Genomic DNA, 72089 nt, shown 5'->3' on the forward strand with positions numbered 1-72089 from the left:
GGAGCATTGGCAAACCATACATTTTTGAACAATTTTTTGAACATCGTGCTTCAAAGAAGGCCAGGGCCGGCCTTGGGCCAACGAAGTTCAACTCTGGGCAGCATCCCAAGGAGGGCATCAAAAAGAAACGGTTATCGTAAGAAGGTATTCTCATCCAATAAATTAAGTTGGGTGATCATATAACCGAGGGATATTATCTCATCCAATGGAGTAAGTTCGTAATCAATTTGAGGATTAATTATCCTATACAGTTAACACTTAACACGTGGTGCGGCATGTGTATATATATCTTGTTTTGCTGGTTATGATACCACCTTGGCCATGATGGACGAGATGTATTTTAGGCTACACAGCGATGAAACATGCTCCCTATGAAGACTCAATTAAGTTAACTAGCTTCTTAGAAAGAAAAAAAATATACAGATATAGATAAACCAAAACAGAATATATTATTAAAACAGAATATATGAAACATGCTCCCAGGTTTTATACAATCTTTATATTGAAACAAAATATATATATATATATATAAAACTTCAAAACAGAATATATTATTAAAACTAATAAATAGAAATAGTGATTGAAAGATAATTTAGAAAATGATTAATAAAAAATTAAAAGGAATCTTCATAATTAAAAGAAATTTAAAACATAGATAACGGGTAGAGATACTTACAAAGTAGTCTTTTATTCCTTAATAGATAGCACACCAAACAACTTCAAACTCACACTTAGAACATGAAAACACTCACAAACTATCACTCTCAAAGCAGGAAACACTCAGAAACTTTCACTCTCAAACTTATAGACAATGACTCTTGAGAACTAAAAACTTGCTCTTTCCCTTTCCCTTAACGGGTATTTATATAGGGGAAAGTTTGCAAGAAACAAAAGAGATAAGATTTTCTTTTTTGAGAATCCTATCTATAATTACAACAACCTATAAGTGGTAGACAAGTGGAAGACATATCTAAGGTGGAAATCTTAGATAAGATTTACCTTTTTTCTTTTTTTGGAAAATATTAAACCTTTTCACTTTTACTATTTTGAAGCAAATACGTGTCCTTGGTGAATAGTGGAGTTGATCCTGCTTCCTGTTGATGAAAAGTTGACCAATTTTTTGCCGGAAAATAATTAGAATTTTTCTATCTTCTTCGAACCATTTAAACCCTAAATCATTCCAAATCCATCATCACCATTTGCATTTAGGTCTTCTGTATTTTCCGATTTTATCTCTTCTTCCTCAAAGGTTTTTGACGAGGACGGTTGGGAACCCAAATCTTCGTTATCAAGTGCCTCCAAAATCTGCTTCTTAAATTCTTCCTTTGACAAGTCCCCGTGCCTATGCTTTAGTGCGAGTATGTGGGTTGAGAATTCCATCGGCATTGAGGTGGTTGATGCCGATACCATAAGCTGAGCTGCAACAAACTGCATGTTAAATGTAAATGGTTGTAGATGTGCTGCATTATATCTATCCCACCATTTGATATATAATTGCCTTTCTAAATAAGGGATATAATCCCAATCAGGATCATTATCTTGTGGAATCGAATAATTCCATCTTAGAATCCATGGGATTTCATACAGTATAAAGAACCACTGCATTAATCTTCTTATATCATAAGATTGGCTATTAGCCTTGATAAACTTATTTAACATATCTACAATATATGCAGGTAAAATCTCCGGGCGTGCCCCCCAGCTACTTAGCCATGCTCTGAACCAATTTGGTAGCTCTTTGATTGTATTGAGTTTAAAACCAATATACCAGGAATGAGAGAATCTCTGAGTTTGATAGCAAAAAATATGTGTCCATGCTTTAATATAATCAGTATAAGAATATGATCTCGGTTTGATATGGGGGTGATCATTGAATTTTTTTAACCCATGAGGGTTCATTCCCCAATCTCGGTATGATAATACCTTAAGAATAACAAGCTTGGAGAACGCAGGAGGACCATTACTGTTGGCCGTGTTATGTGTTAAAAGGATAGATCCTGTCTCTATGAGTATTGTTTCATAAAACTCTCTAGTTTTACCATAATGTGGTAAAATATGCTCTTTTAAGTACATGCTTGCAACTTCTGCAGGATCTCTGTTAGCATGTTCTGTTTCCACCGCTAAAAGCGGTATTGATGTAGACATTATAAATGCCGACTTTTCTTCTGAAGAAGAATATTGTTTTCCCTTATTTGGGTTTCCTTTAATCATAATAGGATTACTTTTGTTCCTTTTATTAGGAGATGGGTAAGAAAATTGAGGAGCCTTTCCCCTAGTTATCTGGTAGTCCATGCTTCCCCTGCAAAAATTCACGAGTCAAGAAATCAGGTAGAGAATTAGTTTCACCTTTTATATATTCAATTTTAAAATCAAACGCTGATAAAATGGCTTGCCATCTTGCAAAAATTTGCCGAGAGGCTAAATTTTTAACATCCTTTACCAATACTTCCTTAGCTGCTTGACAATCCACTCTAATAAGAAATTCCTGGTTTAACAAATCACTTTCAAATTTAGTAACACAATGAATTATTGCCAATATTTCTTTTTTAATGGTTGAGTAATTTTGTTGTGCCGATTTCCATACACCTGAGGTATATCTTACTAATTGCTCTTTATTATGAATCCTTTGTTTAAGGATTCCTCCATATCCGACATCTGAAGCATCAGTCTCAACTATTTTGTAGGCTGTTGGATTCGCTATAGTCAGGCATGGCAATTCTTTAGCTTTAGCTTTGATTTTTATAACAGCAGTTGTATGCTCACTGCTCCAATTAGCAGGGTTTTTCCGTAATCTTGCATATAGAGGTTTGCTATCCTTAGCTAAATCCTTATAAAAATCTGCTATATAATTTAAGCTTCCTAAGAATCTTTGTAATTGTTTTTTATCCTTGATTTCATCAGGAAATTTATCAGCAAAGGATATAGCCCGTTCTATAGGTATTATAGTACCTTTATTAATATTGTGACCAAGGAATCTAACCTGGGTTTGAAATATTTTCATCTTTTTTGCAGATACCACTAATCCGGCCTGTTTTACTATTTTGAGGAATATTGATAAGTGTTTAAAATGTTGCTCAATTGATTCAAAATATATTAATACATCATCAATGTATACAATTGTAAAAGTTGAATAAGAATTAAATATGTTATTCATAATATGTTGAAATTCTGATGGAGCATTTTTTAAACCAAATGGCATAACATTCCATTCATAATGTCCAAAGGGAACCGTAAATGCAGTTTTATACTTGTCTTTTTCTGCGATTTGAATTTGCCAATATCCTGACTTTAAGTCAAATTTTGAAAATATGGCAGCATTATGTAATCTATCTAAAAGATCTTTTTTATTAGGAATTGGATACCTAATCCATCTTAATGCTTTATTCAAAGGCTTATAGTTGATGACTAATCTCGGAACTCCTCTTTCTAATTCAGCTGCTTTTTCTACATAAAATGCAGGACAACTCCAAGGAGAGTAACTTTTTCTAATCAAACCTTTATCTAGTAAATCTTGAATTTCAGATTTACATATTTCTAATAATCTATTGTTCATTTGAATTGGTCTGGCTTTTGTTGGAATCATTTTTTCAGAAAAATCTGGTTCATAAGGTAATTCTACTATATGTTGTTTTCTTTCCCATAATGCATTTGGGATTTCAGCACAAACTTCTTTCACTAGAAGATCATTAAAATCATTGATTTGTTTTTGGAGTTTTGGGCAATTTAGTTTCTCTTCTATTTGCTTATATTGAATCTCCTCTTTTAAGAAGAACAAAAAAATTTCTTTGTGCTTGATTTTTTCTTGAACCTGGTTAATAAATTTTTGCCTAGGTTCAGAGACAAATTCAAATAATATTTTATGTCCCTGAATGAGGGCTTCAATGCCCGTATTGTTAATACTTAACGGGTATAACATATTCAAGAATGGAGTCCCTAATATGCAGGATTGAGATAAATTCTTTACCATGATAAATGGTGTCGCTAGACAAATACCATTATTACACACCGCAGCATCAGATAATTTATAATTAATTATCAATTTGTTTCCATCTGCAGTATTAAGAACTTGGGTTGTTTTGCTAAAATACTTTGTGGGAACTAATCCTTCATTTAAGCAGTTTAGATCTGCACCCGAATCTATGAGTGTCATAGTTTCAAAACGGTATTCTTTTCCTATGATTAGGGTGACTAAGGTGTACCACTTTTGAGTGATTACTTTATCTATTATATTAATGAATTGCATGTTTTCGATATCCTGGTTATTAGTAGGTGATTCTGGTTTATCTATATGTGTAGTAATATGAGCCTGGTAGTTTTGTAAAATTTCATCAAAAGAGTTTTCTTCTTGTGAGTCATACTCACAGTCTACTGGTTTATGAAGTTCCAATATCTGGACTCTTTGCTTAATACTTCTTAATTCTTCTTTAACCTGATTAACTTCTGCCTTAAGATCATTGACTGATGGTTCTTTTTTAATGTGATGATTTTCTACTCTTGCCATTATTTCCTTAAAACTATAAGGTTTGTAAGAAGTTTCGATTTTCTCTTGTTTTGGTGCTCTTTTAGCTACTTCAATATATTTTTCTAAAGCCATCGCTTTGATTCTGGATTTTCAATTTTATCAATTAACTCTAATATAAAATTTTCTTCATTGGTGAGGACATTAATTCCTAGACTAGATATTTGTTTATGAAAACAATTTTTACAAGAACAACCATTTGTACATTCATCATCCTCCAATCCTGAAATTGTCCCTGAATCATTTTCTGAGGAGGATGATTCATCCTCTTCAGATAGATCGGAGTCCATTAAGAGGACTTGTTCTAATTGACGTTTGAGACCTTCGTCTAGATTAAGCTCATTTATTTTTTGTTTTGTACGACACTTATTACTATAATGCCCAATTTTTCCACACTTGTAACAGACCAGAAGTGACTTATTAGTCTTTTTATTTAATTGTTGTGTCTTATTGTTGTTTTTCCTAAAATTGGGTCGTTTAGATTTCAATGGATACCTATTAGGATATCTAGTAGTGTTAGGATTGTTATGGGAAGGTGGTCGAGTACCTTTCTTCCTAGATAATAACGCGGATGGTGTATTAGTGTATCCGAATTGCTCACAAAAATCACCTAACTCTTGCTTGTTAGATAATTTATTCTTTTGTATTTGTCTATGTAGCTTTATGTCTGAGCATAAAGCTAAACCTTCACATACAATTTCGGAAGATAGTTGGCCAAAAGTATATTCGCCATACTCAATACGTTGTTGAATATTTTTTGATTTTAGTCTATTTCTAACCCTTTCAGCAAACAGAGGGGGTAACCCTGAGACGAATTTCTCTTTCCAAAAATCAGAATTAGAGGAACAATCTTCTCTGCTAAACAATTTTGAGAAGAATACATCCTTGTACCATCTATAATGGGAGAGGGTATGACATTTAAGATTAATAAGTAATTCCCTAGATCTTTCCATTTGTTGGCTATTACTTTCTACAAAGTGCAGGCCAATGGTATAAAGTAGGGTACTAACAATATCTTCCTGAGAGTATTCAGTACCATCTTCTAGCTTGATTGGTTTCTTTGCCATATAAATGTTATATTTTGCCTGGTCGGACATATGGAAATCCCACCATCCTTTAAGTTGGCCAGTAAAGCCAGTAACTATGGATTCAGCAATTTGTTTTTCTGGGTTTTTAATGAGTCTAGAAGCAGAAGCATACATCGACATTTGTCTTATGATATTTACTATTTGGTATTCTGTCATACCATCTATGTTCCACTCAACTATGGATCTTCCATCAAACGAAGTCTGATTCCAATTATAATCCTCTTCCAGTTGTAAATCTACCGGTGTTGGTCTAGGGTAATAATTTCTAGTAGGAACTGTCGGTGTATATTTATTTTTTCCAAAAGATATTTTATTAATGTCATCAGAATTGTTGTTAATATTACCAGAATTTGATGAATGAAAAATTTCTTCCAGTTCTTCTGTATCTATATCACTGTATTCTTCGTGTTTGGACAGAACATTTATTCCTTCTTTTGATTGTTTGGATGCTTTAGATGGGCCTGAAGCAGATAAGCTTAATTTTCCTAGCTTTTCTACTAGTGCATCTACAAAGCTATTATCTGGGTTGGACAACCTGAAGACATTTGGATCTATTATTGGGTTTGGTTTAAATAATAATCCACTAGATGGTGCCGGATTAAGTTTAAGCTCATTAGGTTGTATATGTTGGATTTTATCCTTGTTTAACAAGCCTTCAATTCTTGTCGTTTGTTTTCCTATTGAATGTAAATATAAATTGGTGTAGTTATTTTGTTGTATTAACTGACCAATATCTTTATGGTTAGCTACTGAATCAGTTCCCTTATGTTCTAATTTGTATGGGGCTGCTATAGCACCTTTGATATCAAGGACTACTTCTGGTGGATGGATTGACTGAATAATATTTCCATCTTTTGTCGTATAAGATTGAAACTGGGTTTCCAACATATTAAGCGATCTCTTATATTTATTTAAATTGTAAGTTTTGGTAAAATCTTCAAACCAGGTGAAAAATGGGTTTGGATTTCTATTATGACTTAAGTATAGAGCATAAGTTTTATATATTCTTGTTCTTCTATTAGAACTAAAGTTGGATTCAAACCAAGCCCTTTTATTTGTATTTCTAAACTATGATACTCTTTTCGAAGTTCTTGTAAATCCAATGATGGTTTTTGGATCACATTTATCTCAAATTCTAGATCGGAGAATGTCGGTTCTACTTGTTCAGGAATATTTCTAACCGTATATTTTGGCGTTTCTACTTTATAATAAGGTTTATTAACCTGATGCGCGGTTTGTTTAACTCCTTATATAATAATATCATTTGGGTCATTTATAAAATTATGAATAGGATCTGTATAAGAAGAAGATGCTACAGATGACCTTGGTGCACTTCCCTCGCCTTCTGATATCTTAAGCCTAGTTTTCCTGAAAGATGTAAACTGTATTTCCACATCTCCATCTTCATATTCAATTATTTGTTGGAGATTTTGGTTTTGTCAAGGCTTTGCTGGAACTTCTACCTGTAAAGTCCACTTTTCAGGGAGGGTAACCTGATCCCACTTTATGGTTCTGGGAATAACTGTATGGGCTTTACCAATATTGGTATCAGAGCCAGGTAAAAGGGGAGATAAAGTGCTAAATATTAGTCGCAGTGAGCTCGTAAAATAAAACCTCTTTAAAAAATTAGAGCATTGATTCCTGTTGACCGTTTACAGCTTTATAAACCCTAATTATGGCTAGCTTTGTCAGATCGTTTTCAAAGAAAAATAGTTTGAAAAATAAAATAACCCTTAATTCAGAAGAGGTCATAATGCATGACATTGAAAAACAATTAAAAAATTGGAATATTCCTAAAGTTCCAGTTAATGAAGTATATAAGAAAGGATCTTTTCAATTTAGAAGCGATTACGCAATTAAAACTGTAGAAAAGACCATATCTATAATTGATTCGAATGATAATTTTGAGCTTTTCTCTCCTAGAAGGATAGAAGATCATAAACAAAAAAGATTTAATTATCTTCATATAGGCTTAATCCAAATACCCGTAAAACCATTGACAAGGACAGGATTAAATAATTCTGTACTCTTATGTGTCAGGGATTGTAGACACAATAAATTTACTGATTCATTATTAGGAATTATTGAGTCCACCTTATGTGAAGGTCCAATTTATTTTAATTGTTTCCCAAATTTTTCGGTGTCTCTGTCTGATCCAGGACTCCTTAAAACTCTAACTTTAAATGTTAGAACTCAGGGGTTTGATATGGTCGCAGGGTCGCAGAACTTAGCCGTTGTGTATAGAATATATTATAAGGTTATGAATACCTTATGTCCTAATGCTCAAGTTTATGACACAAAAGGTCAGACTACTTACTGCTCCATTTCCTTAATAATTATTGACACATACATATTATTATACTCCATATTGCAGTTCATGCCCGAGCAGACTAAACTCCATAATATTGTAAGGAAAGATATTATTAGTATCACTATAAAGAGTAACGACTAAGAATTTTATTAATAAAATTCACCATCATCCATGTCTATTACTAATTAAGTTAGCATGGAACTGCAGCAGCACCAACCACACCATTGTAACAATGGATTTATATGAAGAGAAAAAATAAATTGATATTACATTTTTTTCATTCTTGGTCTAAACATGTTGACATGGTCAAATTGGTATAGGGGCAACATTTTTGATGTTTCTTTGGGCATCCTAGATGTCAAGTGATCATATTTTTGATAGTGGTAAATAGGGTTGTAGTTCACTCGGACTTGATGAGATTGATTATAAGAATTAATAAACTAAAATAAAAGAAAAATATATACAAAATATTGTCACAAGATGAAGAGAGTTACTGGGACTAGGATTTCGTCGAATTCATAACATAGGGTTCGATTTATTTATTCTCAAAAATTAAAGCTCAATAAATAAAATTAACATGGACTCTGATTTTTCCAAGGTAGATTCTCAAAAGATTAGTTTTAAATCCTAAGCATGATGTATCAAAACATTTAAGCCGAGCATACTTCATCAAATTAAATGACAACCAATTAATTCAAATCATATTTCAATTAAAATTAATGCAAAAGTCTTAAAAAAAATTAAATAATTTTACCCATGTATGACACTCATCTTCCTCCGTCGTCCCAGTGTTGGGGATTAGCTCATCACGTCGAAAACACACTTAAAATATTTATTCATGGCTCAAAAAGTGGTTTACAAATGATGAAAACGTGAGAAAATTATTAAAGCAGTGATTTTCTTTTCTCTCCCAAAACTCCCCTCAAATGTGCTCTCTATCTCTCTATTTATACACACAAATATACATCACTCAAATATATTCTTCCATAACTCCAAAATCTTCTTCTTTTTAATTAAAAATATCTTCAGGAATTTTTCCTTCTCTTTATTCTATATATGTCTTTACTAAACCCATATCTTCTTTAATTCGCAGAATAAAATCCAAGATAAAATCCTCTAAGGATATCTTACTTGTTTAATACAAGATAACTTCCTTTTTCTTCAAAACTTCATGTTTGTAAGGCAAGAAGATATTCTTATCTTAAAGATAATAAATCCTTTACCGTTGATACCAAATTTCCCGCCAATTTTTTTTTCAAATCAAGGAAGAAGATGGAGCCCCCTTAACCAGTAATGGGGCGCGATTAGCAGTTGGCTCCCTGGGGTGCCCCTTATCAGTTAGGTGCCCCTTATCCAAAACTGAGAGTCTGAATAACATGTGTCCTCCGAGTGCCTATACCAACTTTTCCAAAAGTGTTTATTTTCCAAAAATACCTACAAACACATAAAACACTATAATAAGTAGAAAATCGAGTACCAACAATACTGAAAATTGAGGACAATTCGGTCACAAAAATGTGTCTATCAAATACCCCCAAACTTATTATTTTCTAGTCCTCGAGCAAATCTAATCAAGAAAAATAAAAATGACTACACTTAGCACGTGCATCAAGCCGTTAAACCGCTAGGTGGCCCTAGCGGCGGAGTGTTGTCTCCGGAGGGTTTACCATAGGTGTACCCACAAAACCTTTACTCCAGACCCTAGCTATCTACGCGGAACCTTGGAAGGCACTAAAGAATCTCCTTGGTTGGCATACAAACATTGACTATAGGAGGAAGTACCCTGATGCGAAATTCCAATTGATGTACATGAGTTTGCACTCAGCATACTATAATTCATATATAAGTGACAGAGCTCTACTCAGATAGTTTCTAGACATCATAACCGGAGTCAACCAATAACATGGAAATATTAAGAAGATGGATAAAGAGAAAAATAGATGGTTTAAAGTGAACGGTGTTTCCCATATCTGTCTGAAGGCCTCTGCCAAGATGAACCTATCCTAATGGACTGAGATACCGGTCTGACTAATATCAACACAACTGGAAAATACAAGGGAACCAGTGGTCGATAAACCTAACTCTAGGTCAACACAACTGGCATATACAAGGGCACCAGTGGTCGACTTTATTGAATTTATTCCGGTTGGTCTGATGGTCTGGTCTTAATTTTTTTTTTTTTTTTTTTGTGGTATCTCAATTAGGGTTGTCAACGGGTCCGGGTCCCCCCGGATAGTACATGGTCCAGAACCGGACCCGGCATATCAGTGTCGGTTCCGGGTCTTAATGGTTCCGGGGCCGGTTCCCTATTCTACTGGCCCAGAACCGGACCCAGTAAAAGACACGGGTAATCACCGGGTCCGGGTACCCATTGGGTACTAAAAACATATTCATGATTTTACATGAGTTCCCAATCCTGTGACTGGAGTCCTTAAAAATAAGATTATTGGCTTCAACAGAAAAGAAAAGTAACCGTCTTTAAACGTCTAGATAGAATATAAAGTTATAAACTTAAGCTTAGATCTGGAAAATTAAAGTTATTTTCCTATCTATAAGTAAAAATCTGCCATAATATAAAAAATACAAAAGTTGGCAGACTTGTTTTTAGACCTGTCATTCTATAAAGTGTAGAAGCCCCAGAAGATAAATGCCTAGTTCCTTTACAAGTACATATACAAAAAAGAAGGACGTAGTCAGCACTTTGCATATTCTTTGGCTGTATCAAAAAGAAGTTCCCATCAGTTCAATAGAGATCATTTCACCATCATATTCCTAATTATTCCTGCAAGACAACCAAAAACAGTTATTCATAGAAGGATGGTTCATGACTTCATTCCCAGTTATTAGAATGCAGAATGGTTGAGAAAAATGAAATCAACGGAAACAGAACAGGGAGAAAACAAAAGCATATAGCTAAATAGTAAAGAGTGACCAGATAAACAAAAGCATATATCTACTTAAACATATAGACAAACTAAACAATTCTGCGGATGGCAAGCTATAGTGATGTAACCAGAGATGTTGTAATGTATCAATAGTGGTGGTGTTCTTTGGTGGTGCAATGCACATGAACAATTGATGGGATACTACATATAAAACAAAATAGATACGGAGGAAGAAAACAATAATAAAATGGAGATGGAAAGTAAGTGACAAAATCACAAGACATCATGGTTGGTCACGGGCTTTATATGTCTCTTCCACCTTTATCTGGATTAATAAATACATCAATTCTCTAGGTGCCCACAAAAATACAACTTTACAAAAATTGCATGCACGATTAACTACAGACATGTTCTTCTATGCAGGTACCAATTTTTGAGCTGAGCGAATTATTTAGTTTCAGCTAGAAGATAAATATAAGTTGGGAGGTTGGACTGAAAGTCTAGAGAATTAAGGAAAGATCTAGCTAGCTGGTAACTTCACATATTACGTCTTCTGATACTGATACTGGAGCTTACATTAATTCTTTTCGACTACTCTTTAGTCTGTGGTGCTTTGTATAAGAATTGTGAATGCAGCAACAAAATCTGTAAATGTTGGAAGTAATATTACAGTGGTTCAAGATGCAAAGTACTTTCATATATATTATGGTCAGAACTTCACACTTCAAAGTTATCAAAAATGGTATTGATGGAAAGAATGACCTTCTCATTTAAAATCTATCACAATCAAATTTATGCATTCCAAAGTTATCTGGTTATTTTATCCTAAATAAATTGAAAGTTTTGTAATGAAATTGTGTACCTGAAACACGCCATAATGCATCTTTTAAGTAAACCATAATAGGAACTTCACAAAAAACAAAATATATACTCTTCTTCTTGTTCATCAGTTAGACAATGTGCTCATCGTCTGACTGAAGCTCATCCACTGCCTCCAAAAGAGTCTGAAGTGAAGTATCACCTAACCCAAGTCCCTCATCTAACACAATAAAACAGTTAATCGACGTACAAGAACCACAGTACTAAATGAATCAGTAAACAAAATCAGTAAACAAAAATTGATATAATAGAAGACGTGAATTGGATATGCTACTTACTCTTTAGCGCACTTCTTATCCAATCTTGTGTGCATATCAAATCTTTAATTGTTTCTAGAAGCATTGAAGAACGGAATTTATCTACAACTCTACCACTGGTGCTGAAAACAGATTCAGAAGCCACCGATGATGCATGAATTGCTAATATATCACGAGCTAACAATACTACAATTGGATATACCGGACCATGAAATTTCCACCATCCCAAAACATCAAAACTAGAATCATTCAAATTAACAGTACCACTAGGGAGAATATCAGCTGATAGGTATTGCTCTAGATCCGTGCGAACAACATCCTGTTGTGAATTTTCTTCAAGAAACGGCAGGGAGAATATCACTAGGGAGAATATCTACTGATTTTACAACTTTAGTGTTCATTGTAGGCTTTGAAACGGCAGCTTTAGGAGGAGGCATAGCTGGAGGTTTCAATCTTACATGAATACAATGATCGTCAACTCTTCTGTTTTTTCATGTTGCCCCTGCAAGAAAAACCAAAAAACATGCGTATCAATGTATGTATTATAAAGCATAAACGATAATAAACTTAACAAGCATATAAAGACTAAAGTAATCCTCCAACTGAAATCAGAGACACCTAGTCAAACAGTACCACCAAACCTTCCATTTCGCTGTACAACTATTGCAATAGTGTAACAACTGCATTCGACAAAACACATAAGTCCAACTGTAACAACACACACGACTTGACATTGACACACAAACAACATGTAAAATCAAAAGCTCAAAACTCTTACACAACTACCACCAAAAGAGCACTCAGCATAATGTGATCTTGTACCTTATCAGATTGTGAAATAACTACTTAAAGACTATCACATGCCAAAAAAAATATGACTCAAACATTATATGATGACACTCAGGGTGCATAAAACATTCATCTTCGACATGAATTAAACAACCAACAACTCAATAGAAAGATAACAATCTCCTCTGCAATTTTCGTTACAACATCATGAACTAAATCGATCTCTATCATACCTATAAAATTTATGGTATCATGAATATCACAAGATATCTAATTTCATACCCTAGAAAGTTCTACTTCTCATGAACCAGTAGTCAGAGATTGAGAAACAAGAAGAAAAAAAAAACAGCAAAAAAAAAAATGGTTTCAAAAGAAAACCCTAAGATTCTGGGTGATCAACAAATTCATAGACATCACGAATATCCTCTATATTTCAAGTTCTGATACTACCATGTTTCAGTAACTAAGAAAGATTGAAATCAATTTCGAATGAATCCTTAGATTTCTAGTTCAGGGATTGAGAAGGTCAAGATAGAATCGGTAATAGTATATTCAATCAACAAATCAGTATAAAGAGTTCAACCAGTTGAAACAAGAATAATTTAAGTTGATTCATACCTTCAATTCCTTGATCAAGAACAAAGAAAGAGTCAAACAAGAATCGATTTTGTACTCAGTAGAAAGAGTTGCGGCTGTAGGAAGAAGAGTAGAAGACCAGAACTAGATTTGCTTTCTACGAAAATATAACGTGTTTATATATGACCTAATTTTCCGTACAAAATTTACTACATTACCCCTTTCCACAAATACCCGGTTACTCGCGGGTACCCGCCGGGTAGGACCCGTTTATTAACGGGTCCAATCGGGTAATTACCCGTCGGGTCCTAATTGGTTAATGGGTCCAATTTTAGGACCCAGAACCGGACCCTATTCTCTCGGATCCGGTTCCGGGTCCGGGTAATGGGTACCCATTGACAGCTCTAATCTCAATCACTCTACTTCACCCTAGCAATGGTAACAACTTGAATCGTGTGCCCCACCAAATCACTTAAAAAATAAAAACAGAAGGATTAGGATTCAACGAGATACGGCGAAACTACCATGTTTTTTTTTTTTAGTTCTAACACCTGAGCTCTGTACTTTTATGAATAGACTCTTTAGATGTTTCCATCTAATCAGATTGGTTCCTCAAATCCTATAACCAAGATGTTCCCATCCACTTAGATTGGTTAGTGCCAACCTTAATAAACATAAATTTCTAGGCTTTGAAGTTTATTCATTGCAACTAAAAAGTTTCTCTCATACCCCCAAACTTAAATCTAACATTGTCCTCAATGTTCTAAAGATAAAATTAAAAGCATGAACAAAGAGAAACTGTTACCACTCGAAGCAAAAGAGTTAAGGAAAGATATTACCGTGTTGCATGAGATTGGGTTACCTCCCAAGAAGTGCTAAGTTTAAAGTCTTCAGCCAGACATCAGAAGGAATTAATCACATCATAGAATCATAAAGCAGTAGCCGGAATAACTGTGGGTCATCTGGATCAAAAAGTGCTAACCACAAGAAAATGAAACTACAACAATCCAAGAATACATCGAACATACCCTTGTTTAAGACAACTACATCTAGTTGTGGTTCAGGTTCAGGCTCTATAAAAGGGTCTAAATAAAAAGATTTTATCGGTTGGATTTCCTCAAAGGCATTCTGAAGATCAGGCTGACGAGTCTGGAAATACTCAACTAAGAACTTAGAAGCGAATAACAAAAGCCTGAATAATTGGGGATCCTCTAAGTCAATCAGATTTTACTCACACAGCGGACCACAATGAAAGAGGTGGTCTTCCTTAAGAAAATGTGTCGACCCTATTTTCCTAAAGTAATTAGGTTTAGTCTCAAAACTTAATAACCGACACATCTGAAAATCATATGTTCCCACAATTGGAAGAAAAGTTTTTGGTGGGAAAACAAAGTCAATCTTGGTATTATATCCTGGATTAACCACATAAACCAGAGGATGGGTTTCTAACAACTGAGCTCTCTTATGGACACAACTAGGTTCAGGAAAAAGTGTATGAAGATAATCTTGTAAGATGGTTGAGACACAAATGTCAATTCCTACACGAGGGAAATTTCTAAGAGTTAAAGGTAAGGCACCAGGAAAGTGATAATCACCCTCAAACTTAGAGTTTTCAGTGTCTCTAGGTAGACTAGTCACAATTTCCCTAATTTCTAAATCATTAGATTCCTGAAAATGGTCAATTGATTATTCTAAGTTGTAATCAGGTGCATCCTCACTCATTTTTACGAGTTCACTTTCTTTGTCTAAAACTGTTGTTTCTAAATCGCTAGACTCAAAATAAACTCGTTCCCCTAAACCATAATTGGCTTCGTAATCAAAAGGAAGTACAACTTCGTCTAAAACGGAATATCTCTAGTCAAATCCCCGTCCTTTTGAATAGGTGGATAATAATTAAAATTATCGGGATTTGAACCAGAAATATCATTATCATTATCAAGCTCAATAGGAGTAAAAAATTCCTGATCACCATGCCTAAATACTTCATATTCTTCATCAACATTGTCCACATCATACTCATCATTATCATAACATGGAAATGGCCGAACCTCATCTACACAAGGAGTGTCACCAATTCTAACCTCGATATCTTGATTATGCAAATAACTATCCTCATTTTCAAGAGTATTATTGGATACACTATATTGGAAATCCAAGTCATTTCGAGCAATACTTTCGTTCGTCTCTAACTCAAGTCTACGTGTCGACTCAACTATCCTCTCAAGGATCTCTTCTAAAGAAAGCTCCCTAAGTGTTGGATCTAAGTTTTCACTTAACCTATTGAGGATATCTTCCAAAAAAGATTCAGTCGTTGCTTCAGTTCTTTCGTCCATAACTACGTTGTTCACCTCATCTAATTTGTATGTCGATTCAGCTAACTTAGTGATGACTCAGCTAAATTCCTGAGAGACTCTTCTTGAGAAGGAATAGGAACTGAAGGATTATAAAAATGACTACTTTTCAATAGTTTGATTGTATCCTCTGAAGACGAAGAACTAGTATTATAATCTTCTTGCCCGTATGATCGATGCGCGTGTGGATAGTAATTGGGCTCACCATGGTATGACCCAAAACCTTGAAAAGGTTGGCGTGCCCAACCACTATTCATACTATGATCATAAAAAGAGTATGTCCATGTTGTTCAGTTGGATAATCATTGTATTGGCTATACCAGTTCGACATCCTAACTGTAAGGGAATTCTAAACAAGCACAAACAAGGCTGACTCGACCACAGAAAGCCTATTTTATCTAGCAAACAAAAATCACGATGGCTCTACTTAGATTGTTTCTAGACTAGCTTATATTCTTTCGAAAAGGAATTCGTTACAATCTGAGCAAACCTCTCTGGAATCAATCCGAGTTAAAGTAAGTTGAATAGAGACGAGGGAAGCTCCGTGGAGCTTTGATACCCAAGGCCTCACCGGTGTTACAAGGCGGCGTATTCAACTCACAGTAACCATCATGAACTTCAAAGTATGCTCAAAAGAGTAACCAATATTTTTCGAACGACTTTCCTAATAAGCTCGTTACCCTATCGGTCTCGTTCTAGTCCAAATTTTAAGGCTTAGGTTCGCGTAGGTTACGTGTTCCTAAGGCGGGCAAGAAGGAAACGGTGATGAAATCCGAGTCCTTATCTTGATTTGGCCAGGACTTGCCTATTACTAGAAAATTAAATCCGATTTCAGGTCCTCAACATATATGCATACAAAATCATCCAGTAAACCCGCTGACAGGGGATTCGCGGGTGTTTAGAATTCTTACCTCCCGTTCCAGACGGGGGATGAATCGTTGAAGTCAATTCGGGCCACAACTCCTATGTCATGTACGAACCCGAGGGGCCGAGGCGATATCGTAATCGCCGTCCTTCTCTGCAAACAGTTTATTTAAAACTACCCTTCCGTAGGGTTTTAAAAATAAAGTCCAATGTTCAATGTCAAAAAGAAAAGAAGAAAAAAAATGTCCAAAAATAAAATATTACAAAAATAAAAACCTTAATTACAGTTTCCAAAAAAAATAAAAATAAAATTATTTACAAAATCTTCTTCTTCACTTCTTTTGGATTTCTCTTTTCTTTCCTTTTTGGGCTTTTCCTTTATTTTCAGCACTTTCGTTTTCCTTTAGCTTAGCTCCAAATCTGAAAGCAAACAAAAATACCAAAACGCGTAAAAAAGAACAAATAAAATAAAACCTAAAAACAAATCTATAAACAAATCCGCGTCGGCGGCGCCAAAATGATCATATTTTTGATAGTGGTAAATAGGGTTGTCGTTCACTCGGACTTAATGAGATTGATTTTAAGAATTAATAAACTAAAATAAAAGAAAAATATATATAAAATATTGTCACGAGATGAAGAGAGTTACTGGGACTAGGATTTCGTCGAATTCATAACATAGGGTTCGATTTATTTATTCTCAACAATTAAAGCTCAATAAATAAAATTAACATGGACTCTGATTTTTCCAAGGTGGATTCTCAAAAGATTAGTTGTAAATCCTAAGCATGATGTATCAAACCATTTAAGCTAAGCATACTTCATCAAATTAAATGACAACCAATTAATTCAAATCATATTTCAATTAAAATTAATGCAAAAGTCTTAAAAAGAATTAAATAATTTTACCCATGTATGACACTCGTCTTCCTCCGTCGTCCCAGTGTTGGGGATTAGCACATCATGTCGAAAACACACTTAAAATATTTATTCATGGCTCAAAAAGTGGTTTACAAATGATGAAAATGTGAGAAAATTATTAAAGCAGTGATTTTCTTTTCTCTCCCAAAACTCCCCTCAAATGTGCTCTCTAGATCTCTATTTATACACACAAATACACATCAATCAAATATATTCTTCCATAAATCCAAAATCTTCTTTTTTTTAATTAAAAATATCTTCAGGAATTTTTCCTTCTTTTTATTCTATATATGTCTTTACTAAACCCATATCTTCTTTAATTCGCAGAATAAAATCCAAGATAAAATCTTCTAAGGATATCTTACTTGTTTAATACAAGATAACTTCCTTTTTCTTCAAAACTTCATATTTGTATGGCAAGAAGATCTTCTTATCTTAAAGATAATAAATCTTTTACCGTTGAAACCAAATTTCCCGCCAATTTTTCTTTTCAAATCAAGGAAGAAGATGGATCCCCCTTAACCGGTAATGGGGCGCGATTAGCAGTTGGCTCCCTGGGGTGCGCCTTATCAGTTAGGTGCCCCTTATCCAAAACTGAGAGTCTGAATAACATGTGTCCTCCGAGTGCCTATACCAACTTTTCGAGCCGAATTTTCCAAAAATCTTTATTTTCCAAAAATGTTTATTTTCCAAAAATACTTACAAACACATAAAACACCATAATAAGTAGAAAATCGAATACTAACAATACTGAAAATTGAGGACAATTCGGTCACAAAAATGTGTCTATCATGAATATGTCCACCAAGGCCAATTGTGTCGTTCTTCTTAGAGCAATAGTCTTATCGCGAACAAAATGTCCACCAAGTCCAGCCCTATGTAATTCACGAATGAGATGAAGTCTTAAAGATCCCTGAGATATGAAATTCGAATATCCTTGAAAAAAACCATTTTGAATAAAAAAGTCATCTGTCCCATGAGAATGAGAACTACATTTTCCCATATTAGTTTAAATTCTTCATTATCAACGTGTATATCCTTGAGATAATCTAATGTCAATCTTTCATTACGAATAGTCACAAGAAGGTGAGTACATCTAATTAAAGCATCAACTACGTTGTTCAACTTTTCACTCAGTGTCTAATCGAAAAACGTGTATTTATTGATTATAGATAACCAACGATCATGCATTCGATTTGCTTTAGCTGAAGTTTTTAAAAACTTCAAAGCTTGATTGTCTGTGTTGATCACAAGCTCTTTATGAACAAGGTAAATATGTCATTGTTTAAGAGCTTGAACGAGAGCATATAGTTCCAGTTCATAACTAGACCATTCTTTTCTTGCATCTGAAGTTTTCTCACTATGATAAGCAATGGGATGATCTTCTTAAGACATAACTGCACCAGTAACTACCACTGAAGCATCACATTCAATGTTGAAAGGTTTACTGAAATCTGTCATAACAAGCACTGAAACACTACACAACTTTTCCTTAAAAGCGTTAAAACTCTTATCTGCATCTTCAGTCCATCTATTCTTTTGTTCATCCTCAAGAGAATCATCCTCATCACTGTCAAGTTGAAAAAAGAAGACTTATTGTTGCCATAACCAAGATAACTCGCATGTTGGTTCTTTTTTTCTTCAATTGAAGTAATATGTTTTATGGAATATCATCATCAAAAACAAAAGAATTATTTTGTTTATGATACTTATCTTCAAGTTTCTTTTAGATGGTGACTCCTTATGTTCGTTACTGCTGTCATCGTTGTTTTGATTTTTTGTAGGAAAATCTTCTCTAATAATATTGAGATGCAACATGATTTGTCAAATATTTTTGCATATTTATGGATTGCAACTGTAATGCTTTGTGATTATTAACTTTTTCAATCACTTCCTCAGAAAATTCAGTAAGTTTAGACTCCATATTAGTTTCTTCTCCCATAATCAATGATAGAATAAGAGTGCTACAAAAAGAAGAAAAACTAGGTTTTGGTTTGTGTGTGTGTGTGTGTTTTAAGGGCTACAGAAGCGAATACCAACAATCGAATTCTAAATGAGGATCTGGAATTTGAGTATCTAGATACCAACTAATGTAGAACTAACAAGAAGAATGCAACACGGAGATTGCAGAGATGCAAAGAGAGAATAAAAGATGTGAAAAAAAGAAAATAAACAGAACAGAAAGAAGCTAGAATAAAAGTTTGAATAATAATTATTTTAAAACAAGAATAAGGTGTATGTAACAAAACGTAGTAGCATGTATATATGGGCTTTATCGGGTCCTGTAAAAGGAGTCATCTTTGAATATAAATAAAAGATAGGCTAGAAAAAGAAACAGAAAAGACTAGAAGAGAAAACAAAAAAATACTTCTAAATTAAGGGTATAAGCCTGATTTATAGAGCTTAGCTAGTGTTGCATACTGATTTTCTATATCACACTTCATTAAGACTTCCGTATTTTTTTTTTGGTATCTCCAGGTATAGTTGTGGATCACTTTAAAGCTTGGAGTCCTAATTTTTTTTTTAAAAAAAAAAAGGAGTAAAGAGGTATGTAATAGACTGAATTTATGATGTTTAATGGTGTTTGTGAAAAGAACGTAATAGTCGTGTATTTTGTGGAAAGGTGAATGATGTTGCTGAGACTATTTTGCCTATTCAGCATACTTTGATTCTTTGGTTTTCAAAAGGACGTATTTAGAGGCACATGTGTAAATCAAGTTTAGTTTATTAGGAGATAATCTTGGACATGCAATTGATGTGATCACAATAAACCTCTACATAATAATACTCTTTATAAAAATAGCTTCCATATAAGCAAGGACGAGATCAATTTTTTTCGATAAGATAAGAGATTATTTATTGATGAATTATATTATAACATCGAGTTCCTTTCTAATGAGAGACTTTAACCATGACGGGAAATCTACTTGTCAATACTGGTTCATTCAAGCCTCCTCGGATTTCTTCAGAACAAAATCCCGATATGTTAATCATAGCACATAGTTAGAAGACTATAAACTAATGAGATCAAACGCTTTCTACCTCAACATTGTTGTATCCTTATACGAGTATCAATTTATTTGTTAGCGTGTCAAACCTTTATTAATGGATGTTTTGTATGAAAATTGCTACACCCCAAGAATATAGGTACCTCTATCAGGGGAACTCCTTTGGTATGAAGGTGTATATAAATGGACTCTCGGTAACTAGTGGACTCAAAACTCACTATGGAAAAAAACAAAACAGGTTAGTCCACCCGGTCCCTCATGGTCCGGATTTCAAAAAAAGAAAAAAAATCTTCCCGCTCATGGATTACCAGACGTGTTTAATCTTAAAATTTGCAACGCCTGATTTCTGTTGTTAACTCAAACAAACAGTAGCTATTCTTTGGGAATCCGTCCTTATTTACACCAATCAAAAAAAAACAAAAAAACTCTCCACTGCTGTAACAATAATTTTTTTTTTAAAGTCATCCGGATGACATATCCGGCCAGCCTATGACCAACCCCTCAATCATGTGAAGTATTATCTGGATTTCAACAAGATATGGACTTAAATATTAATCAGAATAGATCATCACAAAGATGTGGATGGATTTTTGCTCCATGGGAGGTGCCCTTAGCAGCCATGCTACCTCAACGAGAAACTAGATAGTTTGATGGGCAACAAAAGCATTCATGAGATGAAAAATTCCTTGACTGTGGGACACCTAGTATTTAATATTAGTTACCCTCATTTCGACTCAAGTGGGTTGCAGGTTCCAAAGTTCTCGACTGTTATAGATTAGTCTGTACTAGCTTAGGAGTGCTACTTGTATTAGGTTGTACTTGTTTTCCAGAGTCTTTTTCAATTAGGTATCTTTGTACTCCCTATTATGTATTTCCTTTATTTTCCATGTTTTTTCTAGTTGTGTGTATTTGGGCTCACTTGGAAGTTATAGATCAAGCCAAAAGACATATTTCGTTCGGGTAATACACCTCAACATATGGAAGCAAATGCCTGACTAGCATTTTCAATCGACTGCATCGAATCCTACCACCATCGAAGTTCTTATGGACACTGTTGTGCCCATCAAAAATACAGTTTTTCTTGTGAAAAGCATTGACCAGAGGTTTTTCAATCTTCGACTGCAACACCTGCTCCCGATGCAATTCCGATCTGAAGACTGTTGTTTGCATTCTGCTTCATTCTCATGTTGACGTAGATTCATGGGCTACCAATTTATTTGTAATTGATTAATCATCGGGTATCGCATACCCTCGTTTAACAGCCACTTACTAACTTAATAAAATTTATGCTTCAAAAAAAAAAGACAATAATCATAATTATCTCCTGTGTGGCGCACCAGCTTTCTTAGCACAGTTGGTTAGAACATCCGTTGAGTTCAATTCAACTCTCAATGAAAGCATCCGTCGTTTCCATGATTTATAAAGGGGATGCCAGTTCTACTAAGTGTTGATACCGTTTCATACAGGACAAAAAGATCCCACGATCCTGACCGTTGGATCGATGAAATGGTATCATCGCTTAGTAGGACTGATATCCCCTTTATCGTGGTCGTTTCAATCCTTTTTTTCCTTATTTTTTTTGCACGCACACATCTCTATGAATTGTACAACAAACACTTCAATACTCCCATTCACAGCACATCACTCTTACACAACTCTATCCTTTGACACTGAAAACCCTCGCTCACTTCCCTGTAAACATTTCCCTCCCAAACTCCACAAAGGGAGAGAACAAAAATGCAAACCCTACTAAACCCTCTTCTTCTTCCCTTCCCATCTTCAAAACCCACCAAACCCCTACTCAAACCCTTACCCCTACAGACCCCAAATCCCGTTTCCTGGAGAATTAGACTTCCTAAACCCCCAAACACTTTCAAACTGAAAGCATTTACTTCAGATGAATTCCCAGTAGATGAAACATTCTTAGAGAAATTTGGTCCAAAAGATAAAGAAACTGAAGACGAAGCACGTACACGTAACTGGGTCGAAAGAAATTGGGCACCTTGGGAAGAGATTCTCTCGCCTGAAGCTGATTTTGCTAGAAAAAGTTTAAATGAAGGTGAAGAAGTAGCATTAACGTCACCTGAAGCAATTGAAGCTTTTAGAATGTTAAGACCAAATTATAGACAAAAAAAGATTGAGGAAAGTGGGTTAACTGAAGATGAGTTTTTAGCTAAGCAGTTTGAGATTAGAGGTGAGATTTTAGAGCCTTTGGAAACTAGCTGGACTGGTCCTTTAGTTGTGAGGTTAATGCCGCCTAGAGATTGGCCACCGAAAGGATGGGAAGTTGATGAGAAGGAGTTGGAGTTTATTAGAGAAGCACATAAGTTGCAAGCTGTTAGGGTTGATGTGGAGGATGTGGAGGTGAATAAAGAAGTTGATAATATGTGTTTAAAAAGATATAAGATGTTTTTGAAGCAGTATAAGGAGTGGGTTGTTGGGAATAAGGATAGGTTGGAAGAAGAGTCTTATAAGGTATGGAGTTTTTAGTTTAAAGCTGTATATTATTGGACATTGAGTTTTTGGATTTGATTTGGTTTATATTTGGAGATTAACATGTGAAATGTGTACTTTTTATGATGTAGTATGACCAAGATTATTGTTCTGGTAGACGAAAACGAGGGGAAGATTATAGAGATGATATGGTATTATGGATGCTTGTTTGTTTACTTTTTTGATTTTTTGATTGAGTTGAGATGTATGTCTTGCTACAAGAGGGTTTCTAATCCGTGCACTCGTCGTTTATGCAGTTTGAGCTTCCATTTTACTATCCTGGACAGGTAAATTGTTGATACTTTTGTGGTGAAGTTTATGCTTAAAGAAGTGTTAACTGTGAAACTTACATCTGGAGAACATCCTGTGTAGATTTGTAGAGGAAAAGTGGTCGAGTTACATCTTTATCAAGGTGCATTTGTCGACATTGGAGGCGTATATGATGGGTAACTCTTAGTCATATTGTGCATTTTTACTAGTTTTTGCATTCTGCTCCTACTTTGGCAGGTTGGCTACTGGTCTACTACTTTCTGCCCGTCTATGAGTACCTAAATACTTTTATGGTATAGAAGGAACATATAAATGAATGACAACACTGAATATAGTGGTTACCTAAATGGATGACAACACCGAGTATAGTGGTTACCTGGTGAGAAGTTTGTTTCGGGTACCAACCTGAACCCAGAAACAAGTTGCCAAAGTTAATGTCGGCTGTCCTTGGCCAACTTGCTGTACTCTGGGTTCGATGAGTCATGCCCAACCCTATTCTGTAGTTCCTATTGGCAATGACTATGCCAACTTGTACGAGTTATTTGTTTTGTTCAAATTCTATCCTTAATTTCCTACTTCCATGAGTTGCAAATACAAATTCTTTGGCTGTTATGAACCATTCAACTTCTGCCAACTTTTTACAAATTCTTTGACTGTTATGAACCATTCAACTTCTGCCAAATTTTCACTAAACAAGTAATAACATACTTTCCAGGTGGGTTCCGATAAAAAACAACGACTGGTATTGGATTCGCCAGCATATTAAAGTTGGTATGGAAGTCATTGTTGAGATTCTGGTGAGTAAAACAGTTTTGTTGATTTAGCTACTACTTTCTTGTCTTTAGTGGTTAAACGTTGATCACTTTGCTTCTCTTGTATTGAGTTCCCCAAACATAAGACTGCAGACTGTAGTTTTACTCAGATCAGCAGTGATGGAATTTAAGAATGATTTTTCCTTCTTTTTGCAGGCGAAACGTGATCCGTACCGATTCCGTTTTCCTATTGAAATGCGTTTTGTCAATCCCAATATTGATCACCTTATGTATGTAGTTTTATCCTTCTTATGTTGAATATCCTAAATGGTTGGGTGATTGGTTAGGTCTTGTTGGCCATTTTTCCAATAATTGCTTGATTGTCATTCAAATTTTGATCACCTTCTTACTTTGGAGTTCGCCTATACATTGCAGCTTCAACATATTTGAGTTTCCACCAATATTTCATCGCGACGAAGATACGAACCCTGATGAATTACGTGTATGTTCTTTTGGAAAGATTCTTCTTTTTTATTTATCTGTAGTTGAAACTTTATATTCATTGAGCATCCTTAGTGCTACTTGTACTTGTTATCAAAAACGATATTCACACTCAGATGATCTAGTATTCAAGACACTAACTGAGCTGATCGCAGGGATGATCTACATGGGGTGTGCTATCCCATTTATTACTTATTAAAGCTTCTTATTAGGTTGTCTTTCTTTCTTTCTTTTTTTTGCAGCGTGATTGTGGAAGACCACCTGTTCCTAGAAAAGACCCAGGAATAAAAGATGAAGAGGAACCTTTGTTGTCAAATCACCCTTACGTTGATAAGGTAATTTGTGAGTCAATGCCATCGATGTTCTTTGTTGTATCATGATAGTATGTCTAATTCAAACTCACATTCTTTATTTTGTTCATTTGCCACAAATGGGTTTTATTGGAAAATGATAGATATGATATCAGTGTATCACCCTCTCCACTTTGTAGTTTGTACTCTGCTGTGAACATCTCTTCTTGTAAAAAAAGAAAGTGCATGGCTTGTGTTTAGCAGTCAATCTTGGTAGTTTGAAGCTGATCAGTATGACTCTTCTATTGCAGTTGTGGGAGCTACATGTAGCTGAGCAAATAGTATTGGATGAAGAGGAGTCTAATCCTGAGAAGTATAAAGGTAAAAAATTTGAAGAGATGTTTGAGGCCACAGAGGTTGATGCAGCAGTTGAATATTCCAAAGCTTATCATAAGAAGACTTTATTACCAAAGATGATCCTGGTGAATGGCATTTTCCTTCTTACCATTACCTGGTTTTCTTAAAGAATTATGATTAACCTTGGGGATGGAGTCCTAGCTTAACCCTACAGTGAAGGTTGCAACCCCTCCAGTGACCTTGATAGGGATCCAAAAGTGGTAACCTATGGGATGGAACCCTTGGTCGAACCACCCTTATGACCCTTCAAGGTTCATTACCAATAATCTCAGCAGTCAATGAAATACCTGATTGTATTTTATTTTGGCAGAAAACCAGCCATAAAGAGCTTGACTTGGATGCTGCTCGTGCCGAGCGTGAGGTGAGTCACTCTTAAGAGTTAACTTATGGGATTCCAGTTGTTTATCATTATTTTCTAAGTATCATGCCTATGCATCACATTGCAGTTCGTTCATTTAATGTAAAACTCATGTGCTTCTAATCGCAGCTCAACAACAAATTGATGGCAGAAGCAAAAGAAAGAGGTGAAGAATTTAAAGTCAGCAAGTTGAGACGCAACATTGAAATGGATGAGTATGACTTAATACATTGGCGCCGATCATTTGAAGAAAGGGAAGCTCTCCTTAGAGATATCAGCTGGTACCCCATCTTTCTTTTCCAATTTTTACCAGCATCTATCCATATACATATTTTTCTATTAAAGATGAATGCCTCTAAATTGCACCATCAATTAATCACTATAGTTGCATCTACATTCTTTTAATTTACACCGAATCGATAAGTCACTAAATCCAGTGCAGTGATTCACTTGAAGACTAGGATTTCAACCGTGGAATTTGCACTTTGTCTTCCATTTACTCATTTTTTTGCAGATTATGTTAGTAGGTAGATAATCTATTGTACTTAGTACTGAAGTTATTGCTTTATATACAGCCGTCAGGCTCTTGGCCTGCCACTACAAGAACCAGGGAGATACGTTGACAGCAGTTATTTTGGGAAGGATAGATATGACCCTGCTAGTCCTTTATACCGTTATGACTACTGGGGAGAGCCAAAGAACTCGGAGAAGAGCAAGCAAGAGCGTTTGACTGATGCCCATAACAAATCTATAGTGGGCAAGGGGAATGTCTGGTACGAGATGTCTTACGATGATGTCATAAAACAGAAGATGGAAAAGGAGGCCAGTTCAGTAGGAACAGTGGTGAAAGAGGCCGAAGAAGAAGAAGAAGATGATGTGGATTATGTTGATATGAATGGACTCAGGGACGATGACTCTGACGATGACGACGACGACTCTGATGACGAGGATTTTGATTACAGCATTCTAGGTGATCCAAATGTTTCGTCGAGCCAACCTACGGTCAATGGAACTGAGTCTTCTAGATTGTCAGATGAAGGCATGTTTAAAAATTAGTTTACGCTGAGACATAGTGTACAGTAGTAATTAGACGATTTTGTACTAGTTTAGCTTATCATGAGATAATATATGTAACTAAAGCTGTCATTGCGCAGTCTTTGATGCAAACCAGTTAATGAGACAAAACTTGACACTGCTTTGCGCTATCTCCCAGTTCTTGGTTTATATTCGATATAGATTAGTTAATTGCTACTCCGTAGATATTAGCGGACAGCAAGTCTGGGTCTTTTTTTCCTGGAAAGAAGATTTTCATCCAAAAATATTAAGATCTAGAACAGACAAATTATAGGAACTGTTAAAATATACACAAAATTGGTTAAAAAGATCAAAACCAATAATTCCTGGATGAAAAAGACTTGTAAGTTTTGATACTGTTTATATGGATAGGAATCAAAAAAGATACTTTTCAAATGGACTGTTTGGTTATTTCACCCAACTTTTTGTTTCTTATCATATGCAACTGACCAATATACCCCTTTCTTTACATGATTAAAAAGATACGTGTCTTTATCATTTTTCCACAACAACAACTACAAAATTTGTTTTTTGATGGAAAGTAAAAGACTATTATTAATACTAAGTTCAAACTACAAACTTCATGACTAGCCAACTGCAATTGCATTCATACACAAACAACATCTGCAGCTAACATTAAACACCATCTCAGCCTTGCACTTACAGTTCCCAGCCAAACTTTACTGTAACTCAACTTCACCAAATAAATTCAGCACCACCAAAACATCTTTGCATCGTTCAGATCAACTGAAACTCTTGCATAACCACTTGAGCCATCATCTCAGACCGACCAGTACAACTTCACAACACCAAGCTGCTGCAAACAACCACATGCAAGCTGATAACAGTTCATGATGCAACTGTGCAAGTTGCGCTTCAGCATAACCCAATGTATCAACGAAATAATCAAAGGCAGTACGTCTAGCTGGTCTAGAAGGGTGTGCTGAGACAAGGGGCGCGCGAACAACATCATCCTGCACCAAAATCTAATGACCACAATAGTCCACCTTCTTCCACCACCACTACCATTACTTCATGTCCAACAACATCAGGAACTTCTACGCAAGATATACCAACAATTTATTATTCTAAATCACTGTCATCCATCTCAACAATCCATACCACAAGCAGTTGCAATCTAAACAATTTAAATCATCATAATTATCTCGAAGAGTTAGTAGAGAGGTAGTTCTAATCATTCATTTATACACATTACCTACAACTAAACTAAACTAATATTATTAATCTTCTCCTATAGTTCCCTTAAGAAGTTGTATTAACGCACTTGGTTTATTTACAGGAAGTACTTAGTTTCATCGTGCGTATTGTGACGAAAATCTAGGTATATCGCAGTTTAAAACTAGATGAAACTGATTTCATCCTGCATATTCTGATGAAAGTAAAGTTATATCATAGTCTACAACTAGATGAAATTGGTTTCCTCCTGCATGTTTTTACGAAAATACAATTATATTACATCCTACAACTAGATGAAATTGGTTTCATCCTGAGTATTCTGACGAAAATTAAGGTATATCAGTATGTAAACTATATGAAATTGGTTTCATCATGCATATTTTGAAAAAAATACAGTTACATTGAAGTCTAAAAATAGATGAATCTGGTTTCTATCTGAGTATTCAGACGAAAATTAAGGTATATCATTGTATAAACTATATGAAACTAGTTTCATCCTGCATATTTTGACTAAAATACAGTTATATTACAGTCTACAACTAGATGAAATTAGTTTCACCATGAGTATTCTGACAAAAAAAAGGTATATCAATGTGTAAACTAGATGAAACTGATTTCATCCTTCCCACCAAATACAAAACATGATGAAACCAATTTTCCTCCTTGTATAACATGGATGAAAATAATTCGATCTCTATCCAAAACAGGATGAAACTGGTTTTCATCCTAGTATAACATGGATGAAAATAATTCGATCTCTATCCAAAACACGATGAAACTGGTTTTCATCCTAGTATAATATGGTTGAAATCATTCAAAATAGGCTATATCAGTACACATATCTTTGTAAAATCAACATACAACCAAAAATCTGAATTCACATGACCACATTCAAACATGATTCTATTAATGGTAATCAAACCACATTTTTAACCTAAATTTCAATTCTATTTCAACATTTCAATCAAAAAACATGTTTTTCCTAAAATTAAAATCAAAAACATGAATTAGAGTTAAGAAACTTACGGGTATTCGTCTTGAATTGATAGATGATAACAACATAATACTATTCTTTTCAATAATTTAGGGAATTTGAAGAACATAAATCACAATCGGTAATAAAGGTGGTTGTGTCGATGATGAACGCTTTGTAATCCAGTTATCTGTATTGCTGATGGCGACGGTGATGAATCTGAGAGATTTTGGTGTTAGTGTTTTGTGGTCGTGACGATGATGGTCTTGTTTGTCGATGATGATATTAATGGTAGAGATCTTGGAAAGAGTTTGGTTCTGGTTTTGATGGGGGAGGAAGAAGATAACGAAAAAGAGAGATTTTTGATGGGAAATGGGAGAAGATAACGAAGAAGAGGGGTTTTATGGTCTGTATTTGATTTTTTATTTTAACTGTCCATTTGACCGAGACATTATATTACCCGTCCATTTGAACCATATATAACACCTTTTTGGCTAAATAGCCCATTTTCTGTAAAATATAGGAGAAAAAAAAATGAGATGTGGAACGACACGATGGTTTTTGAACTACCCAGACCAAGGAAAATGTTTGCACTCAGGCATGTTCCTATGGACAATAGCAAATTTTTCAACTTTCCATGCCACTACAGGGAAATGGTTGATAATTTTTCCAATTTTCCATGCCACTATGGGGAAAGGGTCGATATATAAGACCAAGCACTATGGTGCCTCTTTTACCTACCCCTATCCCTCGTATGTAGGGAAAAACCAAAGTAGCAAGCACTATGGTCTCCCATATCCCTACATGTGTAGGGATATCCCTCACTTTCTCTACAAGGAGGATCACATCTAATCCGGGTAGTAGGGAAGGGAAATCACACGGCTACTCAATTGCCGTAGGAATTTACGCTTAAGGACTACTGAGTAGCCGTATAGAAGTTGATACGACCACTGAGTAGCCGTAGCGTTTTACAAGACAATTGAGTAGCCGTTTCTGGTTTTCTTTCCTTTTTCACTAAAACTCTTTTTTTTATCTATTATATCTCCTTTTTACCTATTATATATATCTCTTTTTTACTCCAAAATATCTTTTTTTTCCTATACAAATATATTCCCATTGGAAAAAAAACTGGAAAAAAAAACGGCTACTTTGACACTATTCATATGGCTGCCTTCCTACGGCTACTTTGGCACTATTCATACGGCTGCCTTCCTTGTGTTTTTCCTTCCCTTTATTTGAGGGATAGGGAAGGGATGCCCTGCGCCATAGTGCTTGGCCTAAGTGCCATAGAGACCCGTGACCAAACTTCTATAGTATGTGGTAGAAGCTCTACCACTCGGTAAAGACTCTCCCATCAATGGTTATTTAACACTCCACTATATATGTAATCCACTAATTTTAATTTATTCGTATCATATTTTATACAAATTTCACATTATATGCATATTTCTTTCATAAATTCCTCAATTTACTTATTTTTTATTTCATAAATCAGTGTATTTTATGATGAAAAGATGCAGATTCATATGAATCAGTTTAAATCACAACAACATATGTATGTTTGGATGTTGCAACAACTTGATGGTGATTCTGATGAAGATAGATAACTAACAAAGACTATGATATTGGTACTCTCAGGGAAGATACCTAGAGCTCAAGATCCAAAATAAATATTCACAAAGATAGATCATATCGAGTGTGGGACCGATGTGCACCAACAAAAGCTGATGTACGAATATTTCGGTGTTGATTATGGGTACTCTGGTGAAGATTTCTAACGTCGATTCCGCATATGCCTCGACACTTGATGAGTTAGATTACTGATGAACTTTTTCAGGTACGACCTCAATTAATTATCACCTTGATGCACCGAAGTTTAGAGGTCATAGTCCCGAACAAAAAGTTATTTCGGCCCAAAGGATTCTAGGTTATGGGAATTGGTCGGTTATTAGCCAAGCAAACTTATTTTCAAGTTCTTCACTTCACAAATATGGATTAGAATATAGTAGCAAGAACAAGTTCGTTCCTCATAGAAATATGAGTTTTTTGTTTTTCATAACTGAAAATTTTATTAATGAACTAATGAGGTTCAGGCATGAAATGTTTGGAAAACAAAGACCGAATCCAAAGAGAATAATCATTATACTCTTCTATAATGAGCTTTTCTAACTTTACCTTTTTCGATATGACATCAACTAAGTGATTGTCATCTATTTTAACATGAAAAATTTTCCATGAACTAAAAGAAGATAAAACAATTTTTATCTCTCGCAAGAGTTTATTAATCTCCCATATGACATAAACTGTATCAGTGGTGATGGAATTAACTACTACTTCTGCATCAACAACCAAATGAAAGTTGTCAATCTTCAAACTTTTGATCCAACTTAAAGCTTTTAGTATTGCAATGCACCCTCCAGTTTCAGAATTGATTACTCCAACTACATAGGTGCCTTTGACTCCTTCATGTCTACTTCAAAAAATGAAAGCACCATACCAGTGCCAATTTCATTAGTTAAATGATCGAAAGAAGCATCTACATAAGTTTTCAGCATATCAGAATCATCTTCAAGACCATAGTATTATCAATTGTGACATTTGTAACTGGGTGCAGAGGCATATTAAAGTTGTGAAAAGGCGAGGGTACCCAAATATAACTCAAGCCAAAACTTTTCCTACCTATAAGTCCTTTCTCCGAAAGTGATTGTCTATGGACTGAGTCGAGACAATACAACTAATCGGTTCACACTTCGTGTGATCGTCTATGGATACGAGATCGAGACAATACAACAACGAAGTATGTTTCTTGATAATAGGTTCGGACTTAACCAAATACAATAGGATTACTTATCAAGTAAATAGGAATTAACGTTTGTGTAATTTACTTTAAATTATAATAACAACAATTATAATTGCTTAAAATAAAAGTAAATGACACAACAAGATTTTGTTAACGAGGAAACCGCAAATGCAGAAAAACCCCGGGACCTTGTCAGAATTAAATACTCCCAGGATTAAGCCGCTATAAAAAATAAACCAACTTCGTATAGTTGAGACCAAGCAACTAAACCTATAGTTCACCTAGTTCCGTCTGTATTCCCACGCCTCCAACTTATGAATAAGTCACGTACTTGGAACAATTCTTTTGGTTCGTATTCCAAATAGTAAAGGAACAACAAATCTGTTTGGTATCAACTCTCTTCAACCAAGTGATGTGAGTTCGACAAAGGCTCTTTTGTTTATCTCAAATAAACTCCTTCGTCAGGTTCTTAGATCTATCTTATTCTCAACTACCAAAGGTGATTGTTAAGATTTTGCAATCAATACTTTTAATCACAAAGAATTGTATTGATGCCGATATACACAACTAATCAATCCAATCTACCACAAGGATAAACCGATTATAGTTGGATCCTATTATACCGAAACAAGTATTGTGCACACCAAAGATTATGAACCCCAAATCAGAAATCTTCAATATCTTATTTGTCTTCAAATCTTCTTAGATCTTAAATAAACACCTGCATAAAACAACTTGAATCTCTTGTGATCAATCACACATAGGGAGTCGGTTAACAATGGATTACCACAAGATCGTATTTAGAACTAAAAACAGTCTAAAGATCCCTGTCGAAACTTCGATCTAGTTTGAGTGAATCTTATATCAGAAGGGAAATTCTCAAGCATAAACAAAGTAGGTGCAATCAAAGTTCAACCACTGTTAGTCAATCAAATTAATCGAAAACAAAAGATAAACCGCAATTGTCTAGTTTCCCAACAACGATACTAATAGAGCTTCTCAATCCCAAAGAAGACTTTAAACTGAGCGGTCGTAAGAGATTTCGCCTAATTAGTTTACTCTCTTCTCCGAATAGGCGGCTACACCAGTAACAACACAACCGAGGAAGTTTGTTGTCACGAAGGATTAGTTTGCTAGAAATGCAAACTTCAAGTATTTATAGACAAGGAAGTTTGGACACCAAGGAATTTCCAAAACCGAAAATATTCTCAAGGTATGCAATATACTCCAAATTCGGTTTCCATAATTCCTGGAAATGTTCTGTCCAAAATACTGACCGAAAATCTATTTGGAAAATATTTAACTAATAAATGCACATTACTAATTCTCGTTTTCCTAAAATAAAATTAACAACCTTAAATAAAAGATTCTTAATTTATTTATATTTCGATCCTGGGATTTTCTTCCTTTAGCTATTAAGGAATAACTTTGAACAATAAAAGATAAACACTACTGTACGTGTTCAAAGTATGTCGACATCCTGACTTTGTAAGTCTTATTTCATACTTACAACCTTGAAACCGATTTGCCACACTTCCAAACAAGTTTAGAATTGGTTCATCTGACTTTCAAGAACTATGTGATTGATCAAGAACACTCAATCACAAATCATGGGTTTAATGGTTCTACCAAAACAAGTTTCGGTTCTACCTCCATGTGAGTACTGTGCATAGTCACACTAACTTTCCAAAATTCGGTTGACTAGGTACTAGGATCGGTCCCCCACATTGTTAGAGCATTGCTCGGTCGAACTCGCATGCATTGCTATCTCAAGCATGTTTGTCAATGTTAGTGATCAAAACTATAAGTCTTGATTTCTAGTATATTATAGCTAAGTCTCAGACTAGGATAAAAAGTGTAGTTGAGCTCAAGGAATTCATGGAGATTCATCATACAAGTAGAAGAACTACGCAAGGAACCGGTGGAATTTCTCGACAAAAAGGTATGTGAAGACTTGAACTTATCTATCACTCAAAAGTCTATCTACTATATCTCCTACTCTTTGAGACAAGAAGTCGTATGCTATATATATAGATTTTGATTATACGCATTTGGTATTTCGTGCCGAGTATACCTCGCCTATCTATATCTCGAAATATGAGTTGGTAAGCTTTTTGCTTTAACCAAGTTTATCTTTACCATGTGACGAAAGTCATGATATGTTTCAATCATCTTGAAAATTGCTTTGACGAGAAATGGTGTAACAACTGTATAGCGTCCTCTAAGAATGTTTCAATGATTGAAATGAGAGCTTAGATTACATAACCAATGGTTGACATAAGCATTGTTGTGTAAACACATTTATATATAAGTCCTATTCCTTGAACCAAAGTTTTCGAACTTTGTTGATCAAGAGAACCGGAAGAACGGCGTGAGCCAAGTCTGCGAACTGCCGAAGTTCTCAAAACCGAGAATTTCTGCTGGAGTTGAAAAACTACTTGCATGAAACTAAGTCCGCGAACTCAGTCCGCGAACCGGCGAAGTTCTCATACCCGAGAATTTCTGTTGGAGTTTGTAAACTCTGCCCAGTAACTTAAGTCCGCGAACCTAGTCTGCGCACTTGAGAAGGTTATATATCTGAACATGATTTCTGAACTTAAACTTAAAAAGACAAAGGAATGCAGTTTGTAAACCGTGGCTATAAAATTTCATGAACCGATTCAAGTGAATCAAATCATCTTTGCTTTAATTGTGTCTTGTGTAGTACATGAAATTTCCTTGCAATTGAACAACTCTCTAACTAGTTCATTAGAAGTCATTTGAACTAGTTATGGTGAAGAAGAACGTGGTTGATATGAAATGCTCATATGGCTAACCATTTGGTTAACTATTGTTGAACCAACAAGTGCATACGTTTGGGTACGGTTAACAAACCTAGAAGTGTGCATTGTCAAATGTGTGTAACAAGCTATGTTTTTGATCTAACGATTGAGAAATATTAGCTTGAATCTAAATCAGGTTTTCATCTAACGGTGGATATTGATTGCTTTGTTACCAAGGTAACTTAATTGCAAACCCTGATTTGAAAGACTATATAAGGGGAACTCTAGTATCTGTGCAAAAATAATCCTCACACCTTACATGTGATACTAGTTTGCGTGCTAGAGTGGGTTATGTGATCTGATCTTGCATCTTCTATCGTACGAGTACAATCAGATTGAGTGGCTTGAGATTTATATCTCCGATAGGCAAGATATAAAAATTAATCACAAACAATCTTCGTCTCATTGTTTGTGATTCCGCAACATCTTGTTTCACTACCATACGATTAAGATTGATATGAGGTGATTGATAACTCTAGGTTGTTCTTCGGGAATATAAGACCGGATTATCAATTGGTTCCTGTTCACCTTGATTATTATCAAAAGACAGAATAAAACCTTTTAGGGTTTATCTGTGGGAGACAGATTAATCCTTTGATAAACTTGTATGTGTGGGACAGATTTTTTTATTGTCAAAGCCTGCGATTTTGGGTCGTAGCAACTCTTAGTTGTGGGTGAAATTAACTAAGGGAATCAAGTGCGCAGTATCCTGCTGGGATCAGAGGCGTAGGGAGTACAACTGTACCTTGGATCAGTGGGAGACCGATTGGGGTTCAACTACAGTCCATTCCGAAGTTAGCTTGGAGTAGGCTAGTGTCTGTAGCGGCTTAATACAATCTGTGTTCAATCTGGACTAGGTCCCGGGGTTTTTCTGCATTTGCGGTTTCCTCGTTAACAAAATTTCTGGTGTCTGTGTTATTTCAATTTCCGCATTATATTGTTTTATCTTTATAATTGAAATAATACAGGTTGTGCGTTGTAGATCATCAATTAGAATATCCAACCTTTGGTTATTTATTTTCATTGAGTGATCCTTGGATATTGGTCTTTGGTACCATCCAAGTTATTCCTTTTGTTTGATTAAAGACTCACTGATTTCTATTAGCTCGAGCAAATCAAAACAAGAGAGAGATATTAACTCTTTGAGATAATTTTACCTAGATTGAGTCCGTCTTTCTAGTTGATTCTGTAGAAAGTATTTCGGAGTTAGTCCATACAAATTGCTAAGCGAAATATTGGGTGGTGTTGTTAGACCCCCGCTTTTTCAATTGGTATCAGAGCGGGCAAACACTTCAAACCTTATAGTTTTGTGTTTGTTCGATCCTCAAAAGTCTATTCATATGGGAAATCTTTTTGGGAGGCTTGATCGTGGCATCTGTAACGCACCCCAGAGTTCCTTAAAGGTTGTTCAGAGATTATCACACTTTATTCTAATGGAAGCACGTGATAATCCTATACCATCTAGCATGTCAGAAAATATAGATGTGAAGAAACGATCTAAGGAAAAGAATAAAAAGAATTGTCGAAGAAAACTTGGTCAACGCTCAAGGGTATGGACTCTCTCAAGAATTACTCTTAATCTCCTTGAGGAATACTACCATAAAGGTTTCATTGACAAGGAGTTGTTTAGAGCGTTTGAAAGTGTTTTGCAATTCTTAGAAAAGCTTAATTCCATAGAGAATTTGAATTGTTCTGACAAGAGTTTTGTGCCTGTCAAATCATTTTCTAATGATGCATAAACTGTTCTCAACACCGATTCAAGTGAAGCCGATAAAAAGGATTCGTATGAATTAGGCAGAGGAACCATTTGTCAGAAAAGGTCATCTCTTTGTCATAAGAAAAAGAACCCACATGACTCTAAGTATTATCATTACGATTATACTCCTGACTCTGGGTACAAATATCAACCAGAAAAATTGCATGGAAAATTCTATGCAGTTTCCAACACCTGATTTCAGGATTGGCTATACCCCATTTGTATATGACTTGAAATGGGGAAAGTAACAGGTTGATTTTTTTGTTTTAATCTTTTTTTTAATGTTTTTGTGATAAGATCTTTTCAGTAGGTACTCTTCCTCCTGTTGGTTGTACTTTTAAAAAATCATACTCCTCAAATGGGTCACGGTTCGTGCACGGGTCAAAGCCCAGGTAGGGTATATAAACGAAGTTCGCGGACGTCGTCATCATCTTAAACAGTCCGCGTACGTGAACCTCTAGGGTTTATTGCTTTCCTCCATTAAAGCTTCTTTGGAGAAATTGAAAGGAAGGGTGTTCAAGTTTCACTCCAAGTAAGTAAATTTCTTTTGATCCTTTCATATTTCTAGATCTATGATGAATCCTAGAAGCACAAAAAGGAGCCCTAAAAACTCAAAATCCTCTATCTTGAATCTCCTTGTGACCAAAACTCTCTTAGAATTAGGTTTGTGGATGATTCTTGTGATAGAATGTTTTATAAGATAACTTCAAAAGGTTTCATTCTAGAAAAGAAATTTAATTTCTCTAGTGGGCATGAAGAGGATTTGGTATGCTTTAGAAAATTCAAGCTTGGAAATATCTTTGATGGTCTTGGTCAAGGATTTGATTCTCTTACAAGGATTTTCTATGCCAACATTCATGATGTTGATTACAAAAAGATGGAGTTCAAATCCATGATTGGTAGAGAAAGGTTTCTTGTTGATAGAGAATTAATTTCAAGGATTACCAAAATCTCATTGGGGAACGTACGACTTCCTAGACCAAGTGATGAACGTCCATCATGTGATGATATCTCAGTTGGGATTTGTGGCAAGAAGGTTGTTTGGAGTCAAGGAAAGTTCCCTAATAATGATCTTGGTATTGCTTTGATGACTTTTGAAAAACTTGGTATCCCAAATCTTTGTCCCTCCACAATTGAAAATTCTTGGTGGAGTCATGAGTTTGCAGAATTGGTCTATTTCCTTGAATCGGGTATTCCAAGTCTCGATATTTGTGGTTTTATTATCTTTCAAATGATTTCGATGACTTCACCCGTCAAGATGTTAGGTTACCCTTGCTTGATTAGTCAAATTTGCCGTGATCATGGGTTTGATTCAACTGACAACTCTCTTGGGGTTCCCAAACCGGTTCGTCCGTGTACCTTCAGGCGCATAAGGAAAAATACTTGCAAGCGACAAAGAATCGCTTCTCTTGACTTTAGTGACCCTACCACCATGAGCCTTCTTCAAAAAATTCATAAGGGCGTGTGTAAGGTTGATTCAAGGGTGAAGTGTGTCCAAAAAAAACTATCTTTGGTTGCAACGAAGTTTCCCGAACTCAAGGAAGATTTGAACGCAATTCAAGCATCTTGGAGTATCTCCGATGAGGAAGAAAATGAGTAATTTGTGTTCTTGTGTTTTCCTAGTATGTCTTCCTTTTGGTTTTGTTGTAAGAATAACTAGTGCTTTTAATAGCAATGATTGTGACTACACATAGCTATTACTTTTCATCTTCTTGTTCTTTTTTTTTAGGTTTATTGGTTTAAATTCTAAAAACTATTTGGAAGATGATTTTTTTGCAGTATTAATCTTTATGATTTCTTATATTGAAATTTGTTATGGGATATTGGTGTTTACGTCCGTGAACTATGTCTGTCCCATACTTTGTCAAAAGTAAAATCGTTTGTGATCGATATTCACGTACTGTTAAAAGAATGAATGGACTTTTGACAAATACAAAAGTTAAGCCTATATTGTCAAATTTTTGATGGAAGCTAGATTAAAATCTTTTGTTTTCAAGGATTATGCCTATTAAATATCGTTATACAAATAGTGGTGGAAAATAGAATGAATCCTTGTGTATTCCGCAGTATGGATCATCCCTGATCCATATTTTATGTATTACTGTGAGGCTCCGTAATGTATCTTATGTTGAGCACTATACAACCAAGTTGATTTTTTTTTAGCTTAGTTGTTGTTCTGTGAGATATGTTATGTCGAGCATATTGAACTAAATTAATCATCTTGTTTGGTTATTTAGTTATTGCTCCGTAAGTTTTCTTATGTCGAGCAAACCAAATGACAATTAAATTGATTACTTTTGTGATTAGTTTTGTTGTGTATTCCGATTAGATTAATTATGGGTTTTCTTGTAATTAATCTAGTTGAGTATTTTCGTGTCTCCATAAGTTCTCTTACGTTGAGCATAATCAATTGAATTGATCACTTTTTGTGTTTAATTTGATTGCGTATTCCGATTAAATTAATCATGGGTTTACTTGTGACTAATTTGATTGAGTTTTGGATACAGGAAATCATCCTCATGGTTTTTTGTGTCCAATAAAAATCCTTCTTTTCTTTCGAAATTAAGGTCGATCTTGTTGTTCCTTCGGGAATGTCATCAAATGAGGGAGAGTTCTTTTGAACTTGTGTTAATGGTCATATCTTGAGGGGTGTGCGGCTGTGGAATTTTAGAGGTGTTATCTTGTATCTTTAAACTCTTGATGAATGCATTTAGCTTCGGCTTTATGACTGCATCTAAATTAGTTGGTATGTCTCTCTCGGAAATTTCATTATGATCCCGTTCTTGTACCTTTGCCAATTTTATTGACAAAAAGGGGGAGAATTAATATGTATTTTACACTACAAATACATATGGTTTTCGGATCATTGTGTAAGGGGGAGTGGTTTCCATGTGAGATGGAGTATTGACTAAGGGGGAGTGATACGTATCACCATTGTATTATTGTTGAAGTTGTGATACAATTGAACTTTGACGCTGTGTAATAATACTATGACACTGTATAACAATGATCGAGAACTATGTTTTCTCATTGTTATAGCTATGGATTTTCAACAGCGGTGATGCTAAACTTACAACCTTTGGGATCATTGGAGTACTTGGAAGTGACGAAGATTTCGAGGAATGTTGAAGATTAGACATGTGAAATAGGAGCTACTAAAGTTTCTTTATCTTTTTTGTATTCCATATGTATTGATAGTTTTGTCACTAAAATTGACAAATGGGGAGAATGTTAGAGCATTGCTCGGTCGAACTCGCATGTGTTTCTATCTCAAGCATGTTTGTCAATGTTAGTGATCAAAACTATAAGTCTTGTTTTCTAGTCTATTATAGGTAAGTCTCGGATTAGGATAGAAAGTGTAGTTGAGCTCAAGGACTTCATGGCGATTCATCATACAAGTAGAAGAACTACTCAAGGAACCGGTGGAACTTCTCGACAAAAAGGTATGTGAAGACTTGAACTTATCTATCACTCAAAAGTCTATCTACTCTATCTATTACTCTTTGAGACAAGAAGTCGTGTGCTATATATATAGACTTTGATTATACACATTTGGTATTTCGAGCCGAGTATACCTCGCCTATCTATATCTCGAAATATGAGTTGGTAAGCTTTTCGCTTTAATCAAGTTTATCTTTACCATGTGAAGAAAGTCATGATATGTTTCAATCATCTTGAAAATTGCTTTGACAAGAAATGGTGTAACAACTATATAACGTCCTCTAAGAATGTTTCAATGATTGAAATGAGAGTTTAGATTACATAACCAATGGTGGACATAAGCATTGTTGTGGAAACACATTTATGTATAAGTCCTATTCCTTGAACCAAAGTTTGCGAACTTTGTTGATCAAGAGAACCGGAAGAATGGCGTGAGCCAAGTCCGCGAACTCCGTCTGCAAACTGCCGAAGTTCTCAAACCCAAGAATTTCTGCTGGAGTTGACAAACTACTTGCGTGAAACTAAGTCCGAGAACTCAGTTCGTGAACCCAGTCCGCAAACCGGCGAAGTTCTCATACCCGAGAATTTATGCTGGAGTTTGTAAAATCTTCCCGGTAACGTAAGTACGCGAACTTGAGAAGGTTATATATCTGAAGATGATTTCTGAACTTAAACTTAAAAAAAACTAAGGAATGCAGTTTGCAAACCGTGGATATAAAAGTTCATGAACCGATTCAAGTGAATCAAATCATCTTTGCTTCAATTGTGTCTTGTGTAGTACATGAGATTTCCTTGCAATTGAAAAACTCTCTAACTAGTTCATTTGAAGTCATTTGAACTAGTTATGGTGAAGAAGAATGTGGTTGATATGAAATGCTCATATAGCTAACCATTTTATTAACTATTGTTGAACCAACAAGTGTACAAGTTTGGGTACAGTTAACAAACCTAGAAGCGTGCATTGTCAAGTGTGTGTAACAAGCTAAGTTTTCGATCTAACGGTTGAGAAATATTAGCTTGAATCTAAATCAGGTTTTTATCTAACGGTGGATATTGATTGCTTTGTTACCAAGGTAACTTAATTGCGAACCCTGATATGAAAGACTATATAAGGGGAACTCTAGTATCTGTGCAAAACTAATCCCCACACCTTACGTGTGATACTAGTTTGCGTGCTAGAGTCGGTTCTCCTTTAACCTTTGGTTTTCTTCTTCTAAAACCAGGTAAACGACTTAAACACTTCATTGGGATTGTGAAGCCAGACCGATACTACTTTTATCGTAGTTGTGTGATCTTATCTTGCATCTTCTATCGTACGAGTACAATCAGATTGATTTCTCCGATAGGCAAGATATAAAAAGTAATCACAAACATCTTCGTCCCATTGTTTGTGATTCCGCAACATCTTTTTTCGCTACCATACGATTAAGATTGTTGTGAGGTGATTGATAACTCTAGGCTGTTCTTCGGGAATATAAGACCAGATTATCAATTGGTTCCTGTTCACCTTGATTATTATCAAAAGACGGAACAAAACCTTTTAGGGTTTATCTGTGGGAGACGGATTAATCCTTTGATAGACTTGTCTGCGTGGGACAGATTTGTTTATTGTCAAAGCCTCCGATTTTGGGTCGTAGCAACTCTTAGTTGTGGGTGAGATCAGCTAAGGGAATCAAGTGCGTAGTATCCCGATGGGATCAGAGGCGTAGGGAGTACAACTGTACCTTGGATCAGTGGGAGGATGATTGGGGTTCAACTACAGTCAAGTCCAAAGTTAGTTTGGAGTAGGATATTGTCTGTAGCGGCTTAATACAAAGTGTGTTCAATCTGGACTAGGTCCCGGGGTTTTTCTGCATTTGCGGTTTCCTGGTTAGCAAAATTTCTGGTGTCTGTGTTATTTCAATTTCCGCATTATATTTTTTTATCCTTATAATTGAAATAATACAGGTTGTGCGTTGTAGATCATCAATTAGATTATCCAACCTTTAGTTGTTGATTTTGACTGAGTGATCCTTGGATATTGGTCTTTGGTACCATCCAAGTTATTCCTTGTGTTTGATTAAAGGCTCGATGATTTCTATTAGCTCGAGTAAATCAAAACAAGAGAGAGATATTAACTCCTTCAGATACTTTTACCTAGATTGAGTCTGACCGTCTAGTTGATTCTATAGAAAGTATTTCGGAGTTAGTCCATACAGATTGCTAAGCGAAATATTGGGTGGTGTTGTTAGACCCCTGCTTTTTCACACATATATATGGTATTTAACTTATATGTGTTGCACATGTCCATAGGATCGGTTCCCTTTTGCCTAAAAACGTGTTGCATATGTCCATAAGATCAGTTCCCCTTTCTGCTACAAACTTGCTGCACCTCATACAAGGATCGATTCCCGTTTGTGATGTGTTGCACCTCTTACTAGGATCGGTTCCCCTTTACCCAGATTCGGTCATATACAAATCACAAACTCGATCACACCATCTCAGGTGATTACTTAAGATCGGTTTCACTAATAAAAGTCATACCAATACATAAGTCAGGCCTTTGTGAATAGTTTTACCAAGAACACAAACAAGTCATGAGCGGTTATACTAAATCACACATATTGGTTATTCACAAGATATGCAATGAATAACAATACCAATAATGCCTGGAGATTTCCTTTTAGATCCATAAACAAGTTTATGAACTTACTTCCTTATAACATGTGTAAAATATTGTTCCCTAGGATGAAATCCTCACCTCATACCCATACATAATTAGCATTTAAACGATTATGTCGATGTCTTATCTACAAAGTTTAATGGTTAATCAATAAACTTCATATTGTATTCCTTAATACTATGTCTATCTAGAGTGTCCATGCTTCGCAGTTTTGTTTTCAGTATGCACGACTTGAAAGATACGTTAGGGAATGAAACAGTTCAAGTCAAATATCACTAACCTCAAGTGGAAGGATGATGTTGTCGTTGTAGCTTCTTACTTCTTCGCTTCTTCAAGTCTTCGCAATACTTGTAATGTCTCATATCCTAATACTTTCAAGCTAACCTATACGAAGTTGACTCTAGTACATAATCAAGCGACTCTTAAAATGAGTTTTGATTCACTAAAATATGATAACTAAACTTGACATACCAACGCTTGGTGGGTTCAACCGAGATATGATCTAACAATCTCCCTCTTTGTCAATTTTAGTGACAAAACTCTTACAATCATATGGATAAACAATTACAAGAATTCATTACACATACACTTGATTCCCGAATTCAACAACACAATAACATGTATACATTCAATCCTTAAATGCCGCTATTGACATTATAATAACAAAGCTAATACTCCCCATAAAGGTGAGATAGGTAGATCTTATCAATCTGGACGTCTTTGTTATACCAATTAATATGATATGCTACTTCCCTTTAGTCTATGCTTTCACTCTTTCGTAGATAAACGTTTAAGCACAATTTTCCTTTTCCTTAGTGATACCAATCAATATAAAATCAATGCCAGTATCACTTGTTTACTCCATATATTTCTCCCCCTTTTGTCACAAAATGACAAAGAAACGAAAAAATAAAGGACAAACCGAAAAGAATCTTACAAATCTCAAAATTGACTTGGAAACCTATATAGTTAAGCACGAGGGTTCCACACACCATTTTCCATAACCAATATCAAAACCGAAACTACAAAGTAATTTGTTTTGATATGTTATCAAGGAAATAATTTCCCGAAGCAATTTTACCAATTTAGTTTAAAAAACTAAAAATCAACTAAGCACCTTAGTCCCTTTGCTAAACCGATTGTACAAATACAACCGCTTCGTTTGATAAGACCGAAATAAAGATAACTCTATTTTTCTCATCAGGCTCTAATTATCCATATAACTTAGACCTTTAACTTTTAAACAAGACAAGTATTAGGTTAGTTAACTATCATTTCTTATTAAGGCATTCGATTAGACTTGAATAACCGAAACCTTCACTTTGATAAGTCTAATTAAGATCAGAATTAACTTAGTTTCTCTTATTCAGAATCGAATTGGACTAAACAATCCATCCCATAAACTTTTTTTTCGTTAAGCCATAAAAAATTCATACAAACCAAATAAATCAACTTGCATAATTATTTACCTCAACCGGAAGCAATTGAGACAACATAGACATTAAAGCACCGCAATTGCACCGAAATTTTGTAAGCCTAAACGATTGATATCAAACAATAAAACAAGATAACAATAGTTTTTCTTAACCGGAACGAATTGAGTCACACACACATCCATACACACATAATGGAATAAACATCAATTGTACCGAAATTTTGTTAAGCAAAAGCAATAGATATATGAAATAAAAATCGGGCTTTTATTAAACAGGAAAACAATTAACTAATAAGATTGTTACTTCAAATTTCGCATCCACTTCTCCAATATGTTTGCATCTTCTTACAGGGAGAATTGATATCGAAATATCATTATGTTGTCATCCTTATGCAAAACAAAAGAATAACAACAACCAACCTTTACCAGAGAAAGGTTGAAAACCGGTTTTTAACTATTGCAAGCAAAAGTTGAAAACCACCGAAACACATATGCTTTTATGCTAAACCAAAACCGATTCAACATATTGTGACTTTTTCACATATTGTTTCTATCAGAAACCCTCATGATCCTTTGATAAAGCCTACCAACATGGGTTATAACTTAATCCTGCTAAATCAAAAAGTCACCCAAACCATAAGGGTTCACAACATTATGAGATCGAATATTAAGGTAATAAAACCGAAATCAAACATCCCATAAACACAAATGCAATACACCATAAATATTCAATAAATAATCAAGTATTTCAATTACCTCTACCTTGTAGGGAATTGAATTGCGAAACAACACAAAAAAATGAGGTCATTCCGAGTTCGGACGAAGAAGTTATGGGCAAAACAGTTTTACACTTCTTCGTATGGGGACCTCTCACTAGGATCGGTTCCCCATATTGCACCTATCACTAGGATCGGTACCCCAAGTGTTACTTGTGACGGATCACAACACTAAACTGTTTTTGACATAACTTTTGCATACGATGTCCGAATTCAGTGATTTTTGGCTCGTTTTAACCGTAAAAACAAGAGCTACACATATATGATAAGTAGATATCAACATAATAAACTCACAATTACCGTTTCCATCAAAACCTCAAATATAGATAGAGAAAGTATGAGTATAGAAGAAAAGAGATCTCCTAAAGATGTTAATTATACATACAATAACCGAGATATCATGTGCTCAGTTTCATGTGATTCCTCACCTTTCAAAAAAAATGAGCACCAAGGTCAGTATGGACATTCTAACACAACTAGGTTGTGTTGAGTTGATCCTTGTCTTGTTCGTCACGAGTGACTAAGACAGAATCATCATTCTTGACCTCTTGCTTGGTTTGTTTTCTCTTGTTCCATCTTTTTTTTTTCTTCTTTGACTTGTGATGAAGAGTGTCATTATCACAACCTTTACTAGTACAAGAGATTTCAGACATAATGTCTTTCTTTAGCCTTTCAAGAAGACTCTTGTAATTATTGTCACCAACAATTAACAGCTGAGAGTCATTCTTGTGACTAACTTTTGGTCCCTTGTTGGGTATAGAGGACTTCGGGACCTGATAAACACATTTTTGTGTCTAATATGATCTCAATTGTATATATTTTTAGTGCTCGATTTTGTACTTATTTTGGTTATTTTATGTCTTTATAGGTATTTTGGAGAAATAAGCTTTTGCGGAGAAATTGGCTCGAAAAGTTGTTAAAGGCACCTGGGAGGACATTTGCTATTCGGACTCTCGCTTTGGATAAGGGGTAACCCATTTTTAGGCATGTGCTAAAGGGACACCGGAACTGGATAGGGGGACACCTTTCTTCTTCACGTTTAAAACGGTTTTTGGCGGGAAAAGAGACTTCACGTCTGCAAATTTTGGACGTGAAGCTTTGGGCAGTTTTAAAGTGATTCAACGCTGGAAATCGATTGGGCTGGACTTGATAGAGCAAAACAGGTTTAATACATGCGTTTGGATCGATCGAATTGGGCTGGAATTGCCGGAAAAAGGAAACAGAGTAAAAAAGGAAACACGGTCCCTGTCGAGTTTGTTTTTGGACATTCAGAGAGATTAAAGGCAAGAAATTCGTTCCAAAGATACATATTCTATCTAAGGAGGAGTTTGATATAATTGGGAGAGCTCAGAAACGCGTGAAACGAATTAGGGAAGAGATTATTGTCGTGACTGCCAAGGAAGGAAAGAAGAGATTTCGAAGCGATTTGGGAGAGATTTAATCGTCCTTTGATGTATAAATAGGTTTCTTAGGGTCCCAAGAAGGGGGACGAAGAGTTTGGAGTAGTTTAGAGCACTACAGAGCTGAGAAGATCGAGTTGCAGGAAGTTACGTGTTTCTGCTGCTGCTGAAGAACAAACGTTGCAAAGAAGAACAACGTCTCAAATTCGCAACATCACTTCTCTGTAACATCTGAACTGCCTGTCACCTTTTCTTTCACTGTAACAATTGAACAGCGCCTTTGCAACAGTTATTTCTGTTGCAATTTTTCTGTTTTATTGCTTCACCTCTTGTAAACACTTTTTGAGCTATAAACATATATTTTGAGCAAGTGATTAATATGAGGAGTTAAACCCCTTAGCCGAGGCAACGGAGGAAGCCATTGTTCCATTAAAAGTGGTAAATTCTATTTAATTATTTATTGCAACTATTTTACATGATTATTTGCATAGAGTGGTTATAGAAAATTGATTTTTATTGAGTAGTTGTGAATCGTTTTGATGGAGCATGCTTGGTTCTAAAACTTTTGATGTTTCATGCTTTGTGATTACAACTATTACTTCAAAAATCTATTAGAGGCAAAATATTAGATCACTTTAAAAGAAAGAATTGCATGAATATTGATTAGAATTTATCACTTAATTGGTTAATGGTGGAATCCAGGGTCTCGGTATTTTCTTATTATCTTTGAAACAACTTTATTTAATTTTCGAAAACCCTTCACAAGTTCGAGTTGAACGAATCTTATTACCACTTTTTCCACAACAATTAAAATCACATCAATTTTTGGCGCCGCCGACGCGGATTTGCTTTTAGGGTTTTCAGACTTAGTTTTCTTTCTTTCTTTATTTATTTATTTTTTATTTTTTAGGTTTTTATTATTTTTGTTCTTTTTTACGTTTTTGGGTATTTGTCTTTTGTCTACAGGTTTTGGATCATAAAGCGAATTGAGCCAAGGAGTTTGGTGATTTCGTAAAGACTGGAACTTAAAGCATAAAGACTTGGAGCAAAAGATTAAAGCGAAAAGAACGGAAAAGAAGACAATTTCTTTTTAGATATTTTTTTTTTTATTTTAGGGTTTGTTTATTTTTCTTTATTAAAAAAAAAGAGAGAGAGAGAGAACTGTATTAGGGTTTGCTATTTTTGTAATTTTTTCTTTTCTTTTTGGACTTTGGACATTATTATTTTTAAACCCTAAGGAAGGGTTGGTTTAAATACAAACTGTGTGCAGGGAAGGACGATGATTACGATATCACCTCGGCCCCTCGGGTTCGTACATAACATAGGAGTTGTGGCCCGAGTCGACTTCAGCGGTTCTTCGCCCGTCTGGTACGGGAGGTAAGTTTTTCGAAACACTCGCGAATCCCCTGTCAGCGGGTTTACTGTATTCCTTAAGGTAAATATATGCTGAGGACTTGAATACGGATGCTTTTAATTCCTAGTAAAGGGCAAGGACTGGCCATACAAGATAAGGGTTCGTATTTCATCACCGTTCTCTTCTTGCCCACCTTAGGAACACGAAACCAAACGCGAACCTAAGCCTAAAATTTTGACTAGAACGAGACCTATAAGGTAACGAGCTTAATAGGAAAGTCGTTCGAAGAATATTGGTCACTATTTTGAGCATACTTCGAAGTTCTTGACGGTTTATGTGAGTTGAATGTGTGACTGCGCCGCCTTGTAACCGGTGAGGCCTTGGGTATCAAAGCTCCACTGAGCTTCCCTCGCCTTGATTCAACTTACTTTGACTCGGATTGATTCCATAGGGGTTTGCTCAGATTGTAACGAGTTCCTTTTCGAAAGAATAGAAGCTGGTCTAGTGACAATCTAAGTGGAGCCATCATGCTTTTTGTTTTCTAGAAATTTAGGTTTGTTTTGGTCGAGTCAGCCTTGTTTGTGATTGTGTAGAATTCCCTTGCAATTAAGAATGTCGAACTGGTATGATAGAAGCCAATACAATGATTATCGACCTGAATTTGAATATGGACATCATCCTTTTTATGACCATGTTGGGAATAGTGGTTGGGAACGCCATCCTTTGGAAGGATATGGGTCATACCCTGGTGATCCCAATTACTATCCACACATACATCAGTCTTACGAGCAAGAAGATTATAGTACTAGTTCTTCGTCTCTAGAGGATACAATCAAACTATTGAAAAGTAGTCCTTTTTATGATCCCTCCGTTCCTATTCCTCCTTTAGAAGAGTCCCTCAAGGAGTTAGCTGAGTCGACGCGTAAGTTAGCTGAGATGAATAATGTAATTATAGACGAAAGAACTACAATAATGAGTGAACTTTCTATAGAGGAATCCCTCAAGCTGATGGCTGAGACGAACGAAAGACTTGCTCGAAATAATCTTACTTTCCAATACAGTGATTCCAATAGTACCCTTGAAAATGAGTATAGTTATTTGCATAATCAAGATGACGAGGATAAAATTGGTAACACTACTTGTTTAGATGAGGTTCAACCATTTTCATGCTATTATGATGATTATGACGAGGATAGTGTTGATGAAGAATTTGAAATATGTAGGCATAGTGATCAGGAATTTGTTACTCCAAATGAACTTTATGATGATAGTGTTATTTCTGGTTCAGATCCCGATAATTTTAATAATTATTCACCTATTCAAAAGGACGAGGATTTGACTAGAGATACCCTCGTTTTAGACGATGTAGTATTTCCTGTTTACAAAGCCGATAATGATTTAGAGGAACGAGTTTATTCTGAGAATAATGTTTTAGAGTCTAGCGATTTAGAAACAATAGTCTTAGACGAAGAAGATGAACTCGTAGAGATGAGTGAGGATGAACCTGACTTAGAAGAATCAATTGACCATTTCCAGGAATCTGATGACCTAGAAATTAGGAAAGTTGTGACTAGTCTTTCTAGAGACACAGAAAACTCTAAGTTTGGGGGTGATTATCATTCTCCATGTGCTTTAACTCTTAGAAAGTTCCCTCGTGTAGGACTTGACATTTATGCCTCAACCATATTACAAGATTATCTTCATACATGTTTTCCCGAACCTAATGATGTCCATAGAGAATCTCAGTTGTTAGAAACCCATCCTCTGGTTGATGTGGTTAACCCAGGCTATGATACCAAGATTGACTTTGTTTTGCCACCAAAAACTTTTCTTCCAATTGTGGGAACATATGATTTTTAGATGTGTCGGATATTAAGTTTTGAGACTAAACCTAATTACTTTAGAATATTAGGGTCGACACATTTTCTTAAGAATGACCATTATTATGGTCAACTTTGTGAGTCAAATCTAATTGACTTAGAGGATCCCCAATTATTCAGGTTGTTGTTATGTGATTCTAAGTTCTTAGTTGAGTTTTTCCAGACTCTAATACCTGAACCGGATCTTAGCTTTGAGGAAATCCAACCGATGAAAACCTTTTATTTAGACCCTTTTATAGAGCCTGAACCTGAACCACAACTAGATGTAGTTGTCTTAAGCAAGGGTATGTTCGGTATCTTCTTGGTCTGTTGCAGATTCCTCTTCTTGTGGGTAACACTTTTTGATCCAGATGACCCACAGTTATTCCGGCTACTACTATATGATTCTACGTGGTGACTAATACTTTCTTAGTCTGGCTGAAGACTTTAAACTTAACACTTCTTGGGAGGTAACCCAATATTCATGCGACACGGTAATATCTTTCCTTATCTCTTTTGCTTCAAATGGTAACAGTTTTTCCTTGTTCATGCTTTTAATTTCATCTTTAGAACATTGAGGGCAATGTTAGATTTAAGTTTGGGGGTATGAGAGAAACTTTTTAGTTGCAGTATGAATAAATAAACTCCAGAGCTTAGAAATTTATGCCTATTTAGGATTGCACTAACCAATCTAAGTGGATGGAAGCATTTTGGTTGTAGGAGTTAAGGAACCAATCTGATTAGATGGCAACATCTAGAAGAGTCTATTCATAAAAGCACAGAGCTCAGGTGTTATAAATAACATGATAGTTTCACCATATCTCGTTGAGTCCTTTTCACTTCTATTTTTATTTTATTTTGTTTTTAAACTATGTTTCTCTAAGTGATAGGTGGGGCCCACGATTCAAGTTGTTACAAATGCTAGGGTGAATTAGAGTGATTGAGATACCATGAAAAAAAAAAGTTGAAAAAGAAAAAGAGAAAAAAAAAAGATGAAAAAAAAGAAAAAAAAAGAAAAGAAAATTGAGACCAGACCATTTGACCAAAAGGAACAAATTCAATAAAGTCGACCACTGGTACCCTTGTATATGCCAGTTGTGTTGACCTAGAGTTAGGTTATCGACCACTGGTTCCCTTGTATATTCCAGTGTGTTGATATTAGTCAGACTAGTATCTCAATCCATTAGGATAGGTTCATTTTGGCGGAGGCCTTCAGACAGATATGGGAAACGCCGTTCACTTAGTAAACATCAAAACCATCTACGTTTTTCTATATCCATCTCTTAATCTATCCATGTGATTAGTTTTGACTCCGGATATTGATGTCCATAGTGCGACTATCTGAGTAGAGCTCTGTCACTTATTATGAATTTTAGTATGCTTGAGTGCAAACTCGTGTACAACAATTGGAATTTCGCATCAGGGTACTTCCTCATGTAGTCAATTAGTATGCCAACCAAGGAGATTCTTTAGTGCCTTCCAAGGTTCTGTATAGATAGATAGGGTCTGGAGTATAAATGTTTTGTGGGTATATCTCTTGTAAGCCCTCCCGAGACTATAACTCGGCCACTAGGGCCACCTAGGGGTTTAAAGGCTTGTTGCATACGCTAAATGCAATCGACGGTGCCTGCGTTAGTGAGTTAGGATTTTATTTTTATTTTATTTTTGCTCGAGGACTAGCAAATAATAAGTTTGGGGGTATTTGATAAACACATTTTTGTGTCTAATATGATCTCAATTGTATATATTTTTAGTGCTCGATTTTGTACTTATTTTGGTTATTTTATGTCTTTAAAGGTATTTTGGAGAAATAAGCTTTTGCGGCGAAATTGGCTCGAAAAGTTGTTAAAGGCACCTGGGAGGACATTTTCTATTCGGACTCTCGCTTTGGATAAGGGGTAACCCATTTTTAGGGATGTGCTAAAGGGACACCGGAACTGGATAGGGGGACACCTTTCTTCTTCACGTTTAGAACGGTTTTTGGCGGGAAAAGAGATTCACGTCTGCTGATTTTGGACGTGAAGCTTTGGGCAGTTTTAAAGTGATTCAACGCTGGAAATCGATTAGGCTGGACTTGATAGAGCAAAACAGGTTTAATACATGTGTTTGGATCGATCGAATTGGGCTGGAATTGCCGGAAAAAGGAAACAGAGTAAAAAAGGAAACACGGTCCCTGTCGAGTTTGTTTTTGGACATTCAGAGAGATTAAAGGCAAGAAATTCGTTCCAAAGATACATATTCTATCTAAGGAGGAGTTTGATATAATTGGGAGAGCTCAGAAACGCGTGAAACGAATTAGGGAAGAGATTATTGTCGTGACTGCCAAGGAAGGAAAGAAGAGATTTCGAAGCGATTTGGGAGAGATTTAATCGTCCTTTGATGTATAAATAGGTTTCTTAGGGTCCCAAGAAGGGGGACGAAGAGTTTGGAGTAGTTTAGAGCACTACAGAGCTGAGAAGATCGAGTTGCAGGAAGTTACGTGTTTCTGCTGCTGCTGAAGAACAAACGTTGCAAGGAAGAACAGCGTCTCAAATTCGCAACATCACTTCTCTGTAACATCTGAACTGTCTGTCACCTTTTCTTTCACTGTAACAATTGAACAGCGCCTTTGCAACAGTTATTTCTGTTGCAATTTTTCTGTTTTATTGCTTCACCTCTTGTAAACACTTTTTGAGTTATAAACATATATTTTGAGCAAGTGATTAATATGAGGAGTTAAACCCCTTAGCCGAGGCAACGGAGGAATCCATTGTTCCATTAAAAGTGGTAAATTATATTTAATTATTTATTGCAACTATTTTACATGATTATTTGCATAGAGTGGTTATAGAAAATTGATTTTTATTGAGTAGTTGTGAATCGTTTTTATGGAGCATGCTTGGTTCTAAAACTTTTGATGTTTCATGCTTTGTGATTACAACTATTACTTCAAAAATCTATTGAGGCAAAATATTAGATCACTTTAAAAGAAAGAATTGCATGAATATTGATTAGAATTTATCACTTAATTGGTTAATGGTGGAATCCAGGGTCTCGGTATTTTCTTATTATCTTTGAAACAACTTTATTTAATTTTCGAAAACCCTTCACAAGTTCGAGTTGAATGAATCTTATTACCACTTTTTCTACAACAATTAAAATCACATCAGGACCCATGTAGAGTTGACCACTATAATGGAGTTTATTCCTGCAGAAAAACAAGATTCTCATAAAATGGATTTCAATGGTCACTCATCTCGAAATCCCCACAGGAACCGTGTTCCTCCGAACGTTGCAAATTCTTACACCAAAAAATACACGTTCCCAGTATTTATGAGAATAAGTCTGGTAAATCTAAGTCTATATGGTGGAGACATGTCTCTTCTAATTCTCTGGAACCAATTTCTAGAGGTCCTAGACTTAATCCCCAGAAAAATATTTCCGATGGATCACCTGATAAGGTTATGTTTAATTCTTATGGAATTAAAAATAACCGAAGGAAGGTAAGGAATACCAGGTTCAAACCTTCAAATGGAATTTACAACTCATCTCTCAATACTCATAGTGAGATTACATCTCACTTGACTGCCTAATCGTAGGCATATTTATTCTTGTATCTAACTTGAGAGATGCAAGAATGACTCTTGGGAGATACTCAAGTCTACTGTAGTTTTATATTTGTATTATGTTTGATTGTGTTGTTTTCTTTTGATGTGAAAGTAGAGTCACTTGACTCCTTGTTGATGTATCTCATCCTTATGCTCTGATTAACTTTTTAATTATTGAGTCATGTTGATATGGGATACATGAAAACATAGGTATTTTGTTCTTTTTAAATCTCTTATGTTCTGTTATTTTCAACCAGTCCACGAATGTCCGGGTCTCTCTTGGGAGTTTAGGGTTTCCACAACAAGGGTGTCACTCTCGTGCTTGAAAAACATATATATATATATATATATATCTTATATTGTTTTACCTTCCCTAATAAAAAAAAAGAGGTATGGAAAACTCCTCAAGACCTCAAGAAGTTGTGAATCTTGAGATGGAAGAAGACTCTAAAGGATGCGATTTTGTTCAAGAAGTTGTCCTGAAAAGGATGGTTGAAAGGAAAGAGTATAACTCCTGGGTTAGAGAATCCGTCAAGGAATTAATTCTTTTTCAGAATGACTCTAGGGTCGAGTTTGCAAATCTTCAACTGCAAATAAATCAAGTTATTGATGGTCAGGCCAAAATCCTTGATAATCAAAACACCTTGATCAGGAATCATAAGAAGCTCATATGAACTGTGTCAAAGCTAGGCATCTTGCTCGCATTGTTGATCCGAAAGTTACTGTTCTCACTCATGAACATGGGGTTTCTACGGTCAAAAGAATCAAGGATGTCAGTGATACCTTTTATGATGGACCCTTTCAAAGGTATGATGTTATCAAAGAAACTTGATTCTTGTTTATATCTAGGAAACTTCTTATGAGAATTTATTCTTGTGTTTTAAGAAGGATAACTAGGGTTTGGAATAGCCATTATTGTGATTACACATAGCTATGTCCAACGTTTTTCATCTTCAATGTTTTTAGGTTTATTAGTTTAAATTCTAAAGTTTGTTTGGAAGATGATTTTACAGTATTAATCTTTATGGTTTCATATATTGCAAACTTTTTATGGGATATATGTGTTTGCGTCCGTGAACTATGATTGTCCCATACGTGGTCAAAAGTTAAGTCTTTCATATGTCGATATGCAAGTACTGATAAAAGATTGAATGAACTTTTGACAAACAAAAGTTAAGCCTATTATGTCATTATGAAAATATTGATGGAAGATAGAATTAGCTTTTGTTTACAAAGATTAAGTCTATTATATGTCATTGTGCAAATAATGATGAAGAATAGAATGAATCTTTGTTTATTCCGCAGTATTGATCTTCCTTGATCCATATTTTTTGTGTATATAATGTGCGGCTCCATAAGTTCTCTTATGTGAGCATTTCCGATTAAATTAATCATGGGTTCTCTTGTGGTTAATTTAATTGAGATTTTTGGATACAAATTCATGTTTCATGTAATGTCCAAAGAAATCCTTCTTTTCTTGTGAAAGTAAGGTCGCTCTAGTTGTTCTCTCGGGAGTGACATTTTATGGGGGAGAGTTCTTAATTGAACTTGTGCTTAATTGCCAAATCTTTGTGGGGAGTGCGGTTGTGGAATATTTTAGGGGTTATCTTGTATCTTTATAAACTCCTTGATGAATGTATTTAGTTTCGTCTATATGATTACATCTAAAAAGTTGATATGTGCTTTCTTTTGGTCAGGAAGTGTCTCTATGGAAATTTCATTAGGATACCACTAGTTTTCGTACCTTTGCCAATTTTACTGACAAAAAGGGGGAGAATCAATGTGTATTTCACACTACAAATACATATGGTTTTAGGATCATTATGTAAGGGGGAGTGGTTTTCATGTGAGATGGAGTATTAACTAAGGGGGAGTGATACATATCACCATAGTATTGTTTTTAAAGTTGTGATATAATTGAACTTTGATGTTGTATGATAATACTATGACACTGTATAACAATGATTCAGAGCTATTGTTTTCTTATTGTTATGGCTACGGATCTTGAACAACGATGATGCTGAATTGAATACCTTTGGAATCATTGGAGTACTTAGAAATGACGAAGATTTCGAGTAATGTTGAAGAACCAAGGAGATCAAGCATGTGGATGAGAAGTTGCAAAGTTTATTTATTTTGTATTCCATATGTATTGATAGTTTTGTCACTAAAATTGACAAAGGGGGAGATTGTTAGAGCACTGCTCGGTCGAACTCGCAGGCATTGCTATCTCAAGCTTGTTTGTCAAGTTTAGTTGCCAAAACTATAAGTCTTGATTTATAGTCTATTTATAGCTAAGTCTCGTACTAGGATAGTAAGTGTAGTTGAGATCTAGACTCCACAGCGTTCATCATGCAAAGACGAAGAACTACTCAAGGAACTGGTGGAAATTCATCGACAAAAAGGTATGTGGAGACTTGAACTTATCTATCACTCAAAAGTATATCTATTCTATCTCCTATCTTGAGAAAAAAAGTCGTATTTCTATATAGACTTCGATTATACACATTTGCTATTTCAATCCGAGTTTATCTCGCTTATCTATTTCTCGAAATATGTGTTGGTAAGCTTTCGCTTTGGACAAGTTCATCTTTACTCGTGACGAAAGTCATGTTGATTATTTCAATAACTTGAAAATCGCTTTGATGAAAAATAATTTGTGAATAACAACTATTTAACATCCTCTAAGAAAGTTTCAATGATTGAAATGAGGGTTTAGAACATGTAACCATCTTTGGATATAAACATGGTGTGTTTTCACATTTGTGTAAAAGTACAAAACCGGGAACCCAAAGTATGCGTACCCATACGCGTACTGGCGGTTGTTGGAAATCCGGGAGAGTATGCGTACCCGTACGCGTACTAGCGGAAAGTTCACGTCCGTGAATTTCTGTTGGAGTTTGAAAGTGAAACCAAACTCAATCCAGTTACTTAAGTACGCGTACCTGTTCGCATACTCAGGTAGGTTACTTTCTAAAATTGGTTTGTTCATGAAATAAAACATTTATATATCAAGGAAAACAATCTTTGCAAACCGTGTCTATAATGTTCATGAATCGATTCGAGTGAATCAAACCGATTTTGCTTCGATTGTGTCTTGTATACTTCTATGAGATCTAAGAAGTTGAACAACTCTCTAACTAGTTCATTTGAGTCATTTGAACTAGTTATGGTGAAGATGAATAAGGTTGATATGAAAGTGCTCATATGGCTAACCATTGGTTAACTACTATTGAACCAACTAAGTGTAAACGTTTAGGTACGTTTACCCAAACCTAAATGAAGTTACATTTCATGTGTGTATAACAATCTAAGTTCGATCTAACGGTTGAAAGATATTAGCTTGAATCTAATCAGGTTTTCATCTAATGGTGAATATTGAATGCTTTGTTACCAAGGTAACTTAGATTGAAAACCCTGATTTGGAGACTATATAAAGAAGAACTCTGGAAACTAGGAAACCTAAGCCCCACACCTCTTGTGTGATACTAGTTGTATAAGCTAGAGTCGATTCTCCTTTAACCTTAGGTTTCTCTCGAGACCCTGTAGGTTAACGACTTAAAGACTTCATTGGGATTGTGAATCCAGACCCAAATATTTTCTCTGTAGTTGGGTGATCTGATCTTGTTGTTTCTATCGTGATTGAGTGCAATCGTAAGATTGGATTGATATTTATATCTACGATAGGCAAGATAGAAAAGTAGTCACAAACACCTTCGTCTCATCGTTTGTGATTCCACAATATCTTGTTTCGCTAGTCAATTAAGATTATTGTGAGGTGATTGATATTTCTAGGTTTTTCTTCGAGAATATAAGTCCGGTATATCAATTGGTTCCTGTACACCTTGATTTATCAAAGACGGAACAAAACTCGTAGGTATTTCTGTGGGGGACTGATTTATCCATTCCTGTAGACTTTTCTGTGCGAGACAGATTTGTTTATTAAAGTCTTCGACTTTGGGTCATAGCAACTCTTAGTTGTGGGTGAGATCAGCTAAAGGAATCAAGTGCGTAGTATCCTGCTGGGATCAGAGACATAAGGAGCGCAATTGTACCTTGAATCAATGTGAGATTGATTGGGGTTCAACTACAATCCAGACCGAAGTTAGTTTGTAGTAGGCTAGTTTCTATAGCGGCTTAATACAGTGTGCTTTTCAATCTGGACTAGGTCACGGGATTTTCCTGCATTTGCGGTTTCCTCGTTAACAAAACTTCTGGTGTTTGTGTTATTTATTTTCCGCATTATATTTTGTTATATAATTGAAATATCACATGTTGTGCGTTTAATCGGTCAATTGGTAAATCCAACCTTTGGTTGTTGATTGATCCTTGAACATTGGTCTTTGTTATGATTCAAGTTATTTCTCTTGTATTCAATCAGACTCGCAGATTTATATTTGCTTGAGTGAGGATTGAATCGAGAAATTGAGATATTTCATATACTTTTTATTAAGATTAAGTCTGGTTGTCTAGTTGATTCTCTTAAAAGTATATTAGAGTTAGTCCATACAGATTGCTAAGCGAAATATTGGGTGAGGTTGTTAGACCCCCGCTTTTTCACCATTGAGAAGTACAGATAGAGATGTTGTACTGATGAATTGATAAATTAATTGATTCCACTCATCATAAAAACCGAAACTCTTGAGAACTTTAAGAAGAAATTTCAACTCTAGTCTATTAAATGCCTTAGACATGTCCACCTTAAGAGCTAGCCGAATACCTTCACCTTCCTACCTTCTCATATAATGAATAAGTGCACAAGCAATAATCATTAATCAGCCTGCTAAAAACATAAGTTGCCTGATAAGGAGTATTATTTTTTGAAATTAGAGGCATCATTTTGCAAACCGTAATCTTTGAAATAATTATATAAGAAGTATTACAAATACCAATTAGCCAAAATTCTGATGGAGTTGTTGGTTTCTTAGTTTTAGGTATGAGAGAAATATATGTCTTGTTAAATGATTGAAGTATGAAACCAGAAGAAAATAATTTTTTGACCATCTCACATACCTCAGCGCTAATAATACTCCATTAATATGTATCAAAACCTGCTTGAAAACCTTATGAACATGGAGCTGACCAGTTTTCCATGCCTTTTAGAATGCTTAGAATTTCTTCATTTAGGGGGGGGGGGGGGGGGGAGGGGATTAAGAAGTAATCTATTTTATTTCACAATAATAATTCTAGGTAGAAGATTATAATGATATTCATGAATTAGAGAGATGTATATGTACTTATCTCTTAGAAATGATTAGTTAACAATATAAATATATTTTCTCTAGAATGCAACCAGTTACCATCTTCGTCTTTTAAAGATTCAATGTTGTTTATGTCTCTCTTCTTTTTGGTTAAGGTGGGGAAATACTTGATATCATTGTCCATGTATGTCAAAAAATTATCTCTGATTTTAAAATCTTTAGAAGTATTTTCAACATAGTGAGGTCGAGCTTGAGTACTAGATAATTGATTCTGAAGCATATCCACTTTTTGATGAATATCACCGGAATGATTTTTTTATATTGAGAGAGCAATCCTTGTAAACTATAAATTCTTTGTGAATTTGAAAGTTGCAGATCCATGTACATCATTTTCCCAGGCCTTAGTTATTTCAACAACACAAGTTTTATCATGTAGCCAAGTTAGAAATTTTTTGAACGGTTTCCAGAGATTTCGTTCATTATAATCAAAGACTAACATTATTGAACAGTGATCATTGCCACTTTGAGAAAGATGTAACAGTTTAGATACAGGGAAAGTAGGTAGTACAATCATCATTACCAAGATCTGTATCAATTATGGATCTTTTATTCCCAGTACCCAGATTGTTGCTTGTCCAAGTTTGCTCCTTAACGATAAAAGCAATGTCTTTTAGCCCTACTATTTGGATGATAGAATTGACCTAATCATCACTTGAAGAAGAAGTAAAAGTAGTATAAGTAATAAGAATAATATTATTACTTATCCCCAGTTGTAAACCTGTGAGTAGTATATGATGCTGCAGGAAGGCCACTGGTAATGTTGAAAGGAATGTTTTGGATTTGATTGGCAGAGGGTGTTTCCTCAATGCGAAATCTTTAACAAATTGTAGTACTATCACAACTATCCTGGGAAGTATTTCCAGAAATGAAATCCACGTTGCAATTATACCATCTTTCGGAGGAGTAAATGATGAAGGTTTTTCCAGGTTCTTAGGATTCTTCTTTGAAATAAAATAATATTAGCTATTTTCAGACCTTTGGTACATTTGTTTACTTTAATTTTGCTAAAGAAATATGTTTTTTCATGAGCTTTAGCTAGATATCCGGCTGTATCCTTAAAAGCATTCTTGGAGTGATGCATTATGAAGCATTCTTCAAAAAAAAAAAATAGTTCTCGTGAATTTTTTTTATCCATCTACTGTCTCCAACATTAATTAATGATTTAACACCTCTTCTTAAAGGATTATCCAAATCAATCAGCAGACAAACTTTAACCGGATCTCCAGCCACCAGAATATCATCAGCAAGTTATTAGCAATGACTTCCCCCATTATTTCTCATATCTTCTTAATTGACTCAGGATTCATGTGTTCGGGTAGAAATACTTTTAATTGTATCCAGAAGCATTGAAAACCCCAATATACATTATATAAATCTTTTCTGGAATGCCGGTCACACTTAGGGAGGTCTCTTGAAGTGCAAGATACAAGACTTACGGCGAGCATCTAATTTTTGTTATAGGTTTCATCTTCTTTCCTGCCCCCGATCCGATAAATCCTCGATACGTGACCATCCATTCCGTTTTAGGGACTCTAAGCTAAGGTTCCCGGAAATAAATAAGAGTCTATCCATGGCATTTACGCCTTCTGTGACCATGTAGCTCACCCGAGTATTCACCATAGTAGTTCACGCACTATCCCGACCCATACTATTCATGAAGTACAAAAAGATTACCATTCATACTCCATGGTCTCAATTCTCGGAAAATTTAGTAACTCTTTTTTGCTGAACTTGGATACCATAATATTTGGATCAATGACATCTTCAGGAGGAATGAAATTCCAGGTAAAGTTGATGTAATTCTCAACCATTTTTTGGCTAATTTTTCCTTCAATAATTATTTTGCCAGTAAGACTAGCTTTTTATTATGTATCTTCCTCAACTTCATTATCGTTATCACTTTGGTAAACCATAACTTCAGAGGTATCTCATAGTTTTTAAGTATCTTTCTTGAACCTGTTGACCAACTCAGAAACTTGATTTGTGTTTTCATAGTCCATGGTGAGAGTAAAGTTTCGGTTGTGCAAACGACCAAAGTTTTGTTTAAGAAAGTTTATAGGTAGAAAAGAGAGGGTATTAGGGTTACCAGGAATACTAAGAGGATGATTAATGAGAACGATATTCTTAAAAAAAACGAAAAGTATCTTAGATTGACGGTTATATCATTCTGATAGCTCTTAACTTTGAGAGGGAGAGAAATTATGAAACTAATTTTCAAAATGTATTTGATTTGAATAGATTTAAAAAAAGTCAATCGCGGGATAAGAACTTTGGGATCGGTTATGGATTGTAACTAGGTTTCATATTCCACAATGTAATGGCCTTCAAGCAAGCAAATATCGCTTCAACGGGCTTTATAACATATTCTGCATACGCATTGATCATCACCTATGAAGCACGGATACTTCAAATTTGGTGACTGTTAATACCGGAATTCTGTTAGGTTCTACCCGTCCTAGTTTACCAAGATGACCTCACGTTTCTTAGAATAATATGAGAGAGAGTTATCTTTCCATTGTACCTTGTCCTTTCTTATATATACTTTCCAAAAGCCCCTTATTTTTATGACATATTGCCATGTGTCCTAAACCTTCTTAATTACTACTAATGCCATCCCTTATCTAATATAGCCTCCTTCTTCCTTATTAATTCCCTCATTGTCCCTTTCATCTCATGGATACCTTATTGGTGGACTTGGTCCCTAGTCCTCAAGTACCCATGTTCCATGTGTAACCTTTCCCTCATTTGGGGCATCCTAGACCGGTTAAGGGGAGTTATTTTTCATGTATCAACATTAGTCCCCTGACTATGAGGTTAATCGTAAGATAACCTTATAGTCATTATCTGGATATATTCACCCTTGGCGTTCGTGGGCGACGTTTGAACTACTCCTAGCACGACCTCTTCAGTTCCTTATCAATTATCGTGTACGTTCGTGCAACTGTCGCCTTTATGTCTTCAGATTCCCTATATATATGAGCCCTCTAATTTACTTGTTTCTTTCACTTCTTTCACCGTTCACCTCTTTTCTTTTCACTGCACACACACACGTGCCGTGTCTAGTAGTTCTTATGATGATAATTCTTCTAGTGATTCCGACGAGTCGGAGGAAATAATGAGCAATCGCTCGGAGGAGAGTGAGTACTCAGGGGAAATGGAGATCCACTTACCTCCCCCTGCTGATGGTGAGTCTTATACGCTTGCAGAGTTCTCCGGAACTCCCGTGTTAAAACGCAGATTAAAATTAAAGGAATTCCGAGGGGGAAGACGCGTGATGCCTCTGGATGATAATCTTGTCTCCCGTCTCCTGAACCCTCCGGTATTGCCTTACCCAAACGCCCCCGGGTGGCTTATGTACCCCGAGCCAGCTGACACAACTACTTATTCGTTCAAATGGGTTCCTCGTATGGCTATCCATCATGGTGATTATGAGCTTCCTGATATCGACACTCGTTCTACATCGAAGACTCCCGCGATATGGCCGCATTGGGTGAATTATAATCGTGATAACCCCGACCACGCGGCTATGCTTCGTAAGGCCAGAATTTACGAGGCTATAGATTCTTCTCTCCATCGGGAAATAGAGAGATGTCGGCGCGATACAACGCGACTCTTATGCCGCTGGATCCCTCTTGTACGTACTCTCCTTACATCCTGGGGTGAGGCCACCGTGGTCTTGGAAGATGTCGTCGCACTTACCGGTCTACCTCTCCATGGGACCCATTCCTACAACGAGGCGACAGTTTATGAAGCATTGACCCTAGAAGATCGGACGTTGGGGGCTTATTTGTTAGACTACAAGGATGCTTCTCGTGTTAAATAGTGCGAAAGGACAAGGCATCGGACGCAAAAGATCATACGCGGAAAATCATTCCCGCGGGGGGAAAGACTATCAGCACCGGAAAAACAAAGCCCTCTGGTGTCGCTAAAGGAAAATCTAAGCTTATCGGGGATAAGAAGAGGAAGAAAACCCCGACTCCCTTGGGGGAGCATCTCCTTAGTAGTTCTTTCCGCGCTTATGAGTCGATTCATGGTCCCAATTCTTCGGCTGTTGCAGCTGACTATGAATGGTTCCCCAAGGATCATAAACACCCGTTGTTTCCTCTTTGGATTCGGTTCTGGGCTCCGCGGCTTATAGAAGGAAAGGTGCTTCCCCCGGGGCGTCAGCAGCCGAAGCCTCGAGCATAGTTGGATGCCTTCATTCTTCTTTGGCTCTGTCGCGACGTGTTCGAGTATAGTCCCCAGGATACAATAAAGAACGAGCTGATTCCCATGGCGGTGTTGTTGTCTCGCGGGGTCTCTTTTCCTCTCGCTCATATGTTCCTAGCTGGATTATACCGTCATTTGGATTTGTTATGCCAAGACCTTCAGATAGTGGGGGCGCAAAAAATCGAGACTTTTATCCCTGCCTCTTTCATGCTTGCGTGGTATTGGGAACACATTCCTCCATACGCCCCTGATCCCCACGTCTTGGAGGTTCACCACGAAGAGGATGTGATCAGGCCCATGGTTCGGTGAAGAAAGTTCCCGTCGATCATAGTTATCCTCGCATGGCCCTCTGGCGCAAGAAAGGGAAGATACCGAAGGGTGATATAGCAAAGTTCTTGGATGTGTCTACAGATTTCAAGCCATGCCCCTATCATGATGGTCGATCTGGTCCGTCCCACTATGATTTCACAGCGCCCTTCGACGCGGATTTAGACTCGTCGCAACTTCTGTACGAATCAGATTTTGACGCGGTGATGGCGGTATTACCTGGTTATCTTCCTGGCTTTCATGCCGGCAAATTTATAGCCATGTTTTACAACCCTGATCGTGCGTCTCGCCAAATCGGGTTTTACCAAGGATTTTCCCTTAGATTCCCTCCCCCGGAGAGTACAGATACTTCGGACATCATTGCTAGTTTTAATCGTTTCATTTTTAAAGGTCCAGTGCGCTTGGATGATCAAGGGGTTAATTTTTCGTTTAAACATCCTCTTGCGAGTCGGTCTTCGGGGGTTACTGAGGGTGCTCATGACTATCAACTTCTGACACGATGCCGCGCCTTGAATTTATTCCTACGGACCCAGCCCTGATCAAGATTTGTCACACGCGGATCTTAAGGCACTTCATGCCTCAGGAAGAATCAAACTTGACGATTCCGCGGCCATGGAATATCATCTCTCCTCAGGTACTAAAGGCCGTCCTTTAGAGATTATCATGACTTCCTGGGATCCTCCCGAGGGTTATGATCCTATCCGTCCGAAAAGGGAGACGAAATTTTCCAATCGCAAGCCCCCTCGTTTGAACGTACCCCGATCATCTTCAAGCCCTTTGACGATTCAGGTATTAATTCTAGTCCTTCAGATTACATAGGTATGTTTATTATATATATTTTTAGAACCAACTCGGTCGCTGATGGGCCATTGGCTCGCCTGTCCCAGGGTGCTCCGCCTTCCACTTTTTTGGGGTGTAAGGCCCCTTCTTATGTAATAGAAGAGTATTTAAACATGCCCGAATGCGACTGGACCGAAAAGAGTCTTGCTAAAAAGTCTAGACGCGAAGCGTCCAACTCCTCTTATAACGTTTCCCCTTCACAATTTGGGCAACCTTATCAAAGTGGCGCGTCGAAGTCTCTTCATGGTGTTGTCAAAAATTCGCCTCCCTCTTTTTCTGATCAATTACACAACCTCGGAATAAACTTGTTCGAGGGTGGCAGCGAATGGGTTTCTCCGCGCCTGAACGTGTTGTTAGTCAATCCTCCGCGGGCACAGACTGTTCGTGTTTTAGGTGAGGTGCCTATTCCTCCTAATGCTTTTCTGGAATCAATGAGCCCATCTAGGTCTAACCGTTCAGTGTTTGGTGGGTCCTCAACCCACGTGGCGTTCCGTACTGGGGGTTTTCAAGGTAACCAACTATTCTGTCTTGCGTATATGGATGTTTCTCTCTCTCTCTTACCCTTATTTTTGCTATAAATTATCAGGATTTGTTTATCATGTTACTCACTTTGGATTCTCAAGCGCATCTAGCGGCCCAAGCTCGTCATCTGGTTCTTCGGTGTCCCACGACAAGGATATCAATACATCGCAACGTCAAGCTGCGTCCAAGGTTAGAAAAATAGGGATAATATTTTTGCTTTATTTTCCGTGAACCCATATCTATATTAATAATTGGTTCTATTATTAGGCTATGGGTAGTAATCGCAAGGGAGGGAGCAAACCCGAAACCCCTGGGATTGATGCCGGCCGGCGCGTAATTGCCAGCAGTGATAGCGGCTCCAAGCACCCTCGTAAAGATGGCGATGTATCTCAAGTGGACATGCAGCTGACCAATATCCAAGTAACAGTCCCTCAGGATGATACGGGTGCGCAACTCCAATTTCCCATGGTGGTGAAGGCCGCTGCGGCCAGGGTGGACCCTTCTACTCATACTCTGGTTTATGGGTTTTGGGTTCCATCTAATTTTGATTCCGCGTACAAAGAAATTGTTGAGCGCACTGGTGGTTATATGGTTAGTGTCGGCCTATTGGATATGAGGACTCTATGCTACATGACTAAGAATCTGTTGGAGGTTACTGACGAGCTTACTAAGGTGGGAAATAATCCCATCTCTGCAGCTAAGATTATTGGCTGGGAGGCGTCCGTGCGAACATCCATCACTTGAAGTTTCCAATAGGCTGGATGGAGGCATTGTTAGTGCATGTGAAGAGTCGTAAAGACCCCCGCGTTCAACTTACCGCACGGGTGACCAAGCTCAAGGAAGAATTGGAGAAGTGTTATGGGGTGACCAAACAAAGGAAAGAGGTGTTGGACAAGCTTCTTACCCAAGTGGGCGCGGCGAGAGATGAGCTACTTCGTGCAGAAGCTGCAGAGAAGGGTGCCCAAGATGCTCTTGAGCAGGCGCAGCAGGAGCTGTCCTCCCTTCAATCAATATGATGCACTTTCTTTACCTTCTACCTCATGAATAATTTCATCTCTCTTTTCCCGCTGAACTATTTTTAAACCGGGTTGTTGTGTTTTTCTTTTGTTTGCTCTCTTTTCTCTTTTTTCCTTTTTTTTAGACTCTGATGTTAAGTTTACGGTGTTTGAATCTTTTAATTGTGCATGCTTTCTTTCCTGCTTTGTTGTTTATTGCGCGTCACCACTGAGAATTGTGTATGGTACGGGGTGGACGTGCCCACTCCCCCCTTTTTTCAATGGCGGAATGTATATTAGACGTGCCTGCTCCCCTCTGCTTTCCTCAACGAGATGGGAGACCGCGGTTTATGTGTTTGAACTCGCCTACTCCCCCCCTGATTTCATTGGATCAGCTTGCGGTGTGGGTGGGCGGGGCACGATATGAATGTGCTTACTCTTTTTTCTCCCCCTTTGTCCACTGGTCGCATCGTTATTTGTCAGTTGAGCAGGCGTGATTGGCGTTCCTACTATCTTTCATCAATTAATCGGACGTTGTTGGCGTTCCTGCAAGTTTTCGGTTAATTGGGCGCTATCTGCCTCATGTTTTTAGTTAATTTTCCAGTCGACCGGGTGTCATTGGCGTTCCTTCAACTTTAATAAATCGATCAAACGTCATTGACGCTCCACAATCTTTTGTTAATTGATCGGGTGCCATTGGCTTTCCCGTGACCTTTTGTCAGTCGTTCGGACGTCATTAACGTTCCGTGACCTTTTGTCAGTCGATCGGACGTCATTAACGTTTCGCAACCTTTTGTCAGTCGAGAGGGCGCCATTGGCTTCCCGCAACCTTTTGTCAGTCGATCGGACGTCATTAACGTTCCGTAACATTTTGTCAGTCGATCGGACGTCATTAACGTTCCGCAACCTTTTGTCAGTCGATCGGGTGCCATTGGATTCCCGCAACCTTTTATCCGTCGATCGGACGTCATTAATGTTCCGCAACCTTTTGTCAGTCGATCGGGCGCCATTGGCTTCCCGCAACCTTTTGTCAGTCGATCGGACGTCATTAACGTTCCACAACCATTTGTCAGTCGATCGGACGTCATTAATGTTCCGCGACCTTTTGTCAGTCGATCGGACGTCATTAACGTTCCGTGACCTTTTGTCAGCCGATCGAACGTCATTAACGTTCCGCGACCTTTTGTCAGCCGACCGGACGTCATTAACGTTCCGCGGCCTTTCTTTTTAACAACTTTAAGATTTTTTTTTTTTTTTTGCAATTGTTTATAAGGGAGAGACATTAACAATTATTATTATTTTTACCCGTTGTTTGCCATCACGCTGTTACATTTAGCTCATAGGCTTCCTCCATTCTTAGTGACGCGGGAAAGGGTCTCGTTCGATCATTTGTCTTGCAGCCTCGAGCTCTCCAGACTCGCGTTTTTTTTTCAAACATGCTTCTTATCGCGAGACATTCCACTGTCGGATGTCCCATTCTCGTATTGTAGATGGTGGATTTTCGACAAAGGCTAAAATCTTAAAACCATAATTGTAGTACTCCTGATCCAGCAATCAGATGAGTGTTGAGACTCGTGGATCTTGTCGAAAGCATGAAATCTCATGCCACAAAATCTTTGACTGAGAATGCTGTCTCTCAGAGTATATGTAGATGTGTAGTCTCTCAGCTGAGGCAACGTCACATCTCATGAATACTGAGCAATTCCGGTAATTACTTCCATATAGAATCGCAAGATTAGACGGCTCCTAGACATCTTGCCTACTAGTATAGAGCAATAACGTCTTCAAGATTGATAAGCACGAAAGTGCGACGCATTTTAACCCATAAGTACATCAGTGAGGACTCATTATTTCTCTAATAAATTTGTGTTAGTTGTTTTTGGAAGAATAAGCTCTTATGGAGAATTGGCTTGAAAAAATGTTATTTGCACCCAAAGGAACGTGTTATTCGGACTCTCACTGTTGGTTAAGGGGCACCTCAATTACTAAGGGGCACTCAAATTAGTGTCGGCACCCCATCAGCAGGATAAGGGGCATCCTTCATCTTCTCCATTTTAAATCTGGTTTTTGGCGGGAAAATAGTTGCGGAATTAGGGTTCCGGTTTTGGAGGTGTTTGGGTGAGACTAAATGGCTGAAATCAAATGGGTTTGTTCCTACCGACTAAGAAAAGATGGTAATACGCTCCAATTCAGTTATATTTGGCTGGGATATCACCGATTGATGAAAACAGAAAGAACAAATTTTGGCGGGAAAGTGCAGGTTTGAACTGCGAAATTTGCTGTTATGGATTTGAAGGACTTCCAGCGATAATCAGTCGGTCTAATGGATTATATTGGGCCTATTACTCTTAAACAGGTCTGGTATGTCCATAATATTTAAAAGAATAGGGCTATTCCGCGGTTTTGAAGAAATCAGAGAGTTGCGTGTTTTTCTTTTGAAAACCCGATATTGTTGTTCTGGGTTTGAACGATTTCTAAGGAGATTAAAACACTAAAATCAGTTGGATGAGTCCTGTTACACTCGAATAGGATAGCGAGTTTGAGACGTGTACAGAACATGTTTGGAGAAGTTTAGCTGTAATTTGGAGCATGACTGAGATAAATAAGGAAGGTTGGACAGTTGCAGATGCGTGGATGAAGAAGAAAATATCCGGAGAATATTTTTGTTTACTGCCGAGTAATAGAAGATTTCTGGGAGTGATTAAGCGAGATTTCTTGGTGATGTTGGCTATATAAAGGGTTTACGGGACTCAGACAAGGATCATCGAGAGTTTGGGGGAGAAGAATAGAGAGTTGCAGAGCAACTTCTCTGCTGCTGCAGAGAAGAAGAAGAAGACGAAGAACAACATACTACACTTCTGGTATGTCGTTTATGAACTGCCGCATGTTCACAGCTTAGCGACAGTTTTTTACGACAGTTTCCATTTATAGTTTTCTGTAACAGCAGCGCCAGCAACAACATTTGAATTTCATTGTAACGGTGGACTCTATAACACCCAACAAGCGTTGCAAACTCGTTGTAAGATTAGTTTTCTTCAATAAAAACACCATTTGAGCTATGAATTATATTTTTGAGTGTGTTTTTATCATGATAAGCTAGAACCCTACACTGGGTCGACGGAGGAAGCCGAATATCATAAATGGGTGAATTTATTTTATACTTTATTTGACTTTTGCACTAATTAAAATTAGAATTATGATTTTGATTAATTAGTTATCATTTTATTTGATGGGTCATGCTTTCTTACATGTTTGATGTCTCATGCTTACGATTTATAACTAATATTTTGAGAATCTACCTTGAAAAAATCAGAGTTTATGTTGTTTTATTTGTTGAACGATAATTGTTGAGAATAAATAATTGAGTCTTATGATATGAATTCGGTGGAATCCTAGACCCAGCAACTCTCCCTTTATTATTAAATCTTTAAATTTAATATTCACAAGTCTTAGAGTTCGAATCTTTATTACTACAACAATTGAAAACCCTATCATTTTGTTTTTTGTACAATATTTTCATTTTATTTTAGATTTTTTATTTTTATTTTTCCTTTTTATGCGTTTCTTTTGTATTTCTTTTCAGGGACATTTTGAGGATAATGACTTCTTCTGGGGATATGTCACCTAAGATGACGCTGGCGGAATATAAGCGTAGAAAGTCAAATTATCAGGAAACCTCATCTGAGATGACGCTTGCTGAATATAAGCGTAGGCAACAGTATGGAGTTTCTACTCCACATGTGGTAAGTGAAGAATCACCTTTAACAATATATGAGAAGTATTACAAACACACATCGCCTAGTTTGGAACAAAGATTGAGAGTTCTTGAATGTCAAAGATTATATGCTGATGATGATGAATCTTGCAATGACTCTCTGTTCCAAACAGAACATATAGATGACCTTGTAGCTGATTTTGTGGATGATTTGCCTAATTTCATAGATGAATCCATCCCACAAGATAATTCACCCAATTTAGAGGTTGTTTCTAGACCCCTAGACTTCCAAAAGTTGCCTAATTTAGGGTTAGAATTGTGTGCTTCTAAAGTGTTGTTGGATTACTTTGCATCTAAGTACCCAGATGACTTGCCTATTCCTGATATCGTGCATGAGCCATTTGAAAATTTCCCAGTCCCAATAATATCCCCATATTATGTTCTTTACACACTTCCTTGTGTTGTAAAAACTTGGTTTGGAGGTAAGTCTCTGTTTTTGATAGTTTCAGTGTCTCCCCATCGTGATAACATAAGTGTGAAGCTGTCATTTGTAAATGTTGTATTTTGGGTTGATCCCCAAATTTTCAGGTTGTTAGTTTATGGGGATCCTTTTTGTATATTCCAGTAGGTGTATTTTTTTTTATTTATATTTTTATATTTTCGTTTACTTTTTGCATTTCCCATCTTAATATTTGTGTTGGATGACTCAATTACATTGAGGACAATGTAATATTTAAGTGTGGGGGAGAGGTTAACTTTTTACTTTATTTTTTCAGGAAATTCCTTGCAAATCATAACCAGCTGTGTAGCGGGTCTGTTCCTTTTTCTTGCATGTTATGACCAGCTGTGTAGCAGGTTTAAAAAAAAATTTATAAAAAATAATGAGAAATATAAAAAATAATAATAATAATTTGATTGTTACGGTTATGACCAGCTGTGTAGCGGGTCTTTTCTTTTTTCTTGCATGTTATGACCAGTTGTGTAGCGGGTCTAAAAAAATTTATGGCCAGCTATGTAGCGGGTCTTCTCTCTCTCTTATTTTATGATCAGCTGTGTAGCGGGTCAATGTTCTGTTTAGCTCGAGGACTAGCAAAATGTAAGTGTGGGGGAATTTGATAAGCACGAAAGTGCGACGCATTTTAACCCATAAATACATTAGTGAGGACTCATTATTTCTCTAATAAATTTGTTTTAGTTGTTTTTGGAAGAATAAGCTCTTGTGGAGAATTGGCTCGAAAAAATGTTATTTGCACCCAAAGGACACGTGTTATTCGGACTCTCACTGTTGGTTAAGGGGCACCTCAATTACTAAGGGGGACTCAAATTATTTTCGGCACCCCAGCAGCAGGATAAGGGGCATCCTTCATCTTCTCCATTTCAAAACTGGTTTTTGGCGGGAAAATGGCTACAGAATTAGGGTTCCGGTTTTGGAGGTGTTTGGGTGAGACTAAATGACTGAAATCAAATGGGTTTGTTCCTACCGACTAAGCAAAGATGGTAATACGCTCCGATTCAGTTATATTTGGCTGGGATATCACCGATTGATGAAAACAGAAAGAACAAATTTTGGCGGGAAAGTGCAGGTTTGAACTGCGAGATTTGTTGTTATGGATTTGAAGGACTTCCAGCGATAATCATTCGGTCTAATGGATTATATTGGGCCTATTACTCTTAAACAGGTCTGGTATGTCCATCATATTTAAAAGAATAGGGTTATTCCGCGGTTTTGTAGAAATCACATAGTTGCGTGTTTTTATTTTGAAAACCCGATATTGCTGTTCTGGGTTTGAACGATTTCTAAGGAGATTAAAACACTAAAATTAGTTGGATAAGTCATGTTACACTCGAACAGGATAGTGAGTTTAAGACGTGTAATGAACGTGTTTGGAGAAGTTTAGCTGTAATTTGGAGCATGACTGAGATAAATAAGGAAGGTTGGACAGCTGCAGATGCGTGGATGAAGAAGAAAATATCCGGAGAATATTTTTGTTTACTGCCGAGTAATAGAAGATTTCTGGGAGTGATTGAGCGAGATTTCTTGGTGATGTTGGCTATATAAAGGGTATATGGGACTCAGACAAGGATCATCGAGAGTTTGGGGGAGAAGAATAGAGAGTTGCAGAGCAACTTCTCTGCTGCTGCAGAGAAGAAGAAGACGAAGAACAACAGACTACACTTCTGGTCTGTCGTTTATGAACTGTCGCATGTTCACAGTTTAGCGACAGTTTTTCTATGATAGTTTCCATTTATAGTTTTCTATAACAGCAGCGCCAGCAACAACATTTGAATTTCATTGTAACGGTGGACTCTGTAACACCCAACAAGCATTGCAAACTCGTTGTAAGATTAGTTTTCTTTAATAAAAACACCATTTGAGCTATGAATTGTATTTTTGAGTGTGTTTTTATCATGATAAGCTAGACCCCTACACTGGGTCGACGGAGGAAGTCGAATATCATAAATGGGTGAATTTATTTTATTCTTTATTTGACTTTTGCACTAATTAAAATTAGTTATCACTTTATTTGATGGGTTATGCTTTCTTACATGTTTGATGTCCCATGCTTACGATTTATAACTAATATTTTTAGAATCTACCTTGGCAAAATCAGATTTTATGTTGTTTTATTTGTTGAACGACAATTATTGAGAATAAATAATTGAGCCTTATGATATGAATTCGGTGGAATCCTAGACCCATCAACTCTCCCTTTATTATTAAATCTTTAAATTTAATCTTCACAAGTCTTAGAGTTTGAATCTTTATCACTACAACAATTGAAAACCCTATCAAGGATGTAGCAATGTTTTCCCTGACTATATAGAAGGAATATGACACTTCAACAAGCTCATATCACTCGATTCCTCTTGAATAATTAATGCTCCTAGAAGATCGTACTAGTATAGATCCATCAATTAATTATTCCTAAATCATTGGATTCATTCACTGGATCCTTGAAAAATATTCTACGTTATTCATAATATTTCGTTACTTCAATTCATGGTTTTCCCAGCAGAACTCCATGGGTTAGTGATAAATACTCAACGTACGGGCACCTGAGCTACCTTCGAGTAAGCCTCGACCAAAAGGATGCAAGTGTACTCAACAATAATGCACTAACGAGCACCTGAACACACGAACGAGCATCTCAAAATACGACGAGACGATGAACCTATACAAAATAGGAAAGAAAATAATAAATAATAAAATATTAACCAAGGCGCTGGGGGACTGGGCCCACCGTCCGGCCGGTCGTGCCATGACCAATCCCACGCCCAATTTTATATAGTTTATCATACTTTTATTATTTTCCTTGATCTCATGAAAATTCCCTCATTTGAGCAAAATTCCTTTGTTTCAAGGAAACTCCTCAGTCTCATGGTGTTTCCTTCACATCAAGGAAATAATAAAATAATTAGGAAAGGTGTGCGGGACCAAGCCTACTAGCCGGTCATGCCGTAGTTGTGGCCGATCCCACACCTTGCATTCCTTATTATTTTATTATTCTTATTTCCTTGATCCCATGAAATTCCTTGATCTCATGGTATTTCCTT

The 72089-nt window shown here is 36.3% G+C and overlaps 1 protein-coding gene across 2 annotated transcripts; it reads left to right on the forward strand.

Moving 5' to 3' along the window:
- Positions 1 to 22129: 22129 nt before the first annotated feature.
- On the forward strand, positions 22130 to 26740 carry LOC113302754 (protein PLASTID TRANSCRIPTIONALLY ACTIVE 10-like). 2 transcript variants are annotated; one of them, XM_026551693.1, is made up of 13 exons: positions 22130 to 22923; positions 23034 to 23093; positions 23199 to 23228; positions 23314 to 23387; positions 23927 to 24008; positions 24180 to 24253; positions 24399 to 24465; positions 24707 to 24799; positions 25066 to 25236; positions 25482 to 25532; positions 25659 to 25810; positions 26105 to 26437; positions 26468 to 26740. In XM_026551693.1, the coding sequence occupies exons 1-13, from the start codon at positions 22186 to 22188 to the stop codon at positions 26583 to 26585; spliced, it is 2043 nt and encodes a 680-aa protein (XP_026407478.1). In that variant the 5' UTR covers positions 22130 to 22185; the 3' UTR covers positions 26586 to 26740. The 2 variants fall into 2 exon arrangements, with proteins under 2 accessions (XP_026407478.1, XP_026407477.1); XM_026551692.1 differs by having other exon boundaries at positions 22131 to 22923; positions 26105 to 26740.
- The last annotated feature ends 45349 nt before the right edge of the window (positions 26741 to 72089 follow it).

Source organism: Papaver somniferum, chromosome 8 (genome assembly GCF_003573695.1).
Source record: "Papaver somniferum cultivar HN1 chromosome 8, ASM357369v1, whole genome shotgun sequence".
Classification (NCBI taxonomy): Eukaryota; Viridiplantae; Streptophyta; class Magnoliopsida; order Ranunculales; family Papaveraceae; genus Papaver; species Papaver somniferum.

Coding starts and splice junctions, on each gene's coding strand:
- LOC113302754 (XM_026551692.1), top strand. CDS start 22,186: ATGCAAACCCTACTAAACCCTCTTCTTCTTCCCTTCCCATCTTCAAAA. Junction 23,388..23,926: donor ATTGGAGGCGTATATGATGG/GTAACTCTTAGT, acceptor CATACTTTCCAG/GTGGGTTCCGATAAAAAACA. Junction 24,254..24,398: donor CCCAATATTGATCACCTTAT/GTATGTAGTTTT, acceptor TATACATTGCAG/CTTCAACATATTTGAGTTTC.